The sequence below is a fragment of the Equus asinus genome, chromosome 26 (genome assembly GCF_041296235.1).
Source record: "Equus asinus isolate D_3611 breed Donkey chromosome 26, EquAss-T2T_v2, whole genome shotgun sequence".
Classification (NCBI taxonomy): Eukaryota; Metazoa; Chordata; class Mammalia; order Perissodactyla; family Equidae; genus Equus; species Equus asinus.
The window spans coordinates 41,698,128-41,770,216 of NC_091815.1; the positions used below are offsets into that span (position 1 = coordinate 41,698,128).

At 44.8% G+C, this 72,089-nt stretch overlaps 1 protein-coding gene across 8 annotated transcripts; it reads right to left on the reverse strand.

Annotated features, from left to right (window-relative positions):
* Window positions 1–4,269: 4,269 nt before the first annotated feature.
* LOC106846658 (zinc finger protein 256-like) lies at window positions 4,270–56,768 on the reverse strand. 8 transcript variants are annotated; one of them, XM_070498682.1, is made up of 8 exons: window positions 56,490–56,768; window positions 37,221–37,332; window positions 34,008–34,192; window positions 25,982–26,057; window positions 23,829–24,004; window positions 22,773–22,899; window positions 6,458–13,886; window positions 4,270–5,805 (listed from the first exon to the last, which is right to left on the reverse strand). In XM_070498682.1, exons 5-7 carry the CDS (start codon window positions 23,859–23,861, stop codon window positions 11,566–11,568), a joined length of 2,481 nt encoding a protein of 826 aa, XP_070354783.1. In that variant the 5' UTR covers window positions 23,862–24,004; window positions 25,982–26,057; window positions 34,008–34,192; window positions 37,221–37,332; window positions 56,490–56,768; the 3' UTR covers window positions 4,270–5,805; window positions 6,458–11,565. The 8 variants fall into 8 exon arrangements, with proteins under 8 accessions (XP_070354783.1, XP_070354782.1, XP_070354784.1 ...); XM_070498681.1 differs by lacking the exons at window positions 34,008–34,192; window positions 37,221–37,332 and having other exon boundaries at window positions 6,458–6,563; window positions 6,679–13,886; XM_070498683.1 differs by lacking the exon at window positions 34,008–34,192.
* Window positions 56,769–72,089: the final 15,321 nt, after the last annotated feature.

A 72,089-nucleotide genomic window follows, 5' to 3' on the forward strand; every position in this document is an offset into this window, starting at 1 on the left:
TCTACAAGCAAGGTGGTTGTGTCACATGACTTTTATTTTATTTTTTATTGTATATATATATTTGTATATGCTTATCAGTATTAGAAACTACAACATTTCAATTTCTCAAATAAGAAATTTTTGTTTCCACTGGCTGCATCAAAGAACTAGAATCGGCAATGGCACAGGAATCTGTGAAGAAGTGTAATTAGGGTTGTGTTGGCCAGGGCATCCTCCAAAGCTAAGATAACTGCCTGGAGTTAGGCCACTTGTGCTGACCCTTGGGTCTCAGCCTTTGTCAGGGATGGGGTCCTTTTCAGAGGAAGAAAGGCAGCAGCCGTCCAGAGAACTCCATCATTTGTACTCGCGGCATTACTGTCAAGAAAGTATGTTTTCTCCCTTTGCTGTTCACTTAGTTGATCCCAAGGGTATCCCCAGGTAGTTAAGGGTCCAGGAGAGGGCTACCCTCCTTCAGGACCGTGGCATCAGGAAAGAGATGGAGGCCAAGGGAGGCTACCTCTTCCTTCAGGTGGGATACATCAGAGTCCAGATTTGGCCCCCTCCTGTATCAAGGCCTTGGTGGTCATGCTGAGCTCATGGGGTGTTGCTTTCATGACCCAGGAAATAATGAGTACCTGGGTGCAGAGTGTCACAGATTCAGGTCCTGGGAGAGCCTCCATTTCCAAGAGGGCTCAGCCTGCAGCCATTGGTTGTTGATCTAAGGGCATGTAACGCGGAGTCAAAAAAGGCAGCTTTTTGCACCAGAAGCCCCTGGGTAACTTATTGCCATCGTGGGTGGTCCAGAGACTCTAGGAAGCATAGGAGGTGGTCATCAGAGCTTCCACCATGGAGTCGCCAGGAGGCACTAAAAGAAGTGCTTGTTGTATAGCCGTCTAAACTGAATCTAGGGCTTTCTGTTGTAGAGGTCCCAAAGTGGGCCAATTAGTGGCTGAGTGCATAAATAAGCCTTAGCAGTATTTGTAGCTGGAGAACATGTTGCCTCTAGAAGCCAAAAAGACCCAATAGGTTTGGCCTGCTTGAGATTGATTGAAGCTGACAAAACTGGAAATTGCCTTTTAACTATATCAGGAATAGAGTGGTCCTTAGGCACGCTAGGTGAACCTAAGAATTTCACTGAGGTGGCATGACCCTGAAGCTTAGGTGGGAAATAGCCCACCTGCTCTAAGTGCAATGATGAGTGTTTCCATGTCCTGTGTGAGTGTCTAGTGAATCCCCTCGCAGGAGGATGTCATCACTGTAGTGCCATGTTTGGGTGCCTGGGGACAGCTGGATCCAACTAAGTTCTTGCCAGTAGAGGTTGTGTGTCATGGCTGAACTTTTGTGGTATCCCATGGGCAACTGAGTGAAGGTGTATTGTGTTTCTTCGAAGGTGAATAACTGAATTCACCTTTGAAGGTGAAAATGATTGAGAGGCTGTTGAAATAGGCACTGAAGAGAACATTTACAACAGCAAAGTATTTGCCAGTGAAGATTGAATGGCCTTGTTTATCTCAATGATGTGAGGTATGGGAGCCTTAATAGATGGCATCATGGTAGCAGTAATCTACCATGAGATGCTATGCCCCGTGGGATTCTTAAATATCTATTGTGGTGTCTCAGATGTAAATGAAATTGGCTGCTTCTCATTTCAAGTCAATGCATCTAGCTAACTTGTATGTTAAATCTATTTTTTGATACATCTTCAAAATTATTTCTGGCCCTTTTTCATTTTATTTTCTCTTAATTGTTTAAATTGTTATTTTGCCTACTAGGACTTCTGCCAAAAAATTCCTTTTGCTTTTATTTCATATTGAAATTTACTTGGAAATTTTCCTTCAAATACATATGAGGATAAATTTAACACCAACGCTTGCAACCCCTGCTGGATGCCTGCGGACAGCTGTGCAATTCAGCTGGTGAGATGTGCTCTTTGAGATCCAGCCCTGAATTTGTGGCAGGGAGACAGTCTGTGGCTATTTTCTGAATTATTGCCAATTTTACAGAATATCTTTTATGTTTTCAATGAAATTTCTGGTTGCAGGTGTATAAGTGTGTACCAAAACATCAAAATGTACATCTGAAATCTGTCCAGTTTATATGTTAAATCAATTATACCTCCATTAAATAAATACTCAAAACTTGTCATTCATAATCCTTTTACTTTGTTTTATTATCATTTATGTTCTCAAGGTTATTTGCAGCTATAGAAGCAGTATGGTGGAAATAAAACTGTGTGCTTCTGGCAACTCTTCCCAACTCCATGTTCAGTAATATCATGTTGGCAGTTAGAAAACAGCCATGGTGGGAGTATTTACACCGGGGAAATTGGCAAACAATACAAACCAGGATTTAATTAATTCTATTCTTGAAAGTCTAGACTTTAGAATATGTGAATTTTTCAGATTAAACTTAAAAGTGTATGATATATGTGGTCATTACATTGTGCCTAGCACAAATAAAATTGAGAAACAAAAATGAGCTGTTTATTTGTTAAAAGGGAAAGAGCCACAATTCATATAAAAGAAAACAGGCAAAAGATATGAACACATATTTTACCAAAAAAGATGTACAGATGGCAAATAAACACATGAAAAAAATACTCAAATCATGAATCCTTATGGAAAGGCAATTAAAACTACTGCTTGCTTATTAAAAGGGTAAATTCAAATAACTGACCATAACAAGAATTACCAAGGATGTGGAAGAACTGGAACTCTCACACACTCCTCGTGGGTACGCAAAAGTGAAGAACCATTTTAGATCACAGTTCAGAAGTTTCTTAATAACCTGAACATTCACCTATCCTATGACTCAAGCATTGTACTTTGAGTTACTAACACAAGAGAGGTGAAACATACATACATACATACATACATAAAGAGTATCATACACAAATGTTCCAGCAGCTCCATTTTCAATAGCCAAAACTGGAAGTTATCCAAATGCCCATAGACATGCGATTGGATAAACAAATGGTATCTCTGTAGAAAAGATACTACTCAAAACAAAAAGAATGAACTAGTCATATAAACATCATTGAAGAATCTCAAAATACATAAAACCATGAGTGGAACCAGAAAAAAATAAATATTTTATGAATCAAATCACATAAAATTCTAGAAAACACAAACTAATCTATTACAAATGAAGGTAAATCAATGATTGCCTAGAGGTCTGCCGAGGAGAAGGACAGTTTATAAAATGGCATGAGGTTAAATTAGGGGTGATGGAAATGTTCATTATCATGATTAGGAAGAGGTTTCATGGGCTTATATATGTATGTCAAAATTAAACAAATTGTACACTTCAAATAGGTGCAGTATATTGCATGTCAACTATACCTGAAAAAAGCTTTATAAAATGGTTCAAAAGAAAAGTCTAGATCTCATACTCTTTTCAGAAAATCAGGTTTGGCAATCCTATATTGACTCTCTTTCCTAATGCCTTGGAGGAGCAGCCTTGTCTTAGTGGTAGCAAATATTGATGAGCAATGAAGTTTGTTTCCACCTGGGTCAACAGGAATGCTGGCTAGGTCACAGAGCCACATCACTGGACTAAGGGATCTCACTTCAATCTATGGCCTGTGTAGCAATGGCCTTTTGGTGAATACCCCAGAAAGTCTAAGAGAATCCACAAAACCAATAGCTTTATTTTCTTTGACAATTATCTCAATTACAAAACATACATATGCTTGGAGGTCCTGAGAACTTCTGTGAACACTGTTCCTTCACAGTCACAGTCACTGGAGTATTTTTTGAACAACTTTAGGAGGGGCACATTCCATTTACTGCAGTCTCCTCCACTCCAGTGTTACTGTACCAATTATGGTTCCCCCAGGGCCCTGTAGTCTTACAGTGACCCTAGCCTAGTGAATTTGGAGCATCAGGACACATGGCTCCTTTGTAGGACCTGGGGTAGACAGTCCCCTCAACATTGCTGAGTATTATATAATACCCAGTGTGAACAAGAAAATAATTCATGTTGTTCCCAGAAGCACTGGAGGTTGTCACAACTTCCTGCTCTTCAGGTTGTTCTCTGAGCTCACAAAAAATCCTGACACCCAGTCCACAAATTAGGACCCCAAAACCCTACAGTTTTTCCTAGGAGATCTTGAGAAACAATGTAAATTAGGCCAAAATTGAAAAGAGAGATATATTCTTCCATCATACTGCTCTCTCTCAGACACACAAAGCATTGGAGCCCCACAAAAGCTGTTCACTCCTTAATGCTGGCGGAGCCCAACTGTTTCCAAATCACCTCATGCAGTGAACAGAACCCCAAGATCAAAGGTGGCTTAAACAATAATGCCTTTATTATTGCAAAAACAAAGCAACACAAGGCAGGCAGCTCCCAGGTTGTCCACTTGGGGGCTGGGAAAATCCAAGATAAGTGTCACATGAAACAGACATGTTGTCCTTGAAAATGTGGTCCTTATTGACAAGCAGCAGAATTCAAGATTTCCTCCAGCAAGTGGGGAGGAGGTAGAGGTCAGCTTCCCTAAGCCCACTGGGGTGATAACCGATGCACACTGTGTGGACCCGGCAGGTGGCAAAAGTGCAATGAAGTCTTCCACAGAAACTGGCAGTGACATAAACCTGGCAAGGGCCCTGGGCAGGTTAGAAAGTGTAACACAGCTCCTTAAAGATTCCCACATAACTGGAACTTAAGGAGAATCTCTCCACTGTGGATTGTTTAAGCATTGGCTTTAATTCAGGAAGATGGCTCCCTCACAAGTTCTCTCTTCCAGTGTAATTATATTAGGAAATTGTACATCCTCTGTACATGGAAGGCTTTTCTCCAGTGTGAAGTCTCTGGTGTTGAATGAGGTCAGATTTGCAGCTAAAGGATTTCCTACATTCACAGCACTGAATAGGTCTTTCTCCAGTGTGAACTCTCCAGTTCTGAGGTTAGAGCTATGGCTAAAGGATTTGCCACATTCTCCACACTCATAATGCCTTTCTCCTGTATGGACTTTCTGATGTGAACTGAAGCTAGAGCTCTGCTTAAAGGATTTCCCACGTTTACTGCACTCATAAGGTCTTTCTCCAGTATGTAGTCTCCTGTGGTGAATGAGGCTGGAGCTTTGACTAAAGGATTTCCCACATTCACTACACTCATAAGGCCTTTCCCCAGTGTGAATTCTCCGATGTATAATGAAGCTGGAGTAGTAAGTAAAGAATTTTCCACATTCACTGCACTCATACGGTCTTTCCCCACTGTGAACTTTCTGGTGCTGAATGAGGTTACATCTTCGGGTACAGGCTTTTCCACATTTGCCGCACTCATAAAGCCCGTCTCCAGCAAGGACTCTCTGGTCCTGAACAAGTGTGTCCGTGCAGCTGAAGGCTGTCTTGCATTCTCCCCAGTTGTGATGACTTTTTCCACTGCGAAACACAGCCTCACACTCACTATTATTTGGCTTCTCCCCAGTGTGAGTGAGATACTGACGGATAAATTCCATGCTGGCTAAAAAGTCCTTCCCAATCTCCTCACATGTAAGGGACTTCCCTGATGCAGGGACTGTGCAGTCCTTCATAAACGAGGCTCTGTCCACATAACTTCTGAAGGGTTTCTCTATAATGTGCTGCCCCTGTTGAAGGTTGGCAGTGAGATAGAATTGTTTCTGACATGTGTATGTTTCCTGCCCAAGATATGTTCCCTGGTGCTCAGCCAAGGGCAAAACTTCTCTCAAGATCAGGCCACCCATCTCAAAGGGTTGGGACTTCCGGGGAGATGAGCCTGCCCTAAGAGTCCCGACCTGTGACTCTCCTTGTACAGAAAGGCTCTGTTCAGAAGGTGCATCTCCATCTTCCACTACACAACAACCTGAAAGCAAAGAAGTGACAGTGAAGTACACATTGAATTTATTGGGAGGGGGCAAAACCATCACAAATGCACATGTGATACATTCAGGAACCAGTCCATGGGACTGCTTTCAGTAAAAGGGAGCTGGGGTCTGACTGAGGAAGCAGCTGTTATGCACTACTAGGGCCCCTAAGGTCACAGGACTGGACAGGCCTATCAGGCACAGGACACAAGGCAAGGGCAAGGCCCAGAGTGAAAGGCACATTATTCTTCTGTCAATGGCTTTTAGCAGCATTACGTGTGCTGGTGCCATGTGATGCTGTGCAGAAGTCTATGTCCAGCCCCAGGAAAACCTGACTGGCACAAAGTAACTGGTGTTCAAGGATTATTAAAACACACGGGCACAATTCAGGACACAACACTGTTGGAAAGTACTGTGGAGGGAGCAGTGTGAGAGTGAGATAAGCAGTCCAGAGAATGCGGATTACCCTGAGCTGGAGTCTGAATAAAAATGACTAGTAGAAAGGACAAGTTGGCACAGTGTCAAGAATGGAGAGGGAAGGTAGAAGTGAGATGTGGCCACTGGCAATGGCATCAAAACACAAGCAGGACAAGTTCGTGGGATGATGTGAACACAGCCCTGACATAACATCTTCCCCTAATTGCCATTCACCTGGGTCACGCCCCCTGTGAGCCCATCTTGTTGAGACTGGAGTCAGGTCCATCCTGTGAAGCACAGAGGACTCTTCTCCTAGCCACAGCTGACCAGTACATTGCGCCTGGAAGGCCCAAATCATAAGGGAGGGACAGGACAGGTCAGTGGCCAGTACTGGACAAGAACAACTCAGCACACAACAGGTGACAGGAAAGATATTTAAATAGTATATGAAGTACCTCCAACCATAGACAGGATATTGAGGTAGGTAGATAGGGAAAATGGGCAGTGAGGAGGGGGTCCAGGCATGTTGGTCTTCAGCTGTGATGAGCTCAAGGTATCGCGTTGTTCCATTCTTTTCTAAGCTGTGATGGATATCTCCTAGGTGTGTTTCCCGCGTGTGGTCAGCCTGTTCCCAGAGAGAAACTCATAGAACAAAGTTTTAATTTATCAAGCTATCAGGGAGTAAATACATAAGCAGAGCCCATAAATCAGGAAAGCATGTGAATTTTTTCAGAGTACTTGCAGAGCACTGAGCAGTCACACAGAGGGAGGGGCTGGGGCCATGTAGCATTAACAAGGTGGCCTCGCTTATGTTCACTTACACAAGCTTTGTTGTTACAAATGAAATAGATTTGTGGTTCTAAAAGGGCTGTTCTTCATATTCATTTGTTACCCCTGTTCTTTGTTCCTAGTTCTTGTCTTCCATGCTTTTTCTACCTTTTGCGGTTTTAACTGAGCATTTTATATGATACCATTTTCTCTCCTTTCTTAGCATATCAGTTATACTTAATTTTTTTTTTTTATTTCTTACTTTTTAAGTCATTGCACTGGAGTTTGCAATCAACATTGACAACTAATCCAAGTCCACTTTCAAATAACACTACACCACTTCCCAGGTAGTGTGAGTACCTTCTACTAACAAAACAAGCCCACTTTTTCCCTCCAGTCCTTTCTATCATTGAGGTCATTGGTTCCACTTATATAGAAGCATAATAAGCATATATATATACACACATACAAATAAGATACGCAGATAGAATACATTGTTGGTATTACTATTTTGAACAAATGGTTCTCTGTCAATCAATTCAGAATAAGAAAAAAAAAAAACACTTTTTATTTTACCTTCGCTTATTCCTTCTTCGACACTCTTCTTTCTCTATATAGATCCGAGTATCTGACCAAGATCATTCTCCTTGTCTCTAAAGAAGTGCTGTTACATTTCTTGGAAGGCAGGCGCTATGGTCTGAACGTTTGTGTCCCCGCAAATTCATGTTGAAATCCTAACCCCTGAAGATGATAGTGTTGGAGCCGGGCCCTTGGGAGGTGCTCAGGGCACCAGGTTGGGGCCCGCGTGAACGGGACCAGTGCCCTTAGGAAGAGCCTCAGAGACCCCCAGCTCCTCCCCGCACGTGAGGACGCAGCAAGAAGGGCTGACTCCGCACCGGGAGGAGGGTCCTCACCGCAGAACTCGCCCAGGCTGGCGCCTTGACCCGGGCTGCCCAGCCTCCAGCGCTGGGAGAAACAAACGCTGACTCTCACACGCCACCCGGCCTGGGGCATTTCGGCACAGCGCCCCGAACGGACCGAGCTGGCAGGTTTACGGGCCACCAAGCCCTCACTTTTTGCTTGGCTGACGGAGGCTCCGTCTCCCTGCACCGATGGAGGGTAATTTTGTGGGCACGCAGCTCTAGGAAGGTCAGTTTGCTCTCAACACTGCCCGGGCTTCTTTCCTCTCCTCGCTCGCGGCGTCTGAGGAGACGGCGGCGGTCGCTCTCGGTCCCCTAGAGGGGAGGGGTTTCCCCTCGGGCTTCTTTCACGAAGGTCCCCTGACTTCGATCTCCCGTCGTTTGCAAACGACATGCTACCCGGGGGTCTCGGCATCTTCCCTGCTGAGCGGTCTCTGGGCGTCTGCGTCTGGGGCTCGCCGGCTGACGGCCGTCTCTCCCTCGACGACAGACCTCGGACGCCGAGTCGCCCGCCGACGTCCCCGCGCCGCCAGGGGGCGCCCGAGCGGCGGGACCGGAGGCTCCGCGCGTCCCGGGCCGCGGGGCGGAGGGCGGGGCGCTGCCGGGCGGGCGGGAGCGGGGTCGGCGCCGGGCCGCGGCCTCAGGGGCCTCCCGGGCAGCAGCGCAGGGAGCCGTGGGCGGGCGTCCCCTCGGGTCCCACGCGGCCCGGGTCTCGAAGCGGTGGCGCCGCGGAGGAAAGGCCTGCCCAGGGTCCCGGGGGCGCGGGGGCCGCCGCCCCAGCGGGAAGGCGGGAGTCCTCCCGGAGTCGGGGCGCCGGGAGAAGCGGCCCACAGCGCGGGGAACGCCCGGCAGGGGACCCCGCTGGGAGACCACCAGGCAGTGAGGACGGAGGGAAGGGGGCCAATGGCGAGACGGACAGCGGTCCGAGGGGACCCGCTCACAAGGTCCCGGGTGGGGTCGGAGGCGCCACCGGAACCGCAGGTGTCAGCTCTGACCCCTCATTGTTAAGGCGAGGCCACTCGGGTCTCCGAGACCCCCGACGTTCGGGGAGGACCCTCGCCGCTGACCCGCGTGTGAGGCCTCTGCAGCCTCCCGCCTTCCCGCAGCACCGCAGCTGCTGCCCGGCCTGGGGGAGTGTCCCGCACACGCCAAGGCTGGTTTCCCGCCAAAGCCCGCGGACCCGAGTGGAATCTTGCGCTCCTTCTCTGAGCACATCCCGCTTCCACGTGGGAGCACTGACACTTGGGGAATTGGCAAACACTACGCACCGGGGCTAGATTTCCTGTATTACTGAATGCCGGGACTCAAGCGATGGACGTTAAGGTCACAATGCAGACGAAACTTAGCCATGTAGGGTGTTTCTGGCCATGACATTGTGTGTAACAGAAATCTCTGTGAAAAACAATGAGGAAATATCCTTCCAGTATTTACAATGACTCCATTCAGAAAAAATGTCACTCACACCGTTTAACAGAGTAAAACTCCAAAATGTCTTTGTGTTTCAGACTCTCATTTGAAAATGAAGAGGGAAATAGCCATAACTCAATTGTAAGAAACTAGGCAATTGGAAGGAACAGAAATCGTACAAAAAATAAACAATTGGGAAATAATGAAAAATGCTCAAAATCACGAATTCTTTGGGCAATGCAATTAAAACGACACTGAGACAGCACTACACACTTATTAAAAGGCTGACACTGAAGACCCTATCATGTACTGAAAGGGATCTGGAAGAAGTCGACCTCACACACTCCTGATGCGAGTGCAAAGGGAGCAATCATGGTAGATCACAGTCTGGCAGTTTCTTCTAGAGTTAAACATTCATCTACCCTGTGGTTCAGACATTGCCCTCTTACTTACTGACAAATGATAAAAGAAACATATAAAGAACTGACACGAATGTTTGTAACAGCTTTATTTTCAATAGTAAAAATCTAGCAATATTCTAAAAGCCCATAAGCAGATGAATGGGTATATCAGGGGTATATCCAAAGATAAGGATATTACTCAGCAAAAGATGAGCTACTCATATATCATCATTGCTGGGTCTCTAATTATGAAACATAAAGGAAATCAGAAAAAACAATAAACAGTTTATGATTCCAATCATATAAATTCAAGGAAATGCAAAGGTATCTACTGTAGGAAAGTAAATGATACGGTAGCTGGAGAGGTGGGAAGGTCGAGCAGAGATCACGATAGGATGTGATGTAAATATACCGAGACACCTAAGGTCATTCTCAGGACTGTGATGATGGTTTCAGAGGTTCATACCTATGTCAAAACTTATCAAAATTGTACACTTTAGATACATGCAGTTTAGTACATGTGAACTATACCATTAGCCTTACAAACTGGCTCAAGACTGCGGCTGGCTTGGTGGTACAGGAGTTAAGTTTGCAGGCTGTCCTTTGGCAGCCAGGGGTTCCCTGGTGAGGACCTAGCACCATTCCTCATGCCACACTCGGCAGCAACCCACATAAAACAGAGGAAGATTGGGAACAGATGTTAGCTCAGGGTCAATCTTCCTTACAAAAAAAAAAAAAGGCTCAAGAGGAAAGAAAATCTGTATGTCCCACTCTTTTTGGAAAAGTTTACAACCCTACATTGTGGTGGTCTAGCAGTTAAGATTCAGAGCTCTCACTGCTGGGGTGGGTTGATAATCGGTCAGGGAACCCCACAAGGAAAAACTCTCTGCTGCTCTCAAATGCACTTGAAGTTCTCACACCAACCCTCTTGTCAGGATCATCACTGAGCCTCCTGAATCACAGCATCCAGGCCTCAAATGAGGACCAGAAAGCCCTGCAGTCTTTCCTGGGAGGCTGTGAGCAGCAATGGAAATTCTGTCAAAAGTGGCAAGTTATTTTCTGTCATCACACTGTCTCTCCTCAGGCAAAGTATGAGACACCTAAAAAGTCTTTCACCCCTTCATGCTTGTAGAGCTAAAATCTGTTTATGAACTACCCCACACAGTAAATAAACACCTTAGATGAAGGAGGATTTAAACTGTAAGGCCTTCATTATTGTATCAGACAAAGCAAGGTGCAGCACGCAGTTCAAGTTCATGACTTTGAAGCTGGAAAAGTTCATCCCAAGTATCATGTGACACCACACGTCCTGAAAAAGTCAGTCATTCTCTGCAAGCTGCCAGCCCAACTCATGGTATTCTCTGGGCCAACAGTGACTCAGGTCCATGTGCAAGGTAGTCAAGGCAGAGGGAAAGCTGACCCCCGAGGGCTCAGGTGACCGCTAACTTGCTCTAATACATGGGAGAACAGAGGTCAGCTTCTCTGAACACACTGGGGTGGTGACTGACACACACTGTGTGGACCTGCCAGGTGGTAAAGACGAAATGGTTTAGCCACAGAAACTAGGAGTGACATAAATCTAGAAAGAGCCTTGGACAGTTTAGAAAGGACAACATACTTACACAACTTTCCCTCATGACTTAATCTTATAGAAAATCTCCCCACTGCATGTTCAGATGTATGAGTATCAATTCCAACAGATGGCTCCTCAGTTTCCTCTGGTGTCAGTCCACTAAATAGGAAACTGTACATTCCCCTGCCCATCTAAGGCCATTCTCTAGTGTGAACTCTCTGATGTTGAGAGAGGGTAGATAATCTCATAAAAAACTTCCCACGTTCACTGCAATCATAAACCTTTTCTCCTGTGTGAATTCTGATGGTAACGGAGATGGGGCCTAGAGATAAAAGACTTCCCACACTCACTGCACTCATAAGGTTTCTCTCCAGTGTGAACTCTCTGATGACAACGGAGTTTGGAGCTAGAGATAAAAGATTTTCCACATTCACGGCACTCATAAGGCCTTTCTCCTGTGTGAACTCTCTGATGATAACGGAGGGTGGAATTAACGGTAAAAGATTTTCCACATTCACTGCACTCATAAGGCCTTTCTCCTGTGTGAACTCTCAGATGATATGTGAGGGTGCCACTACTGGTAAAAGATTTCCCACATTCAATGCACACATAAGGCTTTTCTCCTGTGTGAATTCTCTGATGATGATGAAGGTGGGAACTAGAGATAAAAGATTTCCCACATTCACCACATTCATAAGGCCTTTTTCCTGAGTGAACTCTCTGATGATAACTAAGGCCAGAGGTAGAGGTAAAAGATTTGCCACATTCTCTGCACTCATAAGACCTTTCTCTATTATGAATTTTCTGATGTATTGAGAGGTTAGATTTTTGGCTAAAAGATTTCCCACATTCATTACACTCATAAGGCCTTTCTCCAGTGTGAGCTCTCTGGTGTTTACTGAATTGTGATCTATCCTTAAAGGTTTTTCCACATTCGCTGCACTCATAAGGTCTTTCTCCAGTGTGAACTCTGTGATGATAACGGAGGCTTGAGCTAGAGGTAAAAGATTTCCCACATTCACTGCACTCATAAGGCCTTTCTCCTGTGTGAACTCTCTGATGATAACGAAGGGCAGAACTAGAAGTAAAAGATTTCCCACATTCACCACATGTGTAAGGCCTTTTTCCTGTATGAACTCTCTGATGATAATAGAGGGTAGAACTACAGGAAAAAGATTTCCCACATTCACTGCACACATAAGGATTTTCTTCTGTGTGAATTCTCCGGTGCTGAATGAGTGTGCACCTATTTTTAAAAGATTTCTCACACTCACGGCACTCATAACGCCTTTCTCCCATGTGAACTCTCTGGTGTTGACGAAGGTTAATGCTGGAAGTAAAAGTTTTCCCACATTCAGTACATTCATAAGGCCTTTCTCCTGAGTGAACTCTTAGGTGTGTAATGAGGAGATATCTTTGGGTAAAGGACTTCCCACATTCACTACACTCAAAAGGCCTTTCTCCAGTGTGAACTCTGTGATGATAACGGAGAGCAGTACGAGTGATAAAACATTTGCCACATTCACTGCACTTGTGAGGCCTTTCTCCAGAATGAACTCTCTCATGATAACGAAGGTCAGATCTGGAGATAAAAGACTTTCCACAATCACTGCACTCATAAGGCCTTTCTCCTGTGTGAGATCTCTGATGGTAACTGAGGGCAGAGCTAGAGGTAAAAGATTTCCCACAGTCACTACATTTATAAGGCCTCTCTCCAACTTCAACTCTCCTGTGCTGAATGAACACAGAGCTATGGCTAAAAGGTTTTGCACATTCACTGCACACAAAGCTGGTCTCTCCACTGTGCCCTCTCTGGGGATCAATGAGGACAGATTGGTGGCTTAAGGATTTCCCACATTTGCTGCACTTCCACAGCCTTTTCCCAGAATGAATTCTTCGATGTTGAACAAGGGCCGACCTTCGCCTAAAAGATTTGCCACATTCTCTACACACATGAAGCCCTCTTTCAGGGTGGACTCTCTGGTGCATAACAAATGAGGATTTGTACCTGAATGTTTTCCCACACTCACGGCACACAAAACACTGTTGTCCAGTGTGGACATCTTGGTCCTGAATAAGTGTGCCTTTGGGGCTGAGGGCTTTCTTGAATTCTCCCCAGGTGTAATGACTTCTGTTTGGTGAAGTGGCCTCACACTGGATGATTTTGTTTGGCTTCTCCCTGGTATGAGTGGTCTGTTGCTGTCGATGTCCCAAGCTGGCCAGGAAGTCCTTCCTAACCTCCCCTGACGGAAAGGGCTTCCCCGAAACATGGAATCTGCAGCTTTTCACAAATGAGGCCATTTCCACACTGCTTCTGAAGGGTTTCTCCCCCATGTGCTGTTCCTGGTGCCGTTGAAACTTTGCACTGAACTCAAACTGTTTCGCACAAGCCCCACACCTCAACAGTTTCAGGCTGTGTTGTGTTCCCTGCTGCTCAGCCAAGTGGAAAATCTCTCTCAAGACTGGACCACACATCTCACAGGGGTGGGTCTTCTGGGAAGATGGGGCTGCCTTGGGAGCCCTGGCAGCTGAAACTTCTACAGAAACGCTCCGTTCAAAGGGAGCCTGCAGACCCTCTGCTCCACAGCAGCAACCTGAAGGCAAAGAAATCCCGGTGAAGTACATGTTGACCACAGGGAGGGGCAACCCCAGCACAAACGAGCATCTGTCTCATCTCACAGTGAATCTATGGGATGCTTTTCAAGATAAGGGAGTTGGAATCCAGTTGAAGGGGAAGCTGGCTTTTGTGTATTACTGGGCCCCTAAGGTCACAGACTGGTGGAGACCTCGCCAGGAGAAGGATACAAAGACAGCGTGTGACACAGGAGGAGAAGCAGCATCTACACTTTGTTCTCTGCCCACAGCTTCCTGCAGGACCTTTTCTGCTGCTGATGTGAGGCTCAGCAGAAGGTGCAGCCAAGCCCATGAAAATCTAATCACATCAGATTTGCTGCTGCTCAAGGTCAATTTAAGGATATGTTCACAGTTCACAGCCCAACACAAGAGGGCCACTGGTGGAGAACACTGCAGAAGGAGTGGTGAGAAAAATGAGTCATACGTGGAGTCCAGAGAGGTGGAGATTATCCCTGGACTTGAAGTCACACAGGAAATGACATGTAGAACTGACAACTTACCAAAGTGTCAATATGGAGAAGGCAAGGTAGAAATGGAGGGTGGCCACAGGCAATGGAACCAAACTTGGATGAACAAGGGAGGCTCCTGCTACGATCTGAACACGGGCCTGAAGCACACTGTCCCCAGCTGCCACTCAGCAGACCCAGGTCCCCGAGCCCAGCCTGCCATGGCTGTAGTCATGTCTATCCTGCGACACACAAAGAACTCTTCCTCCTAAGCCTTAGCTGGGCAACTGCATGGGACACGGAGGCTACAAGTCCTAAGGGAATGACAGGAGAAGTGAATGGCCTGCACTGTCCCGGAGCAACTCAGCCCACAACAGACCACAGAAAAGAGATCCAGGTGAGTGATCTCAGTGGGCTGGAGGAGGAAACCAGCCTTTGCCACCAACAAGAAACAATTAGACAGCTATCTATGATCAAAATTGGCCCTTGGAGGGCTCAACAGCCCAATGAAAACACCACAGCAACACAGTGGAACATAAAACAGAGAATAACCACACAGAAAAGATCACTGAGGACAGTGACTTAGTGAAGACACCTGGAAACGACCAGGAAATAAGAAGGGTAAGGCTGTGTGTATCAGCCAAAGGACAGATGCCATCATGGTCCCCAATGGCCTGCCCTGCAGAGGACCCTAGCAGCCTCTGCTGCAGAGAACCTCCACAGCCCCCTGACACCTGTGGCCAGCAGCAGTATGCACAGCAGAGGAGGCCAAGTGTTTATAGACATGGACCCCCCATCTCCCTGCTCTTCAGATACACTGGCAGTTTTCACACTAAGGTAACTAACAGCTATCACCACGGGAAACTTGCCAGAGAGTAATTTGCTAAGCTGCGCCCCTGCGAGAGCAGAAGCTATTGCTTCATTCCATGAGCAGAAGCCATCCCTTCAACCCTGCACACACCCCAGACACCAGAGCCACAACTGCTCCAGGGTTGCCCATACTCCACAACCTTACTCCAAGACTATCACCCAAGCGCCTGTACCTCAGGCACCAGAACCATGGCTGCTGTGGGCTAGCCAGCTGCTCAGACCCCAGAGACACTGCCTGTGTTCAGTCCTAGTCAGAGGCTTCATCACTGCTCAGTGTATGACTGCATCTTACAACGTGAACTCAATGCCGCTGCAGGCTATTCAGCATCTGGGACCCTAGAACTACTACTACTCCACATCTGTTCACACCTTAGAACCCAGATCCATACCTGCACCACAGACACCAATGCCGCCACCACCGCCATGAAGGCACCCAAGAACCAGACTTGGCATTAAGAGGGAATCCCAGACAAAATATTTCCCGTGGGAGAAAGAGATCAGGAGGTCCCCATTGGTATTCCCCACTGCTGTGAACACCTACACCCTTAGCTGTTGAAGACCCCTGCAATCTCGCTGATGCTGACCTCAGGTGACATAGCTGCACAGACACTAAGCTGCTGGGCTTTCCTGTAGTAGGAACTGTCAGACCCCACAGAGATGGTACAGCTACACCCTCACATAGGTGAAGAGCTTCCTCACCAAAACCTTTCAGTCAAATCTAGAAGAAGTGACTGCTCCATGTGTTGTATATAGACACCAGCACAAGGCTGCAAGAAATACAAAAATACAGAAAACATGACACCCCTAAAAGAACACAATCAGCCATCAGTAACACCAAAAAAATGTATATCTATGAACCATCAGACAAAGACTTCAAAGTAATTGTTTTAAGGAAGCTCTGCAAGCTACAAGAAAACAGAAATAAACAACTCAACAAAATATGGAAAACAACATGCAAACAAAACAAGATTTTCAACAGAAAGATAGAAAATACAAAAAAGAACCTAACAGAAATAACAGTGCTGAAGACTATAATGAATGAAAAAATGCAATAGAGAGCATCAATAGCCAACTTGATCAATCCAAAGAATGAACATGAAACTGAAGGTAGGTCCTTTGAAATCATCCACTCAAAGAAAAAAGACAAAAGAACTACAGAGTGAAGAAAGCCTACCTGAATTATGGGACATCATGAAACAAAACAGTATTCCCATTATGGGAGCCCAAGAAGGAGAAGAGAGAGGGGAAGGGGTAGAAAGCTTATTGAAAGAAATAATGGGGGCCGGCCCGGTGGCACAGTGGTTAAGTTCACATATTCCGCTTCTCAGCGGCCCGGGTTCGCCGGTTCAGATCCCGGGTGCAGACATGGCACTGCTTGGCAGCCATGCTGTGGTAGGCATCCCACACATAAAAAAAAAAAGTAGAGGAAGTTGGGCACAGATGTTAGCTTAGGGCCAGGCTTCCTCAGCAAAAAAGAGGAGGACCGGCAGTAGTTAGCTCAGGGCTAGTCTTCCTCAAAAAAAAAAAAGAAATAATGGATGGAAACATCTCAAATCTGGGGGAGAAGTGGACATCCAGGCACATGATGCTCATAAGTCCCCAAACAAGTTCAATCCAAATAGGACTTCACCAAGACATATAATAAAATAAAGAAGTAATGAAAAAGAGAATGCTGAAAACTGCAAGAGAAAAGAAACTCATCTTATACAAGGGAACCATCATAAGGATAAGAGCAGTTTTCTTTGCTGAAACACTGCATAGCAGGGGAGAGTGGGATGATGTTCTAAATGCTGAAAGAAAAAAACTGCAAACGAATACTTTACCAGCAAAGCTGCCCTTGAGAAATGCAAGAGACGGGGCCGGCCCTGTGGCCGAGTAGTTAAAGTTCCACGCGCTCCACTACAGTGGCCCAGGGGTCACGGGCTTGGATCCCGGGTGCAGACCTACTCCACTCACTAGCCATGCCATGGCAGCGTCCCACATACAAAGTGGAGGAAGACTGGTACAGATGTTAGCTTAGGGCTAGTCTTCCTCAGCAAAAAATTAAAAACAAAATAAAAATTAAAAATAAAGAAATGAAGGAGAGAAAAAGACTCCCAGACCAACGGAAGCTGAGGGAATCATCACCACCTGACCCACCCTCCAAGAAATGCTAAAGTTCTTCAAGCTGAATTGAAAGTACAGTAATTAGTAACACAAAAACATAAAACACACTGGTAAAGGTAAGTATACAGTCAAATTCAGAATACTCTAATACTGTAATGGTGCATTAAACACTCAACTCTAGTATAAAGGGGAAAAGATAAAGAGTATGAAAAATAACTATACCTGTAGTAATTTGTTAATGGTTACACAATATAAAAGATGTAAACTGTGACATTAAAAACATAAAATGTATACGGGGGGAGTAAAAGGCTAGAGTTTTTGTACGTGATCCAAGTTAAATTATCAGCTTAAAATACAAGGCTGTAACTATAAGATGTTTCATATAAGCCTCATGGTAATGACAAAGCAAAAAACTATAGTAGATACACAAAAGAGAAACAGAAAGGAATGAAAGCATATCATCACGGAAAATCAGAGGAGGACAGCAAGAGAGGAAGAAAGGAACCAAGGAACTACAAAACACCAGACAATACTTAACAAAATGGCAATAGTAGGTCCTAATAAAATTCTCCAATGAAAACACATACAGTGGCTGAACAGAAGAAAATACCAAGATCCAACTATGCTGCCTACAATAGAGTAACTTTAGCTTTCAGGACACACACAGGCTGCAAGTGAAGGGATTAAAAAAGATACTCCATGCACATGGAAACTTAGGGCGCAAGGGTAGCAATACATATACGACATAAAAGAGACTTTTAGTCAAAAGCTGTTGGAAGAGACAGAGAAGGTCATTATATAATGACAAAGGAGTCGATCCATCAGGAGAACGTAACGACTGCATGTATATATGCACCATACATCAAACCATCTAAATTAAGTATTAAGCAAATACAAACAGATCCGAAGGCAGAAAAAACAGCAAGAGAACATTAAGAGGGAACTTCAATATCCCCCTTTCAATCATGGGTAGATACCCAGACAGAAAATTAATAAGGATATATTTGAACTGAACAACACTTTAGTCCAAATGGATGTAACAGACATATAAACAACATTCTATGCTACTTTAGCAGAATACATTCTTCCCAATGCATATGGAATATTCTCTAGGACAGATCGTCTTATGTCAAGTCTTAACAAATTTCAGAAGACTAAAATCATATCAAGTACCTCCTCCTAACACAATGGATCAAACTAGAAATCAGTAACAGAATGAAAGCTGAAAAATTCAAATATGTGGACATTAAACAACACACCCCTAACCAACCAAGAGGTCAAAGGAAGACAAAGAAATATCTTGAGCCAAAAGAAAATGAAAACAAAACATATGGAATGGGCAAAAGCAGTTCTAAGAGGAAAGTTTAAGAGTGATAAATGCCAGAATTAAGAAAAAAGAAAGATCACAAATAAACAACCCAACTTTACATTCTGAGGAACTAGAAAAACAACAAACTAAGACAAAAGTTAGTGGAACAAAGAATAGCAAAGATCAGAGCAGAAATAAATAAAGAAGAAGCTATAAAAATAATAAAAAGGGACCAGCCTGGTGGTGCAGCGGTTAAGTTCGCCTATGCCGCTTCAGCAGCCTGGGGTTTGCCAGTTCGGATCCCCGGTGCAGACCTACACACCACTAGTCAAGCTATGCTGTGGCAGGCATCCCACATATAAACTAGAGGAAGATGGGCACGGATGTTAGCTCAGGGCCAGTCTTCCTCAGCAAAAAGAGGAGGGTTGGTGGCAGCTGTTAGCTCAGGGCTAATCTTCCTAAAAAACATAAATTAATAAGATCCACAATGCTAAGAGCTAGTTTTCTGAAAAGATAAACAAAATGGACAAACCTGTAGCCAGACTAACTTATAATAGAAAATTCAAATGAATTAACTCACAAATAAAAGAGGAGGAATTATAACCAATAGCACAGAAACACAAAGGATCATATGACTACTATGAACTGCTATACGCCAACAAATTAGATAACCTAGAACACACAGATAAATTCCTAGAAACATACTACCTACCAAAACTGATTCATGAAGAAACAGAAAATCTGAATAGATGAATAGCACGTAAAGAACTGAATTGGTAATCAAAAATCTCCCAAGAAAAGGCCACAGACAGATTCACTGATGAATTCTATCAACATTTTAACAAGGATTAACATCAGTTTTTCCCAGAGTCTTCCAAAAATTAGATGAAGGAACACTTCCAAACTCATTTCAGGAGGCCAACTCAACCTGATACCAAAGCCAGACAAGGACACTACAAGCAAATTACAGGCCAACATCCCTGATGAACAGATGTTAAAAAACTCAACAAAATCCTAGGCAACCCAATTCAACAGCACATGAAAAGAATCATACACTGTGACCAAGTGGCATTTATCCTTGGGATGCAAGTAGTTCATCATAAGGAAGTCAATAAATGTGGTAGACCACATGAACAGAAAGAAGCAAAACACAATTTGATCATCTCAATAGATGCAGAAAAGCATTCGAGAAAATTCAGACTCCTTTCATGATAAAACCTCTCAAAAGATTAGGCACAGAAGGAATGTACCTCAATATCACAAAGGTCATATATGATAAGCCCACAGGGACCAGATAAAAGCTCTTCCTCTAAGATTAGGAACAAGTAAAGGATACCTACCCCCATCACTGCTGTTTGAAACAGTACTACAAGTCCTAGCCAGCACAATAAGGCAAGGAAAACAAATGAAAGTTCTCCAAACAAACAAAAAAAGAAGTAAAACTGAATTTGCAGATGACACGATCTTATATAAAGAAAACAATAAAACCTCCACTAAAAAACTGTCAGAACAAATAAATGAACTCAGTAAATTTGCAGAATACAAAAATCAAGACACAAAAATCAGCTGCATCTACACACTCATCATAAAATATCTCAATAAACATTAAGAAATCAGGGGTTAGCCCCATGGCCTTAACAGTTAAATTTGGCATGCTCCACCTTGGCAGCCGGGTTTGGTTCCTGGGCGCAAATGTACACCATTCATCAGGGGCCATGCCGTGAGGGGGACCCACATACAAAACACAGGAAGATTGGCACAGATGTTAGCTCAGGGAGAATCTTCCTCAGGAAAAAAAAAAAAAGAAAAGAAAGAAATTAAGACATCAATCCCATTTATAACAGCATGAAAAACAACAAAAGACTGATAAATAAATTTAACCAAGCAGGGAAAAGATCTGAACACTGAAAACTATAAGACTCCAATGAAAGAGACTGAAGACACAAATACATGCAAACACATTCCATGTTCCTGGATTGGAAGAATTATGATTGATAAAATATCTCTATTACCTAAAGCAACCTACAGATTCAATGCAACCTCTACCAAAATTCCAACAGTATTTTTACCAGAAATAGAGAAAGAATGCTAAAATTTGAATCACAAATGACCTCAAATCTTGATCAAAAAGATAAAAGTTAGAGGCATCACACTTCATGATTCAAAATATATTATAAAACAACGGTAATCAAAACAGGACAGTACTGAAAAAAAAAGACACACAGACCTATGAAACAGAACATGGAACTTAGAAATAAACCCACACTTACACAATCAACTACTTGCCAAGTGTGCCAAGAACACACAATGAGGAAAGGATAGTCTCTTGAATAAATAGGAAAACAGGATAAGCACACACAAAAAAATGAAACCAGAACCCTATCTTAAACCACTCACAAAAATTAACTTCAATTAGGTTAAAGGCTTAAATGTAAGACATGAATATATACAACTCTTTGAACAAAACAGAAAAAGCTCCTTGACATTGATTTTGGTAACGATTTTTTGGATATGACACCAAAAGCACAGGCAACAAAGGCAAAAATAAACAAGTCGGGCTATATGAAACTAAAAGGCTTCTGCATAGCAAAGGAAGCAATCAAAATGAAAAGGGAGAAAATATTTGCAAATGTTGCATCTCATAAAGGATCAATATCTAAAATATATAAAGTACTCACACAACTCAATAGCAACAGAACGATCCAGTTAAAAATGGGCAAAGGACATGAACAGATGTTCTATGAAAGAAGATCTACAAACGGCCAACAGGTATATGAAAAAATGCTCCTCTTCACTAACCATCAGGAGAATACAAATCAAAAGCACAGAGAGATATCACCTCACACCTGATAAAATGGCTACCATCAGAAAGAGCAGAGATAACAAGTCTGGGGGAGGGTGCAGATGTAAGGGAACTCTGGTTCACTGCGGTTGGCGTGTAAAAAATAAATAAATAAAAATCACAGAAACAGTAGAATGCCAGGAGCTGGGGCATGGGGGAAACAGGGTGACGTTCGTCAAAAGGTACAAACGTGCAGTTATGAGTAAGTTTTGAGAATGTAACATACAGCATGGTGACTGTAGTTCATACTCTACTGTACACCTGAAATGTACCGAGAATAGATGTAAAGCATTCATAACAACAACAAAATAATAATAAGGTAACTTTACGAGGTGATGGATGTTTAGTTAACTTCATTGTGGCAACTATTTCACAATGCATATATATATATATATATATATATATCAAATCATCACGTTATACATTTTACTATACAGTTGACGTCCATATCCATGGGTTCCACATCCGTGGATTCAATGAACCATGGATCAAAAATATTTGAAAAAAGAAAATTCCAGAAAAGTTTCAAAAAGCAAACCTTAAATTTGCCAGGCACCGAGAACGATAGTGAATACACGTGAATGAAGACAAGTGTAGTCAACTATTTACATGGCATTTACATTGTATTAGGTATTATGATTAATCTAGAGATGATTTAAAGTATACAGGAGAATGTAGGTGGGTTATATGCAAAGAGCAAATAAGGGACTTGAGAGTTTTTGGATTTTGGTATCCATGGGGCGGATGGAACCAACACTCCATGAACACCAAGGGATGAATGTATATAATTTTCTATCTAGACACGACTGAAAACAAGGGAAAGGAAACTGATCTAAACACTACAAACCATGCAGGAAGGCAATGAAAAACATCCCATGGTTCAGGTAAGTAGTGACCATGACAATGCCTACATGCCTGGCACAAGTGGCCATAAGGAAACGTCAGGGAAAAGAAGGAACAAAGCCTGGGATACAGAAGTGATATATGGATCTGGAAACAATGACCCAGAGAGGGCAAGCTCGGTGGAATCCGTGAAGCTCACTGCAATACCCCCAGCCTGGATGCCTTTCCTAAGAGGGCTCCGTACAGCAGGTACTGGGGCTGCAGGGGAGAGAAGAAGGCGGTGCACACACCCAGCCCTAGCAACACGGCACCACCCAGAAAGCTGGGGGAGCAAGTGGTGTCCACGGTCCATGAGAAAAACGACTGAGAAGGGCTGTGGGGAGGGAATACAGCTTAGTCCAGCTCTCTGGCGAGGCTGTGAGAGTCTTACCCAGAGAGGATAAAAGCGCAAAGTTCTCCAGCATCACATCCAGGTACAGGCGTCTCTGAGCCTCATCCAGGAGCCTCCATTCCCCCCGGGAGAAGTACACAGCAACATCGTGAAATGTCACACTGTCCTGTAATGACGGAGACAGATGAAACCATCAACACTCTCTCTGAGATCCCACAATCCATCTCACCACACACTCATCCTCCCCCACGGCTCCCCACCTCAGAGGAATTCCAGGCCAGGTGCCACTGAGGCCCACCCTATCCTCAGGGTCCCTTTATTCACTGTGTTCAGCCGTCAGAAACATCAGGCAGGGGGGCACAGAGACCTCATCCAAGCTCTGGTCCTGTACTGTAGGGTCTCATCCACCCTGTCAGTCAATTCCCCTGGAGACTCTAGACTTGGACTCCAAGACACAGCCAAACATGGGCTCGCGCTTCACCCTTCAGTCTCCAATACCAGGGCCCGAGGGCCATCGGCTCACGCTTCCTGTCAATGTGTACGTCATGCTGTAGACTGTACCTCTCACGTCTTCAGTGCCCACAGTTGCACTCCCAGCTCTGCATTTAGGGAAATCCCAAAGTGCTGCTCTGAAGGCCTCCTCTACACCTTTGATCCTTCTCAACATCAGCCCCTCAGGAGCACCAGCTCTGCGCCCTCGGACCAGGACTCCGCTCCCTGAGCCTCCCCGGCCTCCTCACCCCTTCCCGTCTGTTCTCTCCGAGCAGCTCCTGGAGAACTTTTGAAACCCCAACACGCACCGCGTCCCTCTCTGTTCACAGCCCTCCGGGCTCCGGGCCCTCGGACTGAAGGAGCAGCCCCTCCCCTGCCGGTCCAGGCTGGAACCCCCCTCACACTGTTCCCTAGAATACAACGCGGACCCGGGTCCCCTCTGCCCGGCCCCGCGGCCCGGGACCCCGCCCGCAGCCACAGGCCCCACGAGCGCCTCCGCGGCCCGGCCCCGGGGCCTGGGCTGCAGGCCCGGGAGCAGCGCCCGCCCGAGGGCTGGAGCTCGGGCTGCGCTGCGGGCGGGGCGGGCTGGAGCCGAGCGCTCACCTGAGCCGGCTCCCTCCGCGCGTCCGCCGCCATCGGCCTCGGGGGCGGCGCGGGGCCGGGAGCGGCAGGAGACGAGGCGCCGGGCTGCGTCGCCGAGTCTCAAAGCCGCCTGGGCCACGGGGCGACGCCTCTTCGTCTGTCCCCTCAGCCTTGACAGGCGGTCCGGAGCCTCCAACCTGCGGGAACACCGCAGCACACTGAACGACGCCCACCATGCGGTTATTGCAAGTCCCGCCTGACGGCACCGCCTCCCGCGGAAACGCGGCTTCTCTGCCTTGATTGGCTGACGGGCGATGACCCCACTCGCACAGCCTTCTGGGTAATTCATTTCCCACTGACCTGCCGGGAGCCACCGGGAGTTTGTAGGGAGCATTCAGGAGTAAGAGGGAAGCCACGCCGCAAGGGGCACTGGGAAACGGCAGCTCTCTTCCAGAGGCTGCGGAGGGGCTCGGCTTGGTCAAGGGGCCGTCCTCAGATGTTGGAGAACTGTCTGCAACTGATCGTCCAACAGTTTGGAGACATTATTTCAGACTAATGCTCACCATGTTCCCAGCGTCTACAAATATCTTCCAGATGCCGTCACAGCCATCAATGTACATACTACTGCATGGAGTGATGCAGACACACAACAGAGTCACTGGAAACTACATCCGATAAACATTATCGTATTGTCAGTCTGAGTATGCTTGCTCAGGACAGAAGAAATACTCCAAACAAGGCAGGCACAGGAAGGATGCTGGCCCCCTTGATGCAGGAGCACACAGATGGATCTCTGATAGTGCTTCCCACAGAACGCTGGTCTCCTGCCTGTAGTTAAATATTGTCTCCAATTCATGGAGCCACACTTTTACCTACTTAATACGCCTTACTCCACATTCTGACAAATATTCGATTCCTTTCGGAATCTGACATCCACTTCAAAAAGAGAATAACCAAATAAACGCTGTTTTGGTATAGGACAGTGCCTGCGTGTTTTTGCAATCTTCCATCATTATTCATCTCTTCACAGTAGGCCTTGTTTCATCTACCCCATGCACATCAGTATATTATTTCACTTATAATCAGACATCATGTATTTTTAATGCATAATCTCTTCACAATGTATTACTCAAATCTAAGTTTTTTCATAACTCCAATAACTTTATCACACATCTTAATATTTAAAATTACGATAAATGTGCAATCAGTTCTGAATTGTCTCAGTTGTAGTATTTGTTGTTTAGGGCAGACTGATTGCAATCTGCATAGAAAATATGTCTTTAGGCAATTATTAAGTGTGTCATGTTTCTCTGTATGTATCGACCCCGCATGGCTGGACCAGAGCCAAGTAGGCGTGAGGCACTGCAGTCTGCAGACATTTAAGGGCCCCCCTGCTTCTGCCAGTCAGAGGTAGTTTGTTGTTGTGACCTCCCTAGAGATCTGGGTGGCTATGGAGCCCCGTGGCCTGTGGTCCCTCTGCGCTTCTGCCCCAATCCACTCTTCACTGTACCAGGGGAGGAGTGGTTTGCTTCAGGTAGGAGTCAGGCTCTGAGATCTAACTGCTGAGGCTTATCACCTGGGTTTGTCCCCAGCAGCCTTGTGACCCTGGAAGAGTTGTATGGTCTCTGTACCTCGAGATATAAGTCAACCTAAGTTAAACATAGCTGTTTTCACAAATGTACAATATCTCAGTGGCTAGCACAGGATGAGGTTTTTTCCTCCTTAGGTATGTCCGCATGCGTCAGCAAGAAGCTCTGCACCTCACGGTGATTCAGGGCCCAAGGCACCTTCTATTGTCAACAAGTGGCTTTAATGCTTCTCTGGCATCAGCTGAACAAGAGGAAACCAGAGCGAAGTGGAAGAGTCACATCACTTCCACACAGGTGACTTCCAATCACCTTCTGTTGACAAGGACTAGTCATTTGGACACCCTTGTGTGCAGGGGGCTGGGAAATGAGGTTGAGCTGTGTTGTCAAGAGAAGGGCAAACATATTGCATTCACATGTATTCACTGTATTAACCTTCCCCACTGGGGCCCTCTGCAAAGGCGAGGGGCACTGTCAGAAAGGTTGCACCTGCTTTCCCTACGCCCACCAACTGCACTACCTAGTCCCAGTCCTTGTGAAACTTGGAAGAATTAAGAAACTACTTTCTAATTTTTATTCTATACTAACCTTTGGGATGAATCACCTTTATAAATAAATATCCTCCCGTGTCGATATTCATTGATTTTCGATCTTGTACTCCAACCTGAAATATAGCAACGAAGCAAATCACTGCCTTTTCCCCTGTATTGCTTTCCTTTTTTTTTGAGGAAGATTAGCCCTGAGTGAACATCCGTGTCCATCTTCCTCTACTTTCTACACTCTATACTTTTTGCCAAGCAGTGCCATGTCCGCATCTGGGATCGGAACTGGCAAACCCCGGGTCGCCCAAGTGGAACGTGCGCCCCTAACCACTGATGCACAGGGCTGGGCCCCTCCCCTGTATTTCTTGAAAAGAAACTGCTATGTTGGAAGTTAGAAAATGGCACAAATTACAGCCCCCCTCCACTCAGATATCTCAATGATTTCTAAACACAGCAGAGAAGCACAGAGAATACAGCCTATACAGAGAGGCAGAAATAGAGAGTGAGAATTGGGAATATGTTAAAAATAAGCAATTAGTGTGTGAAAAATGGTAGAATCAGAAACTGACAAAGGCATTCTGGATTCAAAGCCATCCTTTATAAAGCCTATATTCCTGTGAAAGCTGACACTTTGTCTCACTGCCTTGGTTGTCCAACCTAAAATTAACAGGAATTTACTAGCATTTTAATTTGCTTAAAAGGGACAATTTATGGTACTGCACTAATGAAAAACAATAGGAATGCTAACAAAAGACTCTTAATATAAATAAATGCTCCTTGGGCTCACAAAGATTTAGACCTCCAGTGTTTATGGAGGGTCTGTGAAATCACATGGTCATTTCTTGGATATTGGAAAATGCTGTTCCCGGAAACCAGCTTCTGTGCTCTCCACTTCCTCCAACACTTATGTTCCTATCTGGTCTGTGAATTTCAGCTGTAGACAAAAAGTGATTTTCCATCTAATTGACAGCTTTTCTTAGTCAAAAACCAGTAACAGATTTTCCTTAAGTGGACTTAAGAAGGTAATTTGGCATTTAAAATACCTCTTTGAATTGTTATGATGGTAAACATCTACACCTTAGAGTAGACGCCATGACAGATCCAGACAGATAGTAAGTGGAGATGGGAAAATGAATGGTCCTTTTGGAACGGATGCTGAAGATCCCTCAACTTCCTTTTCATCTGGGATCTTGGAATACAGTGGCCCTACAACATCCTAAAATGTCTTCACATTTCCTGCAAGGATCGTTTCTACAGATTTTTCTTGCCTAATTCACCTCAACTGGAAACATACCTTTTGAAAGTTTTTACCGCCAGCCTCCAGGGCTCTTTCCCTTCCTCCAGTAAGAGGACCCCATGTGCCTTAGTCCTACAAAGCTATAGCACTCAGGGAAGAGAGGCCGCCACAGAAAGATTAGAGAAAAAATTGAAGGATGCTACTGAAATGGGACGATAAGCTCCAGAAATAGCACAGTGAAGCTGCTCATTTCCTTGGGAACATGGAACAGAAATTCAGACATTCACTTAGGAGGCTCCCTGGAAACTGAGAGTGGCAGAAGATTAGAAGTAACAGGTGCTCAAAGTCTTGCACAACCACATGCATGTATAAATCTCTGTGAGCCGAATCTAGCCATTGACCCTCTTTATAAGAGAAGTCTATGGCCATGTCACAAAATGTCACCTGAGATGACTGAGGCCTGTTCTGTCTCTGGACAAATGGTAATATTGTCCTGGTTGTCAGAGGCAAAAGGTTTCAACACTTACTATCTGTCCGTATCTGTCATGGCATCAGCCCTAAGATGTAGGTGTTTACCATCATAACAATTCAACTACCAGGAACAATCATGGTGCTTCTATGCAATAATGATGAAATAGGAACAGAAGACCTTTCCTTCAGGAGATAATTGGACCAAAGAGTTCACATTCAACATTCCGGGCGTTGTGTCGCATATACTCAAGTGCTGAGTTGTGTCTGTAATAGCACCAGTGATAGGAACATAACTAAACCCGAGGCTACAACACCTGTCTCCAAAAGGAAATGGTCAAGATGATACACTAAGGTTCAGCTCATGAAAAAATGATGCTCTGGATTCTGAAAAAAATAGACATCTTTATATTTAAGACAGACAAACATGCTAAGTAATTTATAAATAAAAAAGAAAAATATACTTATGATGTATATTTAAATGATTGTTGACAGTCATTTGATGATTAAAATAATGAGACTCCTGGGTGAGAACAGTGATAGTATCATGTCACAGGTATTCCTTGACTAGGACTTTACATAAGGGCAAAGAATGAAAAAAATCGCTAGGAAAATATTCTTAGATATACTCAGATATCCTTTCCTCAGTATGCATCCACAGTGTTATCTAAAGTACCAAACTTTTAGAAAAATTGTAAATGATGAAGAATAGCTTACTGGTTAGTCAAATTACTAGATGTGCATAAAAACAAGACATTTGAACCAGCATTTTCAGGTTTGGCAGCTCATCTTTCCTCTCAGAGTGGTTGGTTGGCTCAATATGCGATGACCTCATTTGCAAGTGTTGCCATAGGTCAAGAGCCACACTGGTATTTGACTGTAAAGAGGGGATTTTAAATTTCTCAGGTATTCAAAGCTGTCAGGTAGCCTCATTATAGAAACTGAAAAATATGCCACCCTTGCCTATTTTCCACAAGGGTTCAAAATGAAAGACTTTTACAAATCTCACCTGATAAATCATGGAGTATAAAGCACTGTGTTTTATTCCAGCAATATACGGACTTTTCTTTCATATTTTAAACATTGAAAGCGTATTAATGAGTGTCACCATATTAATAGTTTCAAGAACAAAAATCACACAATCTTTTTTTTGTGGAGGAAGATTCACCCTGAGCTAACATCCGCTGTCAATCTTCCTCTTTTTGTATGTGAGCTGCCACAGCATAGCATGGCCACTGACAGACGAGTAGTGTAAGTCAGCACCAGGAACTGAACCCGGGCTGAAGAGGAGTGTGCCGAACTTAACCACTAGGCCACCAGGGAAGACCCTCACATATCCTGTGAATAGATATTCTTTGCTTTTTCTTTAGATCAGGAAATGTAAGCCTCAGGCCTAGTGACATTTTGGACAAAATAATTTCGTGTGTTTGGGTGTCCTGTACAGTTTAGAATGTTTGCCCCATCCCTGCCCTTACCCTCAAGAGGACAGGAGCCAACTCCCGCTATGCCCGAGATTACAACACCAAAACTGTCTCTAGACACGGTCCAATGTCCCCTAGGGCAGGTGTGCAAAATCGCTGCCAGGGAGAACCACTTTTTAGAAAATTATTGCAGTCGCTGGAAAGACTCTTTAGGCCTCTCCGACTATGCTCCAGGTGTTCTCTCAGTTCGGGATGACCTCCACACTTCCACCTCTGGCTCCCTGGTCCTGTAGGGCAACCAGAACCTGGCTCCAGCATTCCTTCCCAGGGCAGCTTCAACACGGTCAGTCCTTTTCACTGTCTGGACAGCCTGCAGATTTACTCACCTCTGTCCCCAAAGCACACAGAACACATATCTGTGTGAACATGGTTCTTATCTTTTAATGCTTTTCTTCTTTTCCATTAGCCCCACACTATTCACTATGGCAGCTCCCAGGCACATGGAACTATATAAGTGTAAATTCATTAAAATTAAACAAAAGGAAAGATTCAGTTCCTCATTCTAGTCCCTATTCAAGCGCTCAGTAGCCACAGGTGGCTGGTGGAACATCGTGCTGTACATCCCACATAGAGAACATTTCCATCAGTGTAGACGGTTCCACTGAACAGCTGCATTGAATCATGAAGTCCCGCCTCTTCACGTGAACCTAGCAGTAAGGACGAGGCTTCCTAATTAACTTCCCAAATGTTTAGAAGATGAATCAATGAACAATTGTGCCAACTAGCTTTCTTTCACTTATAGTTTTTGGGAAAAATCTGTTTCTTCATTTTCTTTGTCTAATTTTCCAGAGAAATCAGACTGCTCAACATGCATACATGCCATGGGCTCTTCTTGTGGGTAACCTGCAGCATAATTCAGGGGAAGAGGGATTATATGTCTGCTTCACCATTCACTCATCATTTATTCACTCAATAATTATTTATTAAGCATGCTACATACCAATCTCCTAGTATTCAAAATATAAGGGTCAGTAAAAAGAAAAAAACCCTGTCCAATAGGAGGAGATGAACAATGCCCACATGCATAGGCTAAACACACTGGGGACCAGCTACACAGCAGTAAGTGCTGTGGAAAGCCAGGAGGCAGCAATGGAGGACTGCAAGTGATGGGGAATGGAAGATTAATGCAAAACTAAACGGGTTTTCTAGAAGGCTTTACTCTGAAGGTGACAGTTGTGGAGGCAAATAATCCACAGTCAATCTATTAATCAAAACTGGGGAGTTTATTATGAGCCAAGCCTAAAGACCCTATAGCCCGGGAGGGTACCTTCATGAAGTAAGGAAGCACTCCAAAGTGGGATGTACGGAGGGGTTATATACTGACTTGGAACAAAAAGCATACATCACATACGACAGGAATATCGCTTTACAATAGTCATGAGATTGCTTTGCTGACACAGTGGGTCAGTGGTCACAAGGTGAACTTAGCAGGTTGGTGGTCAGCGGTTGATAATGACTCCTCAGTTCCTGGGAAGAGATGCCTACCCTTGAAGAACTGCCAATACGGGGGGAAGCCACATCCCTATCTTTAAGAGCATCATTCTTGGCTTTGGCACATTGTAAACCTTAAAGCAGATGCACAATGCATGTTCAACAGATCACGTCAGGCCTTTTTGGAAATACAAGGTGAGGCCGAATTAGTTTTAAACCAAATGGCTTCCTCATCTACTCCAATAAATCCTATTGCTAGTCACTTACTCATCACCACTGAAGGAAGCCAAGAAGGAAGTGAGTACACGCTTGTGCATACCAGGTGAACACAGTTCTAGGACCAAATTCCAGTGCTTGGGGAGAGGGTTCCCTATCCCAAAACTCTGACAAGGGTTGGGTGTCCTAGGATTCAACTCAATTCTGACACGATCTACCTGGAAGTAGTGTCAGATCCCACAGGTTAAGGGCTCAGTCCCATGAGACTGCCTCCTCTTCAGATGCCAAGCACAAGGAGTGGGTCCCCCAGTCACCCACAACTTCTGTCCAACTTGGCTCCAAATTGGAGGTTCCCATGACCTCCTCCCCCTTAAATCTGATTATTCGCTACAGTGGCTCACAGAACTCAGGCAAACACTTATGTTTACCACTTGATTAAAGTAGGTGGTTAAGGATACAGATGAAGAGAGGGATCAGGCAGAGTCTGCGTGAGGGGCAACCAGCTTCCATGCCCTGCGAGTGCGCCACTTGCCCTGAATATGCATGTTCGCCAACACGTGTCCTTTTGGGTTTTTCAGGCAGCTTCATTGCACAGCACAACTGGTCATATCATTTACCATTGGTGACTAAACTCACTCTTCAAGCCCTCTCCCCTCCTGGAATTGAGGGGGTGGTGGGACTGAAAGTTCAAACCCTCTCATCACAGTTGGCTCCACTGCCAACCAGCCCCTATCCTTAAGTGCTTTCCAAAAGTCACCTCATGAACACAACAAAAGACACCTTTAAGGCTCTCACCAAGAGAAATGCCAAGGGTTTTAGGAGTTCTGTGCCAGAAATGGGACAAAGAGCAAACATACTTACTGCAAATAAAAATACCACAGAGGTACTCACAGGATTTTTGCCTTAAGTCCCACTATATGCTCCACAGATCTGTGTCACAGAGAATTTCTCTCTACCAACACTCCCACTTCTATTCCACACTGTGTGGGCTCCGGCAATCTTACTGGGTCCCATCTAGCACGTCCAACTAACATTCCTGAAGGGCGGATTTGCCTGCCTTCTGTTTACAATACTAGGAAGGGGATGCATCCCCCAGTCAGATACAATTTCCGTCCTCTTAATACAATCAGATGCAAACATTTCACATGAAGCCTGTTCACACATACCAATTCTCCCACAAACTTTAACCTTAATTCCATCAACCCGTACATTCCTAACTGTAGCCTCAATTAGGAGGTCATCCACAGGGTTTTGTTTCACAGCACTAGGTAGGGGAAGTCTTTCCCAGGCAGACAATATCCATTCCCAGCAAACACTCAGGTAAAGGTGAGGCAACTTCTTTATATCCTGGAAAACTCTTCTCCACCTCCCCTGCCCCCGACCATTCACCCAGTTTGGGTCCCAAGCGAGGAGTGGAGCTGAGGGACCCTGGCCTTTTGTCAATCTTTAACTCAACAAAAGTTAAAATCTGTCTAACCACTGCCCCAAGGGATTGCTGGTCAGGTTTCTCACAGTAATCTCTTCTTCAGTTTCTCCAAACTGAGATAGAGCAGACTTACTTGGGGCTATTTAATGTTGGGGCCAGCAGGGGTCCCCTGGGCCCACCCAACCTTTGGTGGAACTGTATTAAAACCCTTGTTTCAACCCCATCAATGTCTGCTGTATCCACCTAAAAACCATCTAAAGATTTCCGCCTGCTTGGCACAAGGACTTTCCATTTCTATTGCTTCTTTGTTTTGATCCCATCAACATTTCCTCTGTTCACTTCATTTCTTAATACCCTTTTAACAATTTCCACCTTCATTGGAAGAGTCCCTTTGGCTTTTCCCCATCCTCTTGTTAACTAACCTAATGTTTTTATTAGCATTTGTACGACCCTTGAGGGGGAGCTGACACAACATTTCATTTGGTTTCCCAAATTGATTTTTGGTTTTGCAAAAACAAGGTTATATGGGGTGCCCATGTGAAAGGGGCCCCCTTAACCACAGCATTTACCACGACCTGGGCAACAGGCACATTCGACAAGTGGATATCCCGGTCATCCTGAAGCCAGTCCCCCATGGCTTGCGGACGAAGCCTATCAGCTGCTTCATCTGGAAGCTCCACTCAGCATCCAGGCATTCACAGGCAGAGACAGACAGTCTTCCTTTTCAGGGTAAACAGACCTTTTATGGTGGCCTTTATCCAGTCCACCAGGCTGCCTGTTTCCTCGAGAATAACGACCTGTGTGTCCGGATCACATATAGCCATCTGTGATTGCTCCACAGTGAGCTGTGGGTCCTCCATCAACCCACGTAAGATCTTCCACTCGGCAACTTCAAAACCAGAGACATGGCCGCCAAATGAGTCACTCTCAAGGCATCTCAGTAAGGCTTCCTCAGGAAGCGATGGTACCAAGCCACAAAATGAAACAACTCCTCCACACTACACCCCTGGTTTCAACAGTTTCTTGGTTTTGCCTCCATGTTTACTACCTTCTTAGTGACCAGAGGTCTTAGAGATACTTTCTCTTGTCCAGGCAGTTTTTCCTTTGGGGAGCAGGTTTGAGGCCAGTGGCCAAAGCTGAGAGTCACTGAAATGTGAGTTTGCTCCAGCATCAAGGTGCGACCCAGTGCTCTCTTCTTTTAGTGTAACTGTTACAGAAACAGTACCCAAGGGATTGAACATTTTGCCTTTTTCTTATGAGTCTGCACTTCCTTGTGCATCCAGTGAACCAGCTCCCAGGAGCTGGATCGTCTCTGAATTCCACTGGTAACATTTATTTTTAGTAACTGATTGCAGACCAGCCACTACTCCAAACCATGGGTGATCCCTGGCCCCCCAGGAACTGACGGTTCCGTATCTCCTGCGCTTTCATCCTTTCTCTTCCCACCCAAGTTTCCACGAGCCAGGGTTGTTCTAGCCAATCCCACTTCACTGACACTAATTACATTCTGCACCCAACAATTCCAACACGGCGAGGGTTCCCACACCAACAAGCAAGTCTCTGTCACCAGCTGGGTGTCCTACAACTCAACTCCATTCTGACACTATCTACCTGGAGATGACATCAGATCCCACAGGTTCAGAGTTGGTCCCTCAAAACTGCTCCCCCCAACTTCACACACCAGTCGCAAGCCCAAGTTTATTACCTGAGCTTCTGATCAAATGGCTATAAAGCACAGGTTCCAAAAGACCCCCTCTTTGGGTTCAATTAATTTGCTAGCGCTGCTGAGAACTCAGAGAAACATTTCACTTACCAGACCAGTTTATTATAAAAGGACAGAACTTGGAAACAGCCAGATGGAAGCTGCGCACAGGGTGAGGCAAGGGGAAAAGGTGCAGAGCTTACACATCCTCCAGGGGCTCCCCACTCTCACCAAAGCTCCATGTATTCACCGAGAAGCTCCCTGAACCCGGTCCTTTGGGTTTTATACAGGCTTCGCTGCATAGGAAGGAATGATAAATCACTGGCCATTGGCGAAGGACTCTACCTCCAGCCCTGCTCCCGCCCCCCTAGGTCTGGGTAGGGGTGGGTGGGACTAACCATTCCAACCCTCTAATCACAGTGTTGGTTCTCCTAGCAACCAGCCCCACCCTTGCTGGGGCCCAAAGTCACCTCATTAGCATAACAAAAGAGGCCTTCATCACTCTTATCACAGGAAATTCCAAGAATTCTGGGAGCTCTGTGCCAGAACCGGATAGGAGACCAAATATTTATTTCTCATTAAAAATCACAGTATCCCAAAGGGGAAGAGCAGTCCAAGCAGACAGTCCAGCAATTTTCACAGCCCAGAGTCAGTGGCCAGAATGTCTGGCGCAGACAGGGAACAAGAGTGCTCATGTCACTCAGTGTTGTTAGAAAGGCTAACGCCGTGAGCAGAGCAGTGATGGCAAGCTGGTTGTACACAGCCTTGCAGGTCATCGCAGAACTGTGGCTTCCACTCTGAGTGAGACCCGCTAGAGAGTTTTCAGCAAAGGCCTGGCACCATCTTATATATGAACATGACCCTTCTGACAGCTTTACTGATCAAAGGCTGAATAGGGCAGATATGGAAACCGGCTGGGAGCCCACTGACTAGGGGGCATGGGTGGACGGAGACAGGTTAATCAGTGGTCCACTTCAGCATAGATAGAGTCAACTGGAGTGACAGGATGCATTTATAAAACAATGAGAGAAATCAAGGATGACTCGAGAGACCTTCTGACCTGGCAACTGGAAGGACAGATACACCATCTGTGGGGACCACACAAGGCAGCTTTGACAAGTATAAGGCAAACAACCTAACTTCCAAACCTGCATGTGAACAATTTGAGTTGTTTTCAATGTTTATGTTTTCTGGGGGGAGGAGAGTGGGGATTCAATGCTCTACAGAAGCTCCTGGCGGAAATCTAAGAAAATGCTTCTGATGAGGATTATTTTAGGCTGGTTACTTTTAATAAAAGCAACTCTGAGGAGCTTGCCCTCAGTGCTTGCTTGCCCTTTGTTGGGAAACATTTACATTTGTAAGGGAAACCTCCATCTGTAAAGATGCCACCCTCTCTGCACCAGGAGGAAGGCAGGATGGCCTTATCTCTGGAAACTCTCAATGGGGAAGGCAAGGACTTAAGTTGGTTACAGTCTGGCAACCTCATGTAACTGACCCCCCCCCCCCAACATCCTCCTTTGTTTTTAGCTGAAGATAGTATTTAGGGTGGTGGCTTCTGGCCTTTACTTAATCCGATTTGATTCTTATCTAAAAGTTATGGGACCACCCAATAGCCAGACCCCACCTGCACTGATACCATTTTAACTTTTTTTCATCTTCTTTCCTTTGTCTTGTAAAGAGATAACTCACATACCTATGCCTTAAAATTAGTCCTACCCTCAGCTCATTTTTGCAGCAGCAGCAGCTCTGACTGCCCATGGATCCTGTCCCCATGCTATTCCACACTATTCTCTAAATAAAAGAGCACTACTGCCAGATCTTGAGAGTCCAAGAAATCTTTCTTTCGACTCCTCGGCTCACCGACCCCGCATCACTTCTATCTGTGGTAGCACTGGGAGAGGAAGGTACCACTCTGAAGTCCAGCGGTCTCAATCCTTTGCTGAACTGAAAGGAACTGCAGATCCAGACCCTAAAGGACTGTTAGTTAGGTGGGAATTGACACAAACAAGATCAACACTCAGGGGCTGGCACCGTGGCCGAGTGGTTAAGTTCGCACGCTCCGCTGCAGGCGGCCTAGTCTTTCGTTGGTTCGAATCTTGGGTGCGGACATGGCACTGCTCGTCAAACCATGCTGAGGCAGCGTCCCACATGCCACAACTAGAAGGACCCACAACAAAGAATATACAACTATGTAATGGGGGGCTTTGGGGAGAAAAAGAAAAAAAATCTAAAAAAATAAATAAATAAATAAATAGAGTTGAAGAAAAGTAACATTTAAAAAAAAAAAAAAAGATCGACACTCAGGTCCTGCTAAGACAGTGTTTCAGGAAGATTTGGGAAATACTCACTCAGCTGGGAAATGACTTTGTATCGCCAACAGCCAACACAGTCCTGCTTCCAGGCTCTTCCTTGGAGAAAGGCAGTGTCCTGAGGAAGCAGATCTCCAGCAGATAAAAGCAGGAATGAGAAACCAGGCTTCCCTCCCAACTGTGTGACACACCAGAATGAAAGAGCGACCCAGAATTGCTCTCTGGGGCTCTCGTCTTTCCTTTTTTATTTTTTTCCTAAAGATTTTATTTTTTCCTTTTTCTCCCCAAAGACTCCGGTCAGAGTTGTATATTTTTAGTTGTGTGTCCTTCCAGTTGTGGCATGTGGGATGCCGCCTCAGCACGGCCTGATGAGCAGTGCCATGTCCGTGCCCAGGATCCGAACCGGCAAAACCCTGGGCCACTGAAGCAGAGCACGCGAACTTAACCACTCAGCCATGGGGCTGGGGCTGGCCCTCGCCCCTCATCTTTCCTTGAACTAACAGGCACTTCTTGGGCACAAGGAACCACTTCCCTGGTGCTCTCCTCTCGTAAACGAGCCATTTTGTACAGAAGAGACAGATTTCTAAACCAGTATCAAGAACGTCAATTATTAGCTCATTCAATCCTCACCACACTGCAGGTGAGCATTCCTCTATTTCCAAATTTGTGTTTTTCTTTCTTTAATGATGAGAAAACTGGAGGTCAGGGATATTGAAACCATTCACCTCAAGTTACATATCTGGTAAAGTGTCAGCACCACAGCTGACTAACAAAAACAGCTGGAGATGCCATTCATTTTGAGTGCTGTTAATGAACAAAAAGTCCATCGAGTAAATTTAGAGATCTAATTGGTCTTACTGAATGATTCACGAATCGGGCAGCATCCCTAGCAGTAAGCAGAAAAGCACTCTGAGGGGCCAGCCCAGTGGCCAAGTGGTTAAGTTCAAGCGCTCCACTTCGGCAGCCCAGGGTTTCGCTAGCCAGGATCCCAGGCGTGAAACTACAGACCACTTACCAAGGCATGCTGTGGCAGGCGTCCCACATATAAAGTAGAGGAAGATGGGCACCGATGTTAGCTAAGGGTCAATCTGCCTCAGCAAAAAGAGGAGGATTGTTGGCTAATCTTCCTAAGAAAGAAAAAACGATTGTTTCAGGCAAGGTCACCTTTCTTTGGGGGAAGGGTGCTGGGGTCTAATCAAGCAGATCACCTCAACCTCTGCAGTGATCAGTTTAAAATCAAATTCCTGGGAGGGGCTGAAACTTAGTTTCCTGTCCTGGAGGCAAATGACTCCACCTTGGGCAACAGTTTTTTAACAGTGCAAACTAGGTGCAAAACACTTCACACACTGGTCTATTTTATCTCCTGACCGCTCTGGGAGGTCAGCATCATCCTTACTCCCCGTTCACAGAGCTGGACAAGGTAACATGAGAAGCCAGGCCCTGCCTAATATCAGACTGTCATACCAGTGGACTTGACCTAGTCTGAAAGCTCTGGGGAAATTCCTTGAGAATACATTTTTTTACGTCTGGAACGAATATTCTTCAGTGATTTACTAAGTGTCAAGTGCTGGGAAGAGCATTCCAAAGAGAGAGAAGTGCGTGAGAAGAGCTGGTACCGCGAAGGGGGTGAGCGGTCAGGAAGCTGAGATAAAGGGCGGAGACACAGTGGAGGATACATTGTGTCAAGACGCTGAACTGAGCGGATACAGTCATTTGGAGAAATATTAACTAACCCATAAACCCAATGTAATAAATTTATAAATTTGATTTCTTTAGAAATTAAATGTTAGTCTTATATAAACTACAATACTGCGGCAACATTATTTTCCACGGTGGTAAAATCAGCAAGAAGACGTATTTCCATTTTAAAATTTAAAAATTTAACTTATAAACATCATATACATAAGTCAACTGTTTAAAGACACTTGAAAGTATGCAAAGGCTCTGAGGGTCTCCTGTTTCGTGTGTTTTTTTTTTTTTCAAAGATTGACACGTGAGCTAGTATTTGTTGCCAACCTTCTTTTTTTTCCTCCCCTTCTTCTTCTCCCCAAAGCCCCCCAATACAGAGTTGTATGTTCTAGCTATAGGCCCTTCTGACTCTGCTACTTGAGACACCACCTCAACATGGCCTGATGAGTAGTGCTAGGTCCATGCCCAGGATGTGAACCAGCAAAACCCTGGGCGGCCAAAGCAAAACATTTGAACCTAACCACTCAGCCAAGGGGCCAGCCCTAAGGGTCTCCTGTTTCTTATCTGGTAACCTAGAAATCAAGGACACTATTAAAAATTACACTTTTTCAACTTTTCCTTGAAAACCAGTTTTGAGCAAGATTGTATTTAGCAATGTAAAGAGCCTACCACTTCTAAAGCATTACAAATCTAATATTTAATCTTTCCTTTCAGCTAGGTTAGGACAATTAATCTCTTACATTTTCAAGTGTCTTTTCCAAAGATTTTTGTTATTGTTTTGTTTTTAACCCTTAAAGTCTGTAAAGTTTCATTAATCTTCAAATCCTTTTCAGGATAGGTCTACCAGATTTTTCCACCCATGTTTTTGCATCTCTTGGCTCAATCAAAAGATGGAGTGACTGATCCCTGGACTGTGTGTGCACAAAAGAGGAATGAATGCTTTCACAAACTTTTCTTTTCCCACCTGGGATTTGGGAAGTCTTTGACAATGCCAGAGACTTGAACACAACCAAGCTGAACGTCCATTTTCCAGCAAAGGGTCTCCTCCATGTGGAAGGTGCAAACTCAAGGGGCCCTGAGGTATTTCAGCTAGCTCAGGAGAATACTGAAGGGGGAAGGAAAAGAAAGACGGGATTTAAGTAGGACAAAAAGGAGCAAGATTTATGCAGGTTCACCAACGAGGAAGGTTTAAGTTTCTCAGAACTTCACCTAAGCCAGATGTCCCTAAGTGCACCCTCCAGTACTATTTACTTACAGGGAAAAGAAATAAAGTTCTGATCAACCAATGCTCCTCTTTCTGTCCATGCTCTCACAAGGCTTCCAAATGCAACTGAGACTCTAATAATGCCTCCCTGAAAGATGTGTTAGTGGAGGTATGGTATCTTCACAGGTAAACCCATCAGGTGCTAGAATGTCAATAACCTAAGATGGAAAGTGAAGGGCAACAACTAAATGCTACACCAAATAAATACTTGGACAATCACACAGTCAAAATTATTTCAAATCAATTTACCACACAGTACTTTGCCTCCAATTACTTTGTGAAAGGTGTCCTAAGACCTGTGGAAATGAAGCCCAACCAAATGAGGATGCTCAAAGCCTATATTATTCAGAGCTTGTTATGGCCAGGGAGTCAGCCACCATGGATTGCATTTCGGCAGAGCCTCACAGGCATGCCGAGGAGTGGGAAAGCTTTACAGTGAAAACAGTGAAGGCTTCACATGGCTCTGAGTGGGACGCCAGACGTGAGCTAACTGGAAGCAGAGCGTCCTACATGACTGCTTAGAGGGACATACCTGGATCTCTCTGGTTGGTACTAAGTTGCAAGAAAGGATGAAAATTAGGAAAGCTGAGCATTATGGGACAAGTCCATTTGGCCATTTGGAGCCAGTTGTGACAGGGGATCTTATTTGGCACCGTGGACTGCTGCTAGAGCAAGCGCTCTGAGTGCCTATACATCTGACCTATAGATGGCTGCCTTCTTGAGCTGCTAACTGCAGAGCATAAGTTGGTTTCCTGGGCCAGCTGCCGCAGACTGTAGGTCCAACTTCTATCTTTACATATAGTCTGGTCATTGTCTATTTCTTTATTCTGTCTGTCACCCCTGTTGGTCATTCTCTCTCTTGTCAGAGGCTGATCAATCAGAGAACACTAGAGATTCGGCTCTTGACTGGTCAGAGATTGTCCAGTCATCTGCAAATGTAATGCAAGGTCATCTTGACCTTTTCATTGTTGTATCATCATGGCTCTCATCGGATGAGAGAGCCAGTTTAAGCATTTCAGGCTGGGGCTACAAGGCAACTGACCAGCATCATGACTGCTCTGCCAAACACAAAAACTATTAACAGTCCCTATAAAGTATTTCAAAACCAAAAACTCCAACTGCCCAACCCAGGCCAGGAGAACAGATCCCATAGACCATGAGCATCAACGTTAGAGCTCCTCAAGGCGATAGAGAGCCTGTTCTCCCTTGCCTGTTTCATTGATTCTGGTACAAGAAGTTTTAGGAATGGTACAGATGCCCCTAGGACTAGCCAACAAGAAATCTAGAAAAATGAGATTGCCCATCACAACTTCTGCCAGTAAGTTGAGACTGATCTGTACCCCAACTAGGACAGAGGTGGTATCATTAATAACTTCTGCTTTAAAAAACTCAATAATAAACTAAAAAGTTAGTGATTAGCTTCTTAGAATCTTTTCTATCTGTATGAGTTCCTCTGATGGGAAGACTTCTCAAACTGTTTGCATAAACAGTGAGTCAGTTCTCCCTGGTAGTGTGTCTCACTATGGAGCACACATCTAAGTCAGAAATTTCTCCAACCTTGGTGATTTATAGAATTAGGATCCCTGTGTACAGGCAACCTTCGAATACTATTCCCAGTTTGCATAAGGTGTTAACAGGAGGCCTGTCCTCCTGACCACAAAGGAAGTACTATCAAGTAAGGGCACACAGATGTCTGGGAACAAAGGAGTTGTTCATCACATGCAGTGGGACACAAGGCTGTATATTAGCTGGATTACATCTCAATTTACACTTCTGGATGTGCGGTTCATTTAGAGTCAATTATACCTCCACTAAACTGTTTTAAAATACACATATAAAACCGTCTCACTTTCTAACCATTTCAATACGTTTTACCACTTTCTATGTTCTAGATGTCACTGGCAGCTGATGTACCAGTAGGCAAGGAATGGAAGATCGTGGTGTACCACTGGCAACTCTTTCCAACTCCATGTGCAATGACATCTTGTAGGCAGCTTTTTTTTATGTTCTATTTTTTTCAAAGATTTTATTTTTCCTTCTCTCCCCCAGTACAGAGCTGTGTATTTTTAGTTGTGGGTCCTTCATAGTTGTGGCATGTGGGATGCCGCCTCAGAGTGGCTTGATGAGCAATGCCATGTCTGCACCCAGGAAGTGAACCGGCAAAACCCTGGGCCGCCGAAGTGGAGTGCATGAACTTACCCACTGGGCCACGGGGCTGGCCCCTCGCGGGCAGTTTTACACTGGCCACGGCGGGAGTGTTTACCCCAGGGAGATTGGAAAACACTACAAATCATGCCTTGATTTATTGTTTTGTTGAATATCTAGACTTAAGAAGGTGATGGAGAATCCATTCATCACGCAGATTAGCCTTTACAATGTATACTGTGCGTGATCACTACACTGTGTACAGCACAAAAACACTCAGGAAATACTCCGAAGTGAAAAACAGTTACTTCTTACAGTATAGACATCATCAATGAAGGAGGAATGAAAGACACAAGTCTTTGTTGCTTCACATACTTATTTCTCAGAAAAACAGGAAATAGCCAAAATTCATTTTTTTCCCCCTTCTTTTCCCCAAAGCCCCCCAGTACATAGTTGTATATTCTGGTTGTAGCTCCTTCTGGTTGTGCTATATGGGACACTACCTCAGTGTGGCCTGACAAACGGTGCCACGTCGCGCCCAAGATCCGAACTGGGGAAACCCTGGGCCAATGAAGTGGAGCGCGTGAACTCAACCACTCAACCACGGGCCCGGCCCCGCCAAAATTCATTTAAAAAAGCAAACAATATATACATGAACAGACGTTTTACCAAAAAAGACATATAAGGTGCAAATAAATAAATGAAAAAATGTTCACCCTCATGAAACATCAGGTAAATGCAACTAAAACCACAGTGTGATATGGTTACAACTTTATTAAAAGCGTCAAAATTTCTTAAACCAACTATACCCACTACTTGCAAGGAGATGGAAGAACTGCAAGTGTCATTCACTGCTGGCAAGAAGACAAAAGGGAACAACCATTTTAGGTCACAGTTTGGCAATTCTTAAAAAGGTATGTACTTACCTATCCTGTGACTCAGGCATCGCACTCCCAAGAAATTAACAATAAAACATATGGATATGAGGAAGTGTTTTCAAATATCTTAGTGGTTTTATTTGCAACACTCAAAAACTGGAAACAACTCAAATATACACACACAGACAAAAGAATAAACAAATGCATGTATATCCATGGAAATTCATACTTCCCGGCGATAAAAAGAACTACTCGGGGCTGCCCCTGTGGCTGAGTGGTTAAGTACCTGCGCTCTGCTTCGGTGGCCCAGGGTTTCGCTGGTTCGGATCCTGGGCGCAGACATAGCATCACTCATCAAGCCATGCTGTGGCAGCGTCCCATATAGCACAACCAGAGGCACTCACAACTAGAATATACAACTATGTACTGGGGGCTTTGGGGAGAAGAGGGGGAAAAGAAAAAGAAGATTGGCAACAGTTGTTAGCTCAGGTGCCAATCTTTGGAAAAAAAAGCTACTCACATGAGCACTGTTGATGAATCGCAAAATAAAGAAGCTACGTGAGGCTACTGGGGGAAATATAAGAGGAAACACTTTATGAGAAGAATCTCATAAGATTCTAGAAAATGCAAACTAATTTTTTGTAAAGGAGAGTACATCAATGGTTAACTGGTGGGCAGGGAGAGGAGATGTGAAAGGGCCCAGGATAAATAAGAGGATGATGGATAAAGCCACCGTGATAGTGGTTTTATGGGCTGACATGAGTGTCAAAACTAACCACATTGTACAGTTTAAATATAAGCAGCAATTTACTGCATGTCATTTACACCTTATTAGAGCTCTAAAAACATGGTTAAAATAAGAATCTGGATTTCCTACAATTTTGGAATGTCGGTCTGGCAAACCTATCTGTACTGACTCCACCACCTCTTTCCTCATGCCCTGGGAGGGACACCCTGCCTCAGTGGAGCAAATACTGGAGAGCTATGAGGCCGGTTCCATCGGATTCAACAGCAGTGCAGTCTGAGGCACAAAGGCCACAGAGCTGGCCTCTCCGGTCTCAATTTCCTCCACAGCAACAGCCTTGAGGTGAACAGCCCAGAGAGACTGTGGGAATCCACAAAGCATTTACATGCTTTCCTCTCACCATGACCTCAGCTACACAAGATATTCACTTCTAGAAGCCATGAGAATTTTTGAGCCTGCTCATCCTTCACAGCCATAGTGACTGGAACCTTCTGGATACCCCTTTAAAAGTGGCACATCCCAACCAGTTTGGGGCAGTCTCTTCCCCTCCCCATAAACTCAGTGTTTCTGTAACAAGTATGATTCCCCTGCCCACACAATCCCATAACCCGTGATGCCCCTCTGGGGAATTCATGACATCAGAGCACATGGCTCCGCTGCAGGACCTGGGAACAGACTGCCCTCAGCAGCGCTGAGCACAATGCAACATCTGCTGTGAACAGAACAATTTCACGTTGCTCTCACAAGCACCGAAGGTTATCTCAGTTGCCCCTCCACAGACTGACCTCTGAACCACAAAATACCATGGCATCCAGGCTACAATTAGGTCCACAAATCCCTGCACTCTTTCCTTGGAGGTCTTGCGCAGCAAGGCAAACTCGGGCTGAACTGCAAAGTGAGGTACATTCTGCCATCATACTGTCCCCTCTGAGACGCACAAAGATTGGGATCCCAACCAAAGCTGTTCACCCCTTCCTGTTAGCAGAACCTAGCTGTTTTCAAACCACCCCACACAGTGAATAGAACCCCCAGATTAAAGGTAACTTTAACAATAAGGCCTTCATTTTCACACGAAGCAGAGCAATGGGAGGCAGGCTACTCCTGGGCTGGAGACTTGAAGGACAGAAAAATTCTATCATGTGAGACCAACGATATCCTTGAAAAAGGCAGTCCACATTTTCAAGTCACCGGCAGAGTCCTCTGGGCGCCAAATCAGGCTAATCCCTCCTGTAAAGGAGAGACCATCAACGTTTGCTTCCCTGGACACATGAGGGTGGGTCAAAGTGATGCACACTGTGAGAAAATGGTAGAGGTGAAGTGGCTTTTGCTATGGAACTGGCAGTGACATAAATCTGGTAAGGGTCCTGGGCAAATCAGAAAGTGCAATGTGGTTCCCACACACCTGGAATTTACATGGTTTATCAGGGGTGTGAAGTTCAATACTGGCAGATGGCACCCTAAAGAGGGATCTCCCCAGTGTTGTTATACCGAAGAAGAAATGACACATTCCCTGCACACCTATTGTTTTTCTCAAGTGGACTCTGTGGTATCCAATAAGAAAAATGTGAAGCCTTTCTCACAGTCACTGTACTCATAAGGCCTTTCTCCAGCGTGAACTCTCCAGTGTGTAATAAGGCTAGAGTTTTTGCTAAAGGGTTTCCTGATTTGAGACTCATAAGCCCATTATCCAGTGTGAACATTCTCATGTGTTAGGAGGCTGGAGTTGTACATGATAAAGACTTCCTTCAGTGTGAAGGGTTCTGTGTTTAACAAGCCTGGAGATTTTAGCAAAGCATTTCCCACATTCACTCCACTCACAGAGCCTTGAATCACTGGGAATTCTCCAACGTTGAAGGAGCACAGATGTTTGGCTAAATGATTTTCCACATTCGCTGTATTCTCATGCCTCTGCCTAGTGTGAACTCTCCAATGCTTAACGAGACGGGGCTTTTGCCTAAAGGATTTCCCACACTCCCCACACTCATAAGGCTGTTCTCCAGTGTGAATTCTGATGGGGCAGTGAAGAACTTTGGGGAGATGCTTTTCCACTTTGAGGGCATTCACTAGGCCATTCTCCAATGTGAACTCTCTTGTGACTAATGAAGGCAGTTAGCAGCAAAAGATTTCTCGCATTCACTGCACTCATAAGATGTTTCTCCAGCATGAATTCTTGGATGTTTAAGCTTGGAGATATGCCTAATTGACTTCCCATATTTGTTGCGTTCATATGGCCTTTCTCTAGTGTGAGCTCTCCTATGTGTAATGAGGTTGGAGCTTTGGGTAAATGATTTCCCACACTCCATACACTCAAGATGCCTATCTCTGCTGTTACCTCTCTGATGTTCAATGAGGTGGGAATTGTTGTTAAATATCCCAAGATTCAAAAGTTCTTTCTCCAGTGTGAACTTTCTGATGCTGAGCCTGCAGCTTCTGCTAAAAACTTTCCCATGTTCATTGCACATAAAACATCTTTCTCTAGTGAGGATTCGCTGGTGCTGAGCAAGCGTGTGGTTGCAGCTGAAGGCGTTCACGCATTCTCCCAGTTACAACGAGTTTTTCCCCTCTGAAAGGCTGCCTTACTCTCAGTTCCACTGTTTGACATCTCTCTGGTGGGAGCGGCCCGTTGCTGGAGAAATTCAGAGCTAGCCAAGTTCTTCCCAATCACCCTAAAGATAAATGGCTTCCCTGACACATGGCATTTGCAGTTCTTCACAAATGAGGGTCTGTCCACATCGTTTCTGAAGGGCTTCTCCCCAACACACTGCCTCTGGTGCTGAGGAAGGTTTGTGCTGACATACCATTGTTTGCCACAAGCCCCACACCTGTGCAGTTTCTGCTTCTCACGTGTTCGCTGGTGCTTATCCAAGTGCAAAATGTCTCTCAATAGCAGGGCACACATTTCACAGGGGTGTGCCTTCTTGGGAGACAGGTCTGCACTGGGAGTCCTGACTTGTGACACTTTGTACAGAAATGCTCTGCTCAAAAGGAGCCTCCTCATTCTCTGCTTCATGACAACCTGAAAGAGTGAAATGTTGGTAAAGAGCATACTGACTTTGGCATGAGGGGGGGCAGCCCACACACAAGTGTGTGTCTGACAAAGCCAGGAAGGAGCCTGTGTGATTAGTGACAGGAACAAGGAGTTGGGTTCAGGTTGAGGAGGAGGCTCTTCAACAGTACTGGGCTATAAAGACCAGAGGATGGAGTGGGGGGGGGGGGGGGGTCATGAGGTGAAAGACACAACCATGTAGTGTGTCACAAGGACAGATAGGGTGTACAAGTCCTTCCTCTACAAACAACTGTCAGCAGAACCTTGTCTGCAGGTGAATCGTGACAGAAACGTAGATGGGCATCTCCAAACCCAAGAACATAAAACGGCAGCAGAACAGCTGTTGGTCAGCAAGGTTTTAAGAATAGGCACACACCTCATAATACAAAATACAGGCCAATGCTGGAGACCGCTGCAGATGAGCAGTGAGAAAAATGGGTGAGACAGGGACTCCAGAGATGCGAGGATGAGCCACAGGACAGATTAAGATCAGAAGTGACACAGTGAAGAACCGACTAGTGGCAATGTCAAGAATGAGGAAGAAAAAGCAGAAATAGAATGTGGCCACTGGCATTAGCACCAAAATACCAGCCAAACAGAACAGGTTTCTGGTATCATTTGAGCACAGGACTGACGCCATGCCCTCCCCAAACATGTTCCTATTCAGGGTCAGGCTCCCTTTGGGTCCATTTTATTGACTCTGGATTCATATCCATCCTGTGCACAACTGAGGACTCTCTACCCACTCCCTAGATGAGCAAGAATGTGGGACCTGACAATGCAAATACCAAGGCAGAGACACAACATCTGGGCAGCCGGTGCTGACCCAAAATAACTTGGCACATCATAATCCAGAGGAAAGAAATTAAACATTATAGAGAGAACTCTGGAGGGGAATCTTGAAAGAACAGCTCATGGTTCACATCAGAGAATCACTTCATAGCACAGGCAGTTGTGAGGAAACGTCAGCTAGAAGAAGGAAGTAGACCTGGGGCACAGAGCTGCTATGGATCTGACCAAAGCCACCCAGCCAGGAAGAGGGCAAGTGAGGTGGGATACATTAGGCTGAATGCAAGCCTCCTGACCCTTGATCCTTCCATGAGAGGCTGCAGGGAAGCAGGTGTGGGACCTGCTCAAGGAGAGAGGGCAGGGCATGTAACTCAGTCCTCCCAACCACAGCACCTACCTAGGGAACAGGGGAAGGAAGCAGCGCTCATGGTCTTGAGTGAGGAGGACAGAGCTATCTCTGGGGAAAAGCAAAGCTCAGAGACTACCTCAGGGCATGGCGACTGGGTTTGGGACTTATATCACAACTTGGTAGACAGCATCCACAGTACGCTTAGCAAATTCAAACAGGACCCAATAAGACCAGACGTCTCATGGTTCCCAACAGCAGTGTCACCTCAAATTATGCTATGAAGGCCTCACTGAGTGGCTCTGTTCCTTGCCTCAGACTTAGACAAACAGAACCATGTGTAGATCCCAGAGGCCCCTGCTACTTCTCTGATGCACTTGCTGTCACCTTAGCACATACAAATTCTCTGTCCCCTTGACCTTCATTCAAAGCCCAGCTCCATTAATCCCCCTTCCCAGGGCAAGTGATTCTCACAGATGGCCAAATTTACCCCTGACCATATTTACCAGGCTGAATGAAACTCCCCAGACCCCACCAAAGTCCTCACAAAATCTTGGTGAGTCCACAGAGTGGTGAATCAACACCAGCTCTCGCCTGAATGTCATCTTGCCTCATTACCCCTCGTCTCCATATCCATCTCAAGTCACTCTTCCCTTGGAAGCCTTGGTCAGGAGCCAGACTATGCTGTGTGATACACCAAACCTTCACAGCCACTTACGCACATTTATGAAGCCCAATACCATCACCCAGGTCCCAGGAAAGTGATCCAGTCCCCAGCCCCCACCCTCTACACCTCACCCCAATAGCTTTGCCACCACAACCTGAAATTTGCCTCTCCTAAATGTGACCCACAGCTCAATCATCATCTCATCTTGGTCCACACTGTAGCTACCACATTTTGATGTCTCTAACCAGAATCTCTCCCCAGATTTCCTGACTTGTATGCTAGCTGCTCACGTTGATGCTTCCATTCAGTGATGTCTGAAACATCTCAGACTCACAACATGATCAAAACAAAGCTCCTGATATCCCCAGTGAATATTACGCCAACTGCCAAGGTGCTCATCTCAACTGATACAGCTTCCATCCCTACAGCTTCTAAGACCAAAAGCCCTGGGATCATCGCTGATTCCTCTGTTTCACTCCCTCACCAACCACATTAGAAAATCTGGATGCCCCTTTCAAAAACATGCAACCAGAAGACAACCACATTTCCTAAGCCACAACCCTGTCCATGAATCTTCTCTTGGACTATGGTAGTAGTGCAAGTGAGCATAAGCAAGACCACCTTCTAACACTAAATGGTCCCAGCCCCTCCCGTCTATGACTTCTAGCTGCTGTCCACGTACTCTAAAAAATTCACATGCTCTGCTGATTTAAAGCCTCCACTTACGTATGTACTCCTCGATAGCTTGACAAATCAAAACTGTGTTCTATGAGTTTCTCTGCAGGAAGAGGCTGAGCACAGGCAGGAATCACACATACAAGGTGTCCATCACAGATGACAGAATGGAACAATGTGACGCCTGGAGCCCAACATCCCTGGACCCCCTCCTCACTGCCCATTTTCCCTATATAACTGCCTCAAGCTTCTGTCATTTTTGAAGATGGTTTTTTGAGACGTTACTCTGCCATCCTCCCGATTGTGCTGGCTAAGTGAATTAAAGCTTCCTTTCCTCAATCCCTAACTTGTTGTGACTGACTGGCTCAGATGGTGGTGAGCAGAACAAGCCCATCGCTTGGTATCAATTCTGGCACCCAAAATGGGACCATAGCCCCTGCCCGTGGCTAGTCGACTTGGAGGAGGCCATTTTGGGATTTTCCCAGCAGCTGCCAGGTTTTTTCTTCTTTTCTTCTTTTCCACCTGGGGAATTCCCCTGTGGCTTCCCTGCTTGTCGACTTCAGTGATCGGGAACAAAAGACTGGATCATGAGCTGATGAACTTGCGTCTGCAGCCAGGTGAGTCGTCTGGAGGGCACTCCCAGGTACTATATTCCTTTTTCCTTGCCTAGGGGCCTCGGTCAAGCCAAGGTCCATCTAGTTGTGTGCCATTGTTTAGGGACAAAGGAAAGTACAGACTGCCTAGTATATTATAGGGAAGACTAGTCTCTGGTTTTTCTGTGGTGCACACGCCTGTATTTCTGTTCTTCTGAGTGTGTGTGTTGTTCCACTAGTCTGTGTGCCAGGTTTTCTCTGTGTCAGAATCCCACAGCATACTTCCAGTGCTGTTACACCATTTGTGGCGACGTGATTTGCGACCTTTTGTCAAGTGTCAAGGTGGAATTGTATGCCTCAATGGGGGCACTGCTGTCTGTGTGTTAACCCTTGAGAGGAAGCCATGAGAGTGAGGCCTGACCATCTTTCCAGCCCTCCAGCTTTGTCTGTCTTGTTCGGCACCTTCTTTGCTGTCATTGTGTGGAAGTTAGGTTTGGGCTTAAACTAAGCCGGACTTGAACTGTCCGCAAAATAGAAGATCTAAAAAGTTTCTGCCAGGCACTGGACCTCCTGCACTGGTGTTGGGAAATTAGATCTTTACTCTGCCTTAAACCATGACCTCTTGCCTCTTTGGCTTGTTTAGCACTGGTGGGAGAACTGTGTGCTCAGGTGGACTGGGATTTTGCTGTGTGCCAGATGTTATCCATGGGCACCACTCCATCCTCCCCCCTACCCACCAAAAAGCCTGCTAGGGTGCATGCTGGCCAATTAGGCTGATTTCAGTTATGAGTTCATGACAAAAAAAAGGATGCTGTTTTGCTATAATGCAGCCTGGCCCCAATATACATTACGTTCAGGAGAAAAGCCCCCAAACACGGCGCTTAATTACGATACCATCTCAGAGCTAGAACTGTTCTGCAAGAATGAAGAAAAGGAAGATAAAACCCCCTATGTTCAAGCCTTTATGCTGCTATATCTAGATCAGAGAAGGGGGGACAATGGACAGAGTCCTCTAGCTCCTCCTCCTCCCGCTTTTCCCAGGCCCACGGCTCGCCCAAGGGAAAATGCCTGAGGCATTACCAGGTCTAAGAGAAGGACTTTCTCCTCCTCAACACAGCAAAGGACACAACTCAGTCAGGGGGTTCTTCCCAGAGTGGGGCAATTTCCACCGTGACAACATCCCATAGGCATAAGTGGACAAGGGCAACTGGCTGGCTTTGTTTAGACGCACTCTCCTTTCTCTACCTCGGATCTCTTTAATTGGAAAAATTTTATATGCCTGAATGCCCTGTTCTCGCGGGATGGAAGCTTCTATGTAAACTGAATGCTCAAGTGACTTTTGCTCCAGGCCAGCTAGAGATACAAATGTCACCGGAACAAGCATCCTTACAGTTCCAGATGGCCCTCCTAGGTGTTCAAACAACACCACCGGGCCCACTGCCACTGGAGATTCTCAAGGAGGTAAGACCAGACATGTAGGCAGATGGGAAGCCTGGGAAAGCAAAGACTGTCTAGCCAATACACATAGCCTGAAACAATATCTGCTAAAACAGGAGGCTCAGAAGGGCATTCAGCCAGTGCTACAGAAATTCCTGGCAGCAGGATTAATCAGACTTTGCCAGTTGCCATCTAAGACCCCTATTCTCCTGCTCAAAAAAACCAATTCAGAGACACAGCAGTTTGTTCAGGACCTTTGTGCCATACATGAGGCAGTTCAGGACCTGTACCCTGTGGTCCCCAGCCCTTATACCTTGCTAAAGCAAGCGAATATGGCTGGTTTTCAGTTTTGGACTTAAAGGATGCATTCTTCTGCATACTGCTCGCTGAAGAATCTCAACAATTCTTTGGCTTTGAATGGCATGACCCAGTCACTCAGGCCACTCAATAATATTGTTGGACAGTGCTTCCTTTGGGCTCCAAAAACTCCCCTACGGTATTTGGGGACGCCCTAGCTAAAGACCTGAGCCACTTACAATTAAGAAGGGTTGCTGGGGGCTGGCCCAGTGGTGTAGTGGTTAAGTTCACGTGCTCTGCTTCAGTGGCCTGGGGGTCACAGGTTCGGATCCCAGGCATGGACCTAGTGCCCCTTGTCAAGCCACACTGTGGCAGCGTCCCACATAAAACAGAGGAAGATTGGCTCAGCTGTTAGCTCAGCGGCAATCTTCCTCAAGCAAAAAGAAGAAGACTGGCAACAGATCTTACCTCAGGGCCCATCTTCCTCTCACACACACACACAAAAGAATTAAAAAATAAAGAGGAAAAAAAAAAACAGAATTACTGTTACAGTATGTGGATGACTTGCTGACAACGAGCCCTACTAGGAGCAGTGTCTGGCCAACACAATAAAGACCTTGAATCATTTGGCTGAATGTGGTTACAAGGCCTCACAAAAGAAAGCACAAAAAGTTACATACTTATGGTTTACATTATCAAAAGGCCAGAGGGAACTGCTGCCAAACCAAAAAAAGGCTTTAACATGCCTGAGCCCTGCCACTACTGGGCAAGAGCTCCGAGGCTTCTTGGCCATGGCTGGTTTCTGTCAGATCTGGATTCCTTACTATGGACTCACAGGAAATCCCTTTATGAAGCTCTAAAAGGGCTAGGCTGGAAGGCACTAGAATGGACAAAGGAGTGTCAGGTGGCCTTCAATACCATCAGGACAAAGTTAATTTCAGTCCCAGCCTTGGGGCTTCCTAACTTGGACAAACCTTTCAGCCCATATGTACATGAACGGCAGGAAATAAGCTTGGGGGTTTTAACTCAAAACTGGGAATGACCCCCTAGCCAGAGGCTTATTTTTCGAAGCAACTGGATCAGACTGTCAAGGGCTGGCCCCCCTGCATCAGGACAATGGCTACTACCTGCAACATCCTGCAGAAAGCTAAAAACATACCCTGGGCCAACCCACCACAGTGTATGTGTCACATCAAGTACTCACATTATTAGAACAAAAAGGAGATATTGGCTTACATCAGGTAGGATGGGCAAATACCAGGCCATCCTTTTGGACAATCCAAATGCACAGATGCAAGTATCATCCTCCCTAAACCCAGCCACCTTGCTCCCTAAAAGACATCAGAAGCCTTAGAACATGACTGCTTACAAGTTATTGAGAGTGTGTTCTAGCTGAACTGATTTGTTGAACTGTCTGTTGGAAGAACCAGACTTGGAACTCTTCATAGACGGAAGCAGCTTCATGGATCAAGGTAAGGGAGGAGCAGGATACGTGGTCATAACTTTACAAGAGACTTTAGAGGCTAAAGCCCTACTCCCAGGGACATCTGCTCAAAGGCAGAAATCATCGCCCTCACTGGGGCTTTACATCTAGCTCAAGGCAAGAGAGTAAACATATAGAGATTCCCGTTATGCCTTTGCCGTAGTTCATGCTCATGGAACAATCTGGAAAGAAAGGGGACTGTTAATAGCAGGAAAAACGGAAATCAGACATGGCCCTAAAATCTTAAAACTGCTTGGTGCTATTTTTTACCCATCCTCTTTTTTTTTAAAGTATGCTTTTTTTTGATGAGGAAGATTGGCCCTGAGCTAACATCTGTTGCCAATCTTCCTCATTTTGTTTCTTCTCTCCAAAGCCCCAGTACATAATTGTATATCCTAGTCGTAGGTCATTCTAGTTCTTCTACGTGGGATGCCGCCAAAGCATGGCCTGATAAGTGGTGTGTAGGTCCATGCCCAGGATCTGAACCAATGAACCCCGGGCCGCCAAAGCAGAGCACATGAACTTAACCACTAGGCCACGGGGCAGGCTCCTGCTTGGTGCAGTTAATGAACCTGTTAAGGTAGCTATCATGCCTTGCCCTGGCCACCAGAGGGAAAATTCAGTGGGTCCAGAAGTACATCATAGGGCCCCACCTACAAAAGACTATACAACAGGTGACTACAAACTGCATGATCTGTGCAAAGAACAACCCCAAGACTGCTTCTGGTCTCACACATGTGGGCACCCAACCTAAAAAAACTGGCATACTGAAGACTGGCAAACAGACTTCACCCAGATGCCCTGGGCAGCTGGGAATTTTCAGTTTTTGTTAGTGTTTGTGAGCACCTTCAGTGGGTGGGTAGAAGCCTTTCCCACTGGGACTGAGAAAGCACCAGAAGTCACTTGCATGTTGCCACAAGAAATCATCCCTAGGTTTGGCCTGCCTAAAACCTTACAGAATGATAACAGATCACCTTTTGTCTTCCAAATAACCCAACAAGTGTTCCAAAGCTTAAACATCTGATGGATACTACACTCAGCTTGGGGACCTCAATCAACTGGAAAGATGGAGAAAACAAACCACACCTTAAAGAAGACCACTGCCAAAATCTGTCAGGAAACACAACTAAGTTGTGATAAGGCGCTGCCCCTTACCCTGCTATGGGTTAGAGCAGCTCCCCGAAGAGGACTTAAATTGAGTCCTTTCGAAATTCTATATAAGAGACCCTTTCAAGCATCGTCCCATGGGACTGAATCTCTGGACGTTTTAAGGAATGTCATGATTGCTAATTATGTTAAGTCATTAAGTTCTATATTAACTTCCGTCATTGAGTTTGCTTCTCATAGGCTTACATATCCATCTGACATCCCTCTACACGCCTTGCTACCTGGTGATCACACTTTGCTAAAAACTCGGAGAGACCAGGGACCTAAAAAGCAGTTGTCACCCAAACGGATGGGCCCTTTTGAGATTCTTTTCACCACTCACTCATCCACAAAACTTACAGGTGTGAGATCCTGCATACATTACTACCAGACCAAGGCAACCCCAAAATCACAGTAAAGAATCCCACCTGTATCGAGGGGAAAGTGCATGACAGAACCCCCTGGAGAGCTAAAATATGTCTTTAAAAGAAAACTTTTACTTCTTCTATCTAACTCTTCTTCTAACAGTTCTGTTTATTGGGTTATTAATCTTTCTCCTTCTTAAGTTGGGTATTAAATGCCTATCTGCCATAAGCTCCTAACTGATCAAGTCAACATGACAACTCCCCTTAAGAGACCCCTCCGACGAATCCAAAAGGAAAGCAACTCTTTTCCATGCTCTGGTCCACCTGTGACGTCCTGACTCAGCAGCAAGTAGCTAGAGAAATTATGACTCCCTGTCTCCCCCTTGATTGTAAGATTATGGTTACTACTCACAGGGGGGAAACTGCAAGTGAGCATAAGTGAGGCCATCTTGTTACGCTAAATGGCCCAGCCCCTCCTGTGTACTACTAGCTACTCTGCAGGTACTCCAAAACACTCACATGCTCTCCTGATTTATAGCCTCCATTTACGCATGTACTCCCTGACAGCTTAATAAATTCTGTGAGTTTCTCTCCAGGAACAGGCTGATCACAAGCAGGAAACAAACCTACAAGGTATCCATCACAGCGGACAGAAGAATGGAACAATCAAAGACACTGAGGTCGGTCAGCCTGAAGGAAACTCCCTCCTCACTCCCCATTTTCCCTATATAACTGCCTCAAGATTCTATAGTCCTTGAAGATGTTTTTTTGAGACATTAGTCTGCCATCTTCCTGATTATGCCGGCTAATCGAATTAAAATGTCCTTTCTCGGGGCCGGGCCAGTGGCGTAGTGGTTAACTTTGAGTGCTCTGCTTCAGCAGCCTGGGGTTCACAGGTTCATATCCCAGGTGGAGACCTACAGACCACTCATCAAGCCACGCTGTGGCAGCATCCCACAAAAAATGGAGGAAGACTGGCACAGATCTTAGCTCAGCAATAACCTTCCTCAAGCAAAAAGAGGAGGATTGGCAACAGACGTTAGCTCAGGGCCAATCTTCCTCACCAACCAACAAAACAAAACTTCCTTTCTTGACCCCTAACTCCCTGAGATTAATTGGCTCAGATTGCAGCGAGCAGAGTGAGCCCATTGCTGGGTATCAGGAGCCTCCATATTGATCATCCTTCTTCCTCTCACAAGCCCACACTCTTGATTGCCACTCTGAAGTCAGATGAACCCAGTTAACACCTGGGTAACACCACTTCCCTCCTGTGAGCCAAACCTCTAGTTACCTCCAGAATACATAACACTGGCTCAACACAAGATTGACATAAGGGAAGCCATACTGTAGAAGAGACCATACTGTAACTTTGAATGACCTCTGACTGATTAACTTGGCTGGACACGCACCTCCAGGAGATCCACCTGCTCTGCAGATTTTATGACCCCTGCTTGTGCATGTACCGCCCAGCTGCAATAAGACGATAACTTTGTTCTTTTGAGTTCCTTAGGAATGTGATGACCCCAGAACAGAGAGTCTATGCTGATAGCCATCATCAATGAAAACTGAAGGATCTGGTGTGGAGACTCCTGGGTCAACATTCCTACCCCCTCTCCTATAACCCACTGGCCTATATAACTGCTTCAAGATTCTGTGTTCCCTTATGATGGTTCTTTCAGACAACAGTCAGCCATCTTCCCTCTTGCTAGCAAGCTGTAATAAAATCCCCTCTCTCTGCCACCATCTTGTCTCACAGGGAGCAGGTCGTGCCCTTTGTGCAGTGACATACACACCCAACATAAACACCCAACCCAGTCATTCCTCTCCTGATTCCTATCCACCTATTTCTTTGCACCTGAAAGAAAGGAGACCTTTGGCTCCAGAACGTTCCTGAGCTCAGTTGTACTTTTGGGCATTTGCACATCCTGTTACCAACTCTTAGGTTAACTTCCACAGGTGTTTACAATGGCGGCTACATGAGAGAATAGCTGCATATAACCCCAGGCATGGACTTGGGGCCATAGCTCACGGATTCTTCAGAGTCCCTAGACTCAAGGATGGGGGACAAGGTATGAAGAGTCTCAGAACACCATAATCCAGGGAACATGGGAGTGGGGATCGGGGCCACTGGAACACCCTCCAGGTCCCTGTGTGGGTTCCATAGGCACTTCCGCAGCCAAGGGAAGCTGCGAGGAGGAGCAGGCCCGAGAGGAACGGGAGCCACAGGGGGTTGATGGGCTCAGGCCTCCCTGTACCCTTCCCTGGTCCTGGGGCCAGGTGACCTCAGGCTGTCTGTCTAACCTCCGGGCCTCAGTCCTCAGAGCTGCCTCGGACCAGCTCTGCGCCCTCGGACCAGGACTCCGCTCCCTGCGCCTCCCCGGCCTCCTCACCCCTTCCCGTCTGTTCTCTCCGAGCAGCTCCTGGAGAACTTTTGAAACCCCAACACGCACCGCGTCCCTCTCTGTTCACAGCCCTCCCGGCTGAAGCCCCTCGGACTGAAGGAGCAGCTCCTCCCCTGCCGGTCCAGGCGGGACCACTCCTCACACCGTTCCCTGCGGACACAACGCGGACCCAGGACCCCCGCCCGCAGCCACAGGCCCCACGAGCGCCTCCCCGGCCCGGCCCGGGGGCCTGGGCTGCAGGCCCGGGAGCAGCGCCCGCCCGAGGGCTGGAGCTCGGGCTGCGCTGCGGGCGGGGCGGCCCGGAGCCGAGCGCTCACCTGAGCCGGCTCCCTCCGCGCGGCCGCCGCCATCGGCCTCGGGGGCGGAACGGGGCCGGGAGCGGCGGGAGACGAGGCGCCGGGCGCGGCGCTCCCTGGCCCGGGCCCGGCGCGGGGCCCCGGGCGGCGTCGCCGAGCCTCAGAGCCGCCTGGGCCGCGGGGACGGCGCCACTTCCCGCGCCTCCTCGCCCGTCCCCACAGCACCAACCCGGCGCCCCAGAACCGGAACACAACGTTAACTACCAAAATGACCGCCTTGAGGAAGAAGTCGGAAGTCCCGACCCCACCCTCGTGTCAATAGGAAACGTCTTTTCTTCTGAGCCTTCATTGGCTCAAGAAGCCGTCTGTCGTCGCAGAGCATCTGGGTAATGTAGTTCCCACATTCCAAACTGGCGATGAGAAGGTTCCCCAAGAGGGCTCCAGGAGGAAGGGGCCAGATCCACAGCTAGGGGCCTTGGGAAATGAGGATTCTCTTTCCAGGGCAGAGGAGGGGCTCACCCCTTCTTAAAGGGGCCGTATGCGCATTTCTGGGGACTGCTGACTGTAACTGATCACCCAGGCATTGTGGCCGTGAATTAGGATGAACAATCTTTCCCAAGATTCCATGGGCAGCAATGCAGATTTGTCCAAAACTCACGCGCCATTTTCTGCTCTCAGAGGCACACAAAGTTTGGGACTCCACAAAAGTCGTCATGCCTGCAGAGCCCAAATCTGTTTATAAACCACCCCACGCAGTGAACTGAACCCCTAAGAAAAACAGGACTTAGTAAAAACTTTCTTATCCTACCACCTAGATCAGCGTGTGGTAGGTAGTTCTCGGGTTGGTGACTTGGGAGGTGGGAAAGCTCATCACAAGTATCACACGAGACCAACATGTCCCTGAAAAGGTAGTCCTTCTTGGCAAGGGGACAGTACAACTCATTAGGTATCCTCTAGGTCAGAACTGAGGGATGTCCATGCCCTAGTTAGTCAGAGGGAAGGGAATGCGGACCCCCTAAGAGCTCAGGCTACTCCTAATTTGCTCCAATACCTGCGAGAACAGAGGTTGGCTTCCCTGAGCACATTGGGGTGGTGACTGATGCACACTGTGTGGACCTGCCTGGTGGGAGGGGTGCAACAGCTTCAACAACAGAAACTGGTAATGACATAAATCTGGGAAGGGCCCTGGGCAGGGCAGAAAGTGCAACACAGCCACACATGCTTCTCACATAAATTAGAGTTATGGGAATCTCCCCTGGATGTGTGGAAGTTTGATGCATGAGATTCAAAGACTGATGGCTAGTCATAGAGGCTTTGCTCCACTTTGGTTATATTGAAGAAAGTAATTGCACATTCCCTATACAACTAAGATCTTTCTCCAGTGTGATGTCTCCAACAATATTTCAGGATGAAGCTATAGCTAAAAGACTTCCCACTGTGGAAATTAATAAAAGAAACCTTAACAAAATTGGAGCCAGGAAGTCCCGTAGAGGGAGATCTCAGACTCTGTCACCCATGGTCAATTACACCAAGCTGGAAGAGACACGCTCTTGCATCTTTGACTGGAAGTAAAACTACTTTACTGCTGAAGGAAGATTCTCTTCACACCCAGAAACAGCCCAGCCAATGAGAAATAATGCAGCTCAGTGAAGCCCTTGCTGCTCTGAACTATGACTTTCTTCCCATGCACTATCCTTTAGCCCTGCCCCTCCCTACACCCCCTTTTTCTCAATAACAGGAGCTCCCTTTCTTTGTTTTCTGGATTTACCTCTGGTTTGCCACAGCATGCACACCCCAAATTGCAATTCTTTTGGCTATTCCTGAATTAACTCATTTTGAGGGTAAGATAATAGGTGAATTTGCTTTTTAAGTTGGTAAGAAATTGCACATTCTCTACACAACCAAGGTCTTTCTCCAGTGTGAAGTCTCCAGTGATCATTGAGGGTGGAGCTACAGCTAAAAGATTTCCCATATTCACTACACTCATAAGACCTTTCTCCAGTTTGGACATCCTGATCCTGAAAAAGTGTATGTTTGCAGCTGATGGCTTTCTGGCATGCTCCTGGTTGCAATACCATTTTCTTCCAACTGCATATTCAGTGGTTTTGTTTGACTTTTCCCCAGTATGAGTGGCCTGCTTATGAAGATAGCTCGAGGTGGTGAGGAAGTCCTTCCCAGCCTCCACACAGGTAAAGGGTTTCCTGGACACAGGGAATTTGCAGCTCTTCACAAATGAGGCCTTGTCCATGTTGCTTCTGAAGTTTTTCACCAATGTGCTGCTCCTGGTGACACTGAAGGTTCGCACTGAAATAAAATTGTTTGGTACATGCCACTCTCGTATATACTTTCTGCCCATGATATTTTCCTTAGTGCTCAGCCAAGTGTAAAATGTGATTAGATGGGGACACACGTCTCAGAGGGATGGATGTTTGGATGAAGGGACCTGCCTTGGGAGTCCTGACCTTCTACGGAAACATAGTTCAGAAGGTACCTCTTTGTTCTCTGCTCTGCGCCTACAACCTGAAAGCAAAGAAGTGACAGTGAAGTACGTTTTGATGTTGTTGGGAGGAATGAGTCTACACTGATTCATTGAATTACATCCAACTGAATTATTCCATTGAATTACATCAAAGAATGAGTCTATAGGATGTTTTTCCAGAACTGTGAGTGGGGGTCTGGTTGTGCATTACTGGGCCCTTAAGGTCACAAAATGGTAGAGTCCTCACCACAGGAAAGGCACAAGGACAGGGTGTGGCACAGGGAGACAAGACAGATCTGTAACTCCTTCCTCCACCAAAGGCTTTCAAAGGAACTTGTGTGCTGGTGACATGTAAGGCTGTGCAGAGTCCTGTCAAAGCCCAGGAAAACTCAATTGCAACAAAATAGGAGGAGTTCAAGGTCAATGTAAGGATCTGTTCACACCTCACGGCACAACATCTGTGGGCCAGTGTTGGAGAGCACTGCAGAAGGAGTGGTGAGAGAAATGGGTCCAGAGAGGTGGATTATCCCTGGGATGAAGTCACACAGGAAATGACGAGTAGTAGAATTGACAAGTTGGCAAAGTGTCAATATGGGGAAGGAAAGGTAGAAATCGGGTGTGGCCACTGGCAGTGGCGCCAAAACTCTGGTTGAACAGGACAGGCTCCTGCTATGATGCAAACATGAGCCTGATGGCACACCCTCCCCAGCTACCACTCACCAGGGCCAGGGCCCTTCTGAGCTGACCCTGCCATGGCTGGAGTCATGTCCATACTGAGAAGCACAGAGGACTCTTCCCCCTAGGCTCTTGTTGGGCAACTATTTAGAATGTGGAGGATATAAGTATTGAAGGAAAAACCAAACAGGTGAGTGGCCAACACTGGCCCAGAGCAGCTCAGCACACAATAGATCACAGGAAAGAGGTCTAAACGCTACAAAGAGAACTACACAGGAGGTCTTGAAGAACAGCTCATGGTCCAGGGAAGTAATGACCATGAGAATGCGGGTAATTTCTGGCACAAACCAGCACTAGGAAATGTCAGCTAAAAGAAGGGAGAAACCTGGGGTACAGAGGTGCCATGGATCTGGACACAGTCGCTGGCCAGGGAGAGGCAAGCAAGCTAGGCTCCATTAGGCTCACTGTAAACTTCTGATCCAGAATCTTTCCCTGTGGGGCTTCAGGGCAGCTGAGGTTGGGCTGCAGGGGAGGGGAGAGGTCAGTGCAAGCAACTCAGCCCTATCAACCCCAGCACCTGCCCAGGGAAATGGGGAAGGAAGTGGTGCCCAGGGTCCTGATGTGAGAAGGACAGAGCACCCCCCAGGGAAAGCAGGGCAGGGAGAGGGGAGATGCAAAGAGTAGACCAGGTCACTGGGGAGGGTGTGAATGCCTTGCCCCATGAGGATACAGGGATATAGGTGACAAATTCTTCAGAACCACCTCGTGGTACAGGGGTCTCTGAACCTCATCAAGGTACCCCACTCCTCCCAGAAATGCACAAGCGTGTCCTCACATGTCATAGCACCTGACATGATCGGGACAGATGAGATGAGGATCAGCATCTCTGAGGACCCACGTCCATATTCACCTTCCTCTAGAGCTCAGCATCTCAGAGGAGATGCCAGTCGTTGGTGCCACTGATGCCCACGCTCTCCTCATGGTCCCATGAACATGCTGCTCAGTCCTCAGCAACAAGAGGCAGGGGGGCAGATAGCTAGGGAGGAGATGGCTGATTAATGTCCAAAAGAACCATTTTACAGAACAAAGACTACAGGCTGGTTATATAGGGGGCTGGTCTCTGCACTGGGGAGGCATCTGGTCTTAGTTCCTGATAGTCTTTTGTTTTATAGGATATGCATCAGAGACCAGAGCAACACCCTATACCCTGATCTTTCAGTTGTCATTGATGATGGCTATCAGCATAGACTCTCTGCCCAGGGGTCATCACATCCCTAAGGAACTCAAAGGGACAAAGTTATCAATTTATAGTAGCTGGGAGGGGCCATAAAATCTAAAGAGCATGATTCAGTTAGTTAATCAGTGATCATTCAAAGTTACAATATTGTTTCTTTTTTACAATATGGCTTCCTTGATGTCAACTTTGTGTTGATTAGGTATCATTTCCTCCCTTTTGTTGTTCATTCCTCAATCTTGAGGGACATCCTGTTGACGAGGGCCATAGTTTGTTCCATCTCATTGAACCAGTCTCTTAGTAAGATGGTGATGGAGGTGGGCTCCCAAAGTTAGGACTATATTGTGTAAGCAAGTAAACCACATATTTAACAAGACAGAAAGAAAAGCAACGTTAATGGTGGGAGCAAATTAAAAACCTGTTTCTGAGCCCGGGGGCAGCCAGTCAAAAAGATTTCTAGGTGTCAGAGTTGAAGCATCTTTTGCAGTTTGAAATGTCTCTGATGGTGTCATTAGGCATTCAGGTATCTTTCTGAGTGGCTTACACAGCAAAAGACATGAATCTCTCTTCAGTTTATATCAAGTCCTCCAGCTTCAGTATGCAAGGCTTCAGGAAAAGGGCAGGTTCATTTCTCAATGATTCCAAATGAAAATCATGAACAAAATTGAAAACACTAGTTTGAAAATTGGTAGCCAGATATTTCAGGAGACTAGAAGAATTCAGGATCCAGTCCAGTTAAAAGATATAACAAAAACTTCAAAGATAACAGAACTAGAATCTAACATCCATGAATGTGTACTATACTTTCTACTGAAACATAATTTTTCTCTCTAAAATCACTCTCATTTTTTATAAAAGATAGCCAAATTAAGACTAACAGGTTTGCAGAATAAGTCTAGTTTCAATAAAACTTGATCCAGTTATTTACATAAGTGCAGCAAGAATAGCCATTGATCATATAGGCTCTTCTAAATCTGCTTTGCTGGAATTTTTTATAGAGAATATCAGGTTGAACTTTAAAGTCCTCTCAAGGCCAGGAAAGCCAAGCCAAGGATTTGTCATCAGGTTTTGCCTGCAATACTTTAGATTTGGGTGAATTGCTCTCTATTTGAGGCCCCCCAAAATATTTTGAGGCTCCTTGCACCTGCCAGAGAAGTGACCTTCCTTACTCACCTGGTAAAGTTGCTGGGAGCTCTATAAACAAGGTATCAAGCCAATATATCCAAGCAGCTTTATTCCAGAAAGTCAACCTTTATTCCTCAAAAGCTGTCTTGTCATATCTGTTTGTATGTTTCTCTCAAATTTGACATTCCTGTCAAAGCCTTGGTAATATAACCAATGTTTCCAATTCTGTCCTGTTATAAGGAGAACAGATTCTCACTGAACTTATGCAATTAACTACATTGCCATGAAAACAATACTCACTCACTAAGAGTTTCCAAATTCTGGAGGGATGAGGTAGGGAGAAAAAAATAAATGTTTCAATTCTGCTTACAGAGGTATCATTTATGAAATTGCTATAAGTCATAGTTAGCTTGAGAGAAAAGAGAAAAAGATTTCCTTAATCTGAAAAAAACATTAAAAAAATCAGTAATATTTCAAACAAAAGTCATAAAAATTATAACCACCCTTATCAGTTCATTCAGTCCTGTGTAAGTGATTTTTTTTCTTAATGTTCTGTTAGCAGTTTCATGAAGTCATCAGTTTATCTGTTAGAATTCGGTGGTCTCTTACCCAGTTCAGTTTTATAATCTGAAAGTTTACGAGAAACCTGTATTCTAGAGTAAGTGCCAGACTCCTTTCCATGAATTTCTCTGAAGATGAGACATATTTTACAAAAGCATCAGAATGAAACAATAACTGCCTGTAAACAACAAGACCCCAAAACGGCAATTGACAAAGAAATTTGGTTAATTTTTTACATATCCTTTAAAATAATAACTAAAACTATGACTGACAACCAGGACAAATAAGAATTCTAGGAATGTTATATAATTTTAAAATACCTATATCAACAACATCCACCATGACAATATCATAGGTCCCGATGAAACAATGCTTAGCTATCCATTTAACAATGGTGACAACCAAAGATCCTGAAGGCAAACAGAGAGAGCCAAATAGTTTTAAAAACTTAGAGGGGGCCAGCCCAGTGGCATAATATTTAAGTAACAAAACATAGTTTTTCTGTCTTTTAGGTAGACATACTCAAAGGTGAAGAAAAAGCTTTTATAACCTCTGTATCAACAGTAGACCAAAAGTTCAAGAAAATTATCCTTTTAAGAGAAAGAAGACCAAATTCTAATTTTGTACCAGCTTCCTTTTTTTTTTTTTTAAAGACTGGCACCTGAGCTAACAACTGTTGCAAATCTTCCTCCGCCCCCCTACTTTTTCTCCCCAAATCCCCCCAATACATAGTTGTATATTTTAGTTGTGGGTCCTGGTAGTTGTGGCATGTGGGATGCCACCTCAGTGTGGCCTGGCAAGTGGTCCCATGTCTGCACCCAGGATCTGAACCAGTGAAACCCTGGGCTGCTGAAGCACAGCTCATGAACTTAACCACTTGGCCATGGCGGGGGAGGGGGGGTGCCCAACACCAGCTTACTTTTGACATTACAACTCATTTACTTAATTGGATTTACTTTAATCTTACCCAACATGACCATGCATAAAACTCCTCAGGGTTTTCCTTTCACAAACTTTCTCTCACTTACTTTTTACATTCTGAATTTGTCCCAAGTTTTTTCTTTTCTTCTTTCCTAGTACTTTAGGACAAATTTATCTTTCTTAACAAAACAAACAAATACCTCTATTCTTTATACCTTCTTTACTGAAGATATTTTACCTTCCTTGCAAACAGACTTTCTAGAAACATATGCTTTCTCAGAAAATTCCTCAGCATGTACAAAACATGTCTATCAACAAACCCAAGCATTTTTTAGTTTCTCTGTGTTAAGAAACCAAAGGCAGACAAATCTATGATTAATAATCAATTTGTAATATTTTATCTTATGTGGAAATGATCTAGATACTCAAGAAATTTTTATTGTTTAACTTAATTTAGCAAAACTCTAAAGTTTTAAGTTACCAAAAAGAATTTGGAAGCTGTTTTTTTCAAGTATACAGACCATAAAACAGTTATTGTACACAAAAACTCTTACCCATTTTCATCTATATAAATCATTTGTTTCCAACAATTATGTTTATATTACCCATGAAAACTTCATGAGACATTAGAGAAAATTAGCTATCATTTGAAACTATTTTTGTTGACAAATTTGTAACATATAACATGAGCTTATTTGACTAGTAAACCCAGGCTGCATGCCTGCATCATATCCAAATACGGACAACTCTAAGGACATGCATATTTCAATCAAACCAACAAACTTAAATAAACTTTCATTTACCAAAGATTAATTTATATCATGTTAACTTGAAAGACATTTGGGTTAATATCTATTACATTTAGAATTTACATAAGTGTTTAAACAAATTTCAATAGAGCTCTTAATTTTGGCCATACCATCCAGAGGTAGAAGAATCTCTCACATTTACAACATACACATATAGACACATACATGAGCACACAGGTAGACACAGAGACCTTATAGCTTCCATCAAATTTTTATGAATCAGGTACAATACAAAACTCACTAGTTTATGAGAAACATTTTCATTTCAAACAATAGCTCTTAGGTCCTAGAGAAGATGGAAATAGAGAATTTACATCATAAAGGCACAGAGAAACCACTCAAGTTTTCTCCAAGATGGAGTTTCTGGGGCATAACCCATCCAATTGAAAGTGTTTTAATTAGTTAAAATACACCCAAGGGGTGAGTGTCTGGGATGCTTGGGATGTTCCCCATTGTGGTAAAGCTGGTGTCTGACTTCCAGTGCAACCAGAGAAGGGTGCAGAGCCTGACTGTGGGTGTCAACATAGTTATAAGATTTACTCAAGTCCCACTCAGCCCAGGCACTTAGTCCCTGAGCCAGCACAAGGCAAGCGAGGGAGGCAAGAGACAAAGGCCTGGAATGGGCCAGGGACTAGGGTTCCCAATACTGAGGTTGAGAGTTAAGTCCTTGGCAGACAGTTTTTCAAGTTTTCAATTTTACAGAAGGTCCAGGTTCTGCTCAGGTCCAGCCTGAACCTAACCTCAAATTGGTGACAACAGAGGGGCTGACAAACGAGACAAACAAAGAAGCATAAAAGGTGATCAGGCCTCAACCTCATGGCCTCTTCCCAAGGGTTACCAAGATAATGGTCATGCAAACAACAGCTCCCATGCCAGGGCACACAACCATCCCAAGACAGTTTACAGGATAAATTATGGGTCTCCCATCCCCATAACTGATTCAGTAGGTGTCTAAAATACTCCATAGGTTCTTGAAAGGAGACGAAATAGGATTCCAGATTGTCAGTCAAATGACTGACCCAGGGGCCAACTGGAATCTCTCCAGGTGCCAAAACAGATTAACAGAAAGCAGGACTGCCAAGACAGGCCACCTCACTTGGGATTGCTGGGGTGATCAGGCACAGAAACCAGAGGGGAGCTCCCAGGGTGGAGCCTTTGACTCTTTAAAGATTTATTTGCTTCTTGGTTTGAAAGCTCAAAAGGAGCCTGAAATGGCCACTGTAATTTTAAAGTATCCTGGGTTATGTTGTCAGCCATTTACAGTTATCCCCCATTTTAGGGGGCTTTTCCCAAGGTGGCTGTAACAAACAAACTAATTTCTACAGAGAATTTGTTACCATCACCAAGAAACTCAGTTCCCAAACAGACTATATTTAGCTATTTACTGACACAGACACAGATACACAGAAAAAACAGACATCAGTGAACTAGTTTCCAGATTTAGGGTAAAGAGTCCTACAACTGTTCCCACTCTGACTGCATGCCAAGATGGTCTTATTTGACCCCAGATGGCCCTGCTGTAAATGGAAGGACCTCAGATGGAGGGGAAGGGAAATCACAGGTGTTCCAGAGATTATTTACCCTATTCCAGATTGAGCCCATGCACTTGCCAGATGTAGCCATTTCTCATCCTACCACAGTAAGCGTTAGGAGGCAGCTGGCATTGATACCAGAAAGCAGGAAGGGCAGATCTCCAACACAACGAGAGCCTCAACAGCCACTGGGACTTACCCAACAGGTTGCCCTTCAGAGGTTGACTGGCCACGAGCAGGACTTAAGGTCCCACCTTGGGTGCCAAATTTATTATCACCCAAGGAGGGGGGTCATCTGCTCACTGCAAGACATACCAACAGTCAAAGGCAAGGAAAGTAGGAGAGACAGGACTTTTTATTACAGCTTGCTAGCAAGGGGGAAGATGACCGATTAATGTCTGAAAGAACCATCTTACAGAACAAAGACTACAGGCCAGTTATATAGAGGGTTGGTCTCTGCATTGGGGAGGCATCTGGTCTTAGTTCCTGATAGTCTTTTGTTTTATAGGATATGCATCAGAGACCAGAGCAACACCCTATACCCTGACCTTTCAGTTGTCATTGATGATGGCTATCAGTATAGACTCTCTGCCCAGGGGTCATCACATTCCTAAGGAACTCAAAAGAACAAAGTTATCAACTTTGAGCAGAGGAGAGGGGCCATAAAATCTACAGCGCATGTCTGGGCTAGGTCATTCAAAGTTACAATATGGTTTTTTCTCTACAATATGGCTTCCCTTATGTCAACCTTGTGTTGAGCTGGTATCCACTCCATATACCTCAATATGTGAAACTCTCTTGTCAAATGAAATGGCAGCTCTTTGAAAGTTAGCCATTATGGGCCAATGACTGTCAAATTTTTCTAAAACTTGTTTTCATTTCATAAAAATATTCCAAAATATACCTTTAGTACTTGAATCAGAAGTTTAATGGAGGTTTAGTATTATGAACAATAAATTTATTTCAATTAAATATTTTAAAAAGAAACCTTATCACTTTACCCCCGTGAATAAACACTCAGTGACCCATCATGTCTCCTCTGGAAAGTTTCTGGTCTTTGGCATGTCTATCACCTGGCAGAAGAAATGATCACAACATCTTCCATTTTATCTCTCTCTCTCTCTCTGTCTCTCTCTCAGACACACACACAAACACACACACACATACACACTTCTTAAACTCTCTTCACTTCTTTGAATTTTTCATAAATCTCCACAATCAGGATATTTCTAGGATTTTTCTCTCCATTTGAAAGGACCTTCGCCCAATATACTTAGAAAATGCAAATAAATCTTTTGGGTATCAGCTTACAGTTCAAAACAGCAGTGAGTTTTGTAAGGGTGAAGACAAATCTGAAAAAGAAAAAAAATCCCTGAGGAAAAAGGGAAAGCCATTCCACCCACCCAACACTTTTTTTAGAGTATTTGCTTTGGAAAACTTGTAATTGTGAATTCTTCCTCTGCCCCTTGGAGATGTATATAAATATTTTAAAAAGCTAAATAAGGCTCTTACTAGTTTTACAACACAGTAATCTTTTTCTTGGAGATCTGAGGACATCTCTTTGAAATGTAATCATGGGAAAAGCTCAGGTCATATCTCCCAGTCTCCATGGGACGATAAGAGCCTGGGTCCAACTTAAAAAATTCCATCCTGCCATAAAGACATGAGAAATTTATTTTTCCTTAGGATAAAGGCAACTGGCAAACACCAATGGCCACTCTAATTATGAGGTGAATTTAAGATGGACTGTGTGTGACAAATGGTGCTGTCAAGTCCTCTTACCTGAGGACTTGTTATTGTTAATCTTAAGAAAATGTGATCCTGGGTGGTATCTGCCTGACTATGCACAACGCTGAGAGTTCTTACTGATCTTACAGTCTCTTTAGTGGGTTGCCCATAATGTGCATCACATTTTGGTTTCATGCTTATTCAACAATATAACTGTTTTCTACTTGTGTGGGGAGGTTTTGTGGGTCATCAGAGATTTTCTTTATAATTACATTTCCCCAACAGTTTCTACCTCAGAACACCAAAACACCAAAAATTTCTGACATGGCATTATCATGAAATTCTTGAATTTCAGTAGGGAACATCGCCACCATTTTAGAAAATCAACTTTGAGTAATTATTATTATTTTTACAATTTTATCGTGGTAAAATAGACATAACATAAAATTGGCCATCTTAACCATTTTAGGTATAGAATTCCGTGGCATCAAGTACATTCACATTGTTGTGCAACTCTCACCACTATCCATCTCTAGAACTTTTACGTCATCCCAAACTGAGACTCCAAACTCAGGAGACAAAAATCCCCATTCCCCTCTCCCCTCAGCCCTGGGTAACTAATCCTCTACTTTCTGTCACTGCAAGTTTGACTACTCTAGATATTTCATATAAATATAATCATACAATATTTGTCTTTTTTTGTCTAGCTTATTTTACTTAGCATAATATCTTCAAAGTCCACCCATGTTGTAGCATGTGTCAGAATTTAATTCATATTTAAGGTTTAATAATATCCTACTGTATGTGTATTCCACACTTTGTTTATCCATTCATCCATCCATGGACATTGGGTTGTTTCACCTTTTGGCTACTATGAATAATGCTCCTGTGAACATGGGGGTACAAATATCTGTTTGAGTCTCTCCTTTACATTCTTTTCAGTATAGTGGAATTGCTGGATAATACAGTAATTCCAAGTTTAATATTTTCAGAAACTGCCATACATTTGAGGAATTATTTATACCATGTTCATTTTTTGGCAGTCCACTAAGCAATATGAGGTCATAGTTAAAATACTTTTTATTCAATACTGAATCTCAAAGGCCTTGCATATTATCCCACTAATGTTGAGACAAGCACTCTAATATCTAAATAAAATGGGTATAGAAGGAAAATACCTCAATATAATAAAGGCCATATATGACAAGCCCACAGCAAATATCATTCTCAATGGAGAAAATCTGAAAGCTATCCCTCTAAGAAGAGGAAACCAGACAAGGATGCCCACTGTCACCACTCTTATTTAACATAGTATTGGAAGTCCTAGCCAGAGCAGTAAGGCAAGAAAAAGAAATAAAAGGGATCCACATTGGAAAAGAAGTGAAACTGTCACTCTTTGCAGATGATATGATTTTATACCTAGAAAACCCTAAAGATTCCACTAAAAAACTTTTAGACACAATAAAGGAATACAGTCAAGCTGTGGGATACAAAAATCAATGCACAAAAATCGGTTGCATTTCTATACACTAACAACGAAGTAGCAGAAAGAGAAATTAAGAATACAATCCCATTTACAATCACAACAAAAAGAATAAAATACCTAGGAATAAACTTAACCAAAGAGGTGAAAGATCTGTACACCGAAAACTATAAAACATTCTTGAAAGAAATCAAAGAAGACACAAAGAAATAGAAATCGAAGAATTAACATCATTAAAATGTCCATACTTCCTAAAGCAATCTATAGATTCAACGCAATCCCTATCAAAGTTCCAACAACGTTTTCCACAGAAATAGAACAAAGGATCCTCAAATTTATATGGAACAACAAAAGACCCGGAATAGCCAAAGGATTCCTGAGAAAAAAGAACAAAGATGGAGGTATCACACTCCCTGATTTCAAAATATACTACAAAGCCATGGTAACCAAAACAGCATGGTACTGGCACAAAAACACATAGATCAATGGAACAGAATTGAGAGCCCAGCAGTAAACCCACACATTTATGGACAGCTAATATTCAACAAGGGAGCCAAGAGCATACGATGGAGAAAGGAGAGTCTCTTTAATAAATGGTGTTGGGAAAACTGGACAGCCACATGCAAAAGAATGAAAGTAGACCATTCCTTTACACCATGCACAAAAATCAACTCAAAATGGATTAAAGACTTGAATGTAAGACCCCAAACCATGAAACTTCTAGAAGAAAACATAGGCAGTACGCTCTTTGACACTGGTCTGAGCAGCATATTTTCAAGTCCCATGTCTGACTGGGCAAGAGAAACAAGAGAAAAAATGAAGAAATGGAACTACATCAAACTAAAAAGCTCTGCACAGCAAAGGAAACCATCAACAAAATGAAAAGACAAGCTAACAATTGGGAGAAGATATTTGCAAACCATATATCAGATAAGGGGTTAATATCCAAACTATACAAAGAACTCATACAGCTCAACAACAAAAAAACCAACAATCCAATTAAAAAACGGGCAAAAATCTGAACAGAGATTTCTCCAAAGAAGATATACGGATGGCCAACAGGCATACGAAAAGATGCTCAACATCATTAGCTATCAGGGAAATGCAAATCAAAACTACAATGAGGTATCACCTCACTCCAGTCAGAATGGCTATAATTAACAAGACAGGAAACAACAAATGTTGGTGAGGGTGTGGAGAGAAGGGAACCCTTGTACACTGATGGTGGGAGTGCAAACTGGTGCCGCCACTATGGAAAGCAGCATGGAGTATCCTCAGAAAATTAAGGATAGATCTACCATACAATCCAGTTATCCCACTGCTGGGTATTTATCCAAAGAACTTGAAAACACAAAAGCATAAAGATATTTGCACCCCTATCTTCACTGCAGCATTATTCACAACAGCCAAGAATTGGAAGCAACCTAGGTGCCCATCAAGGGATGAACAGATAAAGAAGATGTGGTATTTATACACGATGGACACTCAGCCATAAGAAATGATGAAATCTGGCCATTTGTGACAACATGGATGGACCTTGAGGGTATTATGCTGAGTGAAATAAGTCAGAGGGAGAAAGTCAAATACCACATGATCTCACTCATAAGTAGAAGATAAAAACAACAACAAACAAACACATAGCAATGGAAATTGGATTGGTGTTTATCATAGGGGAAGGGAGGAGGGGGAAGGGCAAAAGGGGTGATTAGGCTCACATGTGAAGGGATGGACTATAATTAGTTTTCGGGTGGTGAACATGATGTACATCCGAAAATAAATAAATAAATAAATAAAAACACTCTAATAAATGGTGGGATGTTCTGGAGAGAACTTACGGCCCAGAGAGCACACTTGAAGCGTTTGTGTTCTTTGTCTAGCAGACAAAGCAAAACTCTGAGATGCAAGTATCAATGAAAATGAACACTAAGGGGCTGAATGTCAATAAGCCTAAAGACACCAGGACAGAGGTGTTCATTAGCCAGTGGTGTGGGTTCACAAGCTGGGTCATTGAAAATCATAGAATAGCAGCTGGAGAGTGCAAGGAGACAAACATGCTCACCAGGATCAGGATGGGACACGTGGCTCTGGCCTCATGGGCAGGTCTGGGCGAAAGTCTGTTGCGGTGAATGTGGTGGTCTCGCTGCTTGTGCCTGTGCAGGACAAGGACCATGGGGCCACTAGTCCAGACCATGAGACCCAAACACACACCATCAGTGGAGGTGTAAATGACTGCAGATATGCAGAATACCAGTCTTTCAGGAATGGGTGACAAACAGTTCCTGTAAATGTTTTCCACACTCATGTTTTTGCTGTTTTTTGGGCCAGTTACATTCATAGTAACCACCATATTTAACAAGAGATGTAGGATCCAGCAGATGGAACAGCAGAAGCCAATGAACACTGTGGATCTCATTCTGAGCTCCATCCACCCAGAGAAACTGAGGCAGAGCTTAACGGCCTGAAAGCCACTGAGGAGGCAGGTGGTGCTGAGGGAAATCCCCCTGCCCACTCTGTGTAAAGAGAAGACAAATTTACACCCAGCATAACTGAGAAAAGATTTCAATCCTGTACAGAGTTCATTAACCTCCCTGCCTTCCAAGGACACTGGGCCCGGGCCCTACATGAAGGAATGTGTTTGGGCTCAAGGCCAAAGATAGCCACTTTGGCCCTGACTCTAAGGCACAAGTTACAAAGAATATGTCCTGTGTCATGTTCTTTGTCTGGGCTGGCCACCCTGACGGGCACCTGACTGGACTTTAGAAACATCCCATCTGTGGGAACAAAAAAGATAGAAGCACCCCATCCATGGGAACAAGAAGAAAGAACTCAGAGTATCCAAATGTCTGAACCCCTGAGTCAGAACCTAGAGAAACCTTAGGATAAAAGAGAGTCACAAGCATAGAACAATTGGGAGTCTCACTGAGGAAAGGACGCTTTGCCTCGGACCCGGACAATCGGCACTCCCACCCACCGTACAAACTATTGGGACTTCCCCGGCTGATTGTGGTGTGGATATTTTAAGTACCGATTTGCTGCTCCCCTTTATCCCTGCTCCTCGTTCTGTTTCCCTTTAT

Bases quoted from the DNA above. Each gene is read 5' to 3' on its own strand.
- LOC106846658 (XM_070498687.1), bottom strand. From the start codon at position 56,522: ATGGCGGCGGCCGCGCGGAGGGAGCCGGCTCAG. The intron at 22,900-56,489 runs GTGAGCGCTCGG...CCGTCATTACAG, and splicing joins CGCGGAGGGAGCCGGCTCAG to GACAGTGTGACATTTCACGA. The intron at 13,887-22,772 runs GTAAGACTCTCA...CTTTGCCTTCAG, and splicing joins TGCGCTTTTATCCTCTCTGG to GTTGCTGCTGTGGAGCAGAG.